This window comes from Amblyomma maculatum, chromosome 1 (genome assembly GCF_055883805.1).
Source record: "Amblyomma maculatum isolate TAMU_Amacu chromosome 1, ASM5588380v1, whole genome shotgun sequence".
NCBI classification, from domain to species: domain Eukaryota; kingdom Metazoa; phylum Arthropoda; class Arachnida; order Ixodida; family Ixodidae; genus Amblyomma; species Amblyomma maculatum.
Genome location: NC_139344.1, coordinates 413,244,805 through 413,316,893, shown reverse-complemented (window position 1 = coordinate 413,316,893; position 72,089 = coordinate 413,244,805). Strand labels below are relative to the sequence as shown.

The 72,089-nt window shown below is 44.6% G+C and overlaps 1 long non-coding RNA gene across 2 annotated transcripts; it reads right to left on the bottom strand.

Annotated features, from left to right (window-relative positions):
• Window positions 1–67,729: 67,729 nt before the first annotated feature.
• LOC146208963 (uncharacterized) lies at window positions 67,730–71,847 on the bottom strand. 2 transcript variants are annotated; one of them, XR_014703413.1, is made up of 4 exons: window positions 71,566–71,847; window positions 70,505–70,676; window positions 69,950–70,030; window positions 67,730–68,035 (listed from the first exon to the last, which is right to left on the bottom strand). It is a non-coding gene; the product is annotated as an uncharacterized LOC146208963 (long non-coding RNA). The 2 variants fall into 2 exon arrangements; XR_014703414.1 differs by lacking the exons at window positions 70,505–70,676; window positions 71,566–71,847 and having other exon boundaries at window positions 69,950–70,106.
• Between the last annotated feature and the right edge of the window lie 242 nt (window positions 71,848–72,089).

The window sequence follows — 72,089 nt, the reverse complement described above, 5'->3', positions numbered from 1 at the left end:
AATGCTAATGGAATTCCCCGCATGCCATATAATTCTAACTTCCTTAATAGTGTTATGTGACTGAGACTCTCGAATGCTTTAGAAAAATCAATGTAAAGGCCCGCTGCCATTTTCTTGTCTTAAAATGCTTTCAGGATTATTTCTTTTTGCGGTAAAAGAGAAAGCTCTGTCGACCTGCCTTTACGAAATCCAAATTGAGATGCACCGATAAGATCATGCTTATTTGCAAAATTTGTTATTCTCAAGTGTATTATCTTTTCTAAGCCTTTTGAGAATACCGGCAAAATCGAAATAGGGCGGTAATTAGAAAAAAATTTTGTCACCTGATTTAAATAGTGCTATAACTTTGGATATTTGCATTCCGTCCGGAAAGATACCAGTTGAAAGTGCGAGATTGTATATATTTGTAAGCTGTGATAAAATTAGGTCAAGAACATATTTAACAGGAATTATTTGAATACTGTCCATGTCGGTAACATGGCTGTTTCTGAGCGATATAAACACTGTATAGATTTCGCTTTCGCTCGTTGGTTCCAAAAAAAGTGTGTTTGAATTTCTACTCACACGGCTTTGTGTTTCAGGATTATCAGAACCTGATACCAAATTACAAAAAAAGCTGTTAAATGCTTCGGCTAAATCTTTATTACGCAGTATTTCGTTGTTCACTGTTATTTCAGTGAGGTTCCTGTTGGCAGGGAAACGATTTAATAAGATATTTATTTTGTTCCACATTACTTCAGGTTTTTTTGTTGCAGCCGAATTCAAAAACATTATATAAATAGTTACGCTTTTGATTTCTTAGGAAAGAATTTGTTCTGTTTCTATGTTTCTTAAACTTGTTCCAGTCATTTGGATCACGTGTGTTTAGGAAATGCTTAAATAGTTTGTCTTTCTTTTTTATCATGTTAATGCATTCTTTCGTGATCCAAGGCTTGCGAAAGTTTTTAGCTTTTTTAATTAGAGTCAAAGGAAAAGTTTGAGAATATGCAGATGTGAAGAGATTGAGAAACTCGTTATACGCGTCAATTACAGAGTTCAGTTCATAAACGTTATCCCAGCTTGTCTCCATTGTTTTCCTCCGAAAATTATTTAACGTTCGTTCGTTGATGTTTTGCTTTTCGCACCGGTCTTCAGCTTCTGTATCAGAATGTGTTAATGGTAATATTGTGAACATGTAGATGGGTAGATGGTCACTTATGGTTGCAGCGCATACGCCTGTGGAAACCTCGTGGGTAGGTAAATTTGTAATGAACAGGTCTATTAAAGTGCTCGTGTTTATTGTAATACGGGTTGTGGTTTGTATTAAATTGCTAAACGCGTTTGAGGTGAGTGTAGTTTAAAATTTGCGTTGAGCTGGTGAGTGACTTAAAAGATCAATATTGAAGTCGCCTCTTAAATATAGCGTCAGGCTATTTGCCATCTACTTTGGGATTACCCGGTTTTTTCTACTGGACTCTCCGCGATCGTACCCTACCGCCTTAACTACCGTTTCCTTCTAGAAACTGATGCTAACACACAGGCGATATTTGACAAGATGGCTCGCTTAGTGGCCTGGTCAGAACAATATGACTTGAGTGACGACCCTGTGCAAAAAATGAAGATTCTGCCTACTCCTCTTTACCCCCTTCCATAGCCATGAGCCTTCCTATTCAATAAAGGATGTTCAATCAATCAATCACGTATATTTTCATCTTCGGATAAATGACACTACACACTTTTTGATCACTTTAACTCGTTCATTCCGCTTATTCATGTTAAAACACTTCCACTCCCGACTTTTCCGGCCCATTCGTGTCAAAACACGTCCAGTGCCGGTTTTTTTGATGTCTTACATTTGCGCCACATCCCAACGTCGACATAACTACGCCAACTATTTCGACGTCCTCACAGTTCTCGCCACCACAAGTTAGGATCCACGTTACCGGAAATTAGGTATTACATGATCACTTTGAATGTCGCCATAACTCCACTTGGCTATTTCGACGTTCGATTGACTTAGTTGGCTCCAATGTGTTACACGATGAGTCCACATGCACCGAATTTTCCCTTGCGACATTTTTTCATCCTGTTTAGACTACAGCCATTCGTTTTTCCTATCTCCTCGCACTTACACGCAATCCTGCCGACAAAAACTTGTTTTGACAACCTCCTCAAACATAGCCACATAAACTTACGCATTGAAATTGTGTGGGCACCATGACAGTGACTCGACACGCGCGCGCAGGTTGCGGAAGGCCTTCCGATGCGTGCCACAGAGAGCCGTTGTCACAGTCGTTGCGATCGCCGTGATCATCGCGATCGTGATTGGCGTGGGGTTTGCCGGCGACCTTCGAGACGAGGACTTGGGCCCCGGAAGCAGCGCCCCCGCGGTGGCAGTCCCTGGCAAAGACGATAACAGTGGAGGGGTTCACAATGACTTCTTGATGCCGGTACCGGGCGAAGAGAGCGGCTTCGACGAGCAGCATCCGGAGAAGCACCCGTTTGATCAGAAGCACAGCAAGAAGAGGGGTGGAAGCGGAGACGATCCAGAGGAAATAATGGGTGACGCTGGAGATGATGAGAACGGAGGCGCTAAAGCTGGTGGTGAGGAAGCTTTGACGGCCAAGGAAAATGCTGAGGCGTCGGTTTCACACAATGAAGCCGAAGAATTGGAGGTTCTCGCACTCTCCAGATTGATCACCCCGGCGAGTATTACCACTTGCAATACGATATCACTTTGGTCTTGAGGTTAATACACTACGGTTGAGTGGGCTCACACGAGTAAGGTTTAGCGGCCTATTGCGGCTGTTTTCCATTGAAATTCCCTCCTTTAAGTGCCCTGAACAGCCTGCACAGTTCTTAAAAAAATAAATAAATTGAAATTGTGGTTGCCCCGCCGGGGTGGTGCAGTGGTAAGACGCCCGACTACTGTGCCAGAGTTCCCGGGATCGAATCCCGGCCTCGGCGGCTGCGTTTCGATGGAGGCGAAACGAAGTGGCGTCCGTGTGCTGTGCGATGTCAGCGCACGTTAAAGATCCCCAGGTGGTCGAAATTACTCCGTAGCCCTCTACTACGGCCCCCCTTCCTCTCTATCCACTTTCACTCCCACCTTCATCCCTTCCCTTACGGCGCGGTTCAGGTGTCTACAGAGCAAGTGTGACAGATACTGCGCCTTTCCCTTCCTATGAACGAACCAACCAACCAACCAAATTGTGGTTGACTAAAACATATTATTGGAGCGATATTATCTCGTCGACTCTAAAATAACTTTATGTTCGCTTCTCAAGGCCTGCTAGCTGCACTCGACCCGTTCGCAGGAAGATAAAAATGGCTGCGTTTCACTCATGAGTGTGAGTCTCAGGCACCCGCGCGCAGTTTAAAATGTGTGCCTGTCCAATGACGGAAACATTATTCGTGTCAGATCATATCTTCTTTTTTTTAATATGCTTAGTACTTCAGAGAAGAGAGAAGTTTTCTGTCGCGAAGAATACGTGGTCTATTGCTTTCGTACTAGAAATCAGTCGATGTTTTGCTGCTTTCATTAGCTACGTATCTGACCTTTGCGTTCGAGGACAGTTTGCTTTCAAATTTCGATTAACTTGTAAAGCTGCGTCATGGTATAATAACAAGAACTTACAAAAGCTTGAAGTATTAGGTGATTCTTCCTTTGTTTTTCGGACTGTTTAAATTTTGAAAGTGTCACTATGTCCAATACCGCACGCAAATCTTCTGTGTGTTCGTAATTCTTTTTTTTCTGTAGTTAGAGTCTGCTTTAGTACATCAAGGGAAAATGTACATTCCATGTTTTATGCAATTTCTTAACAAATATGCTTTGTTTTTTCAACTCTCGCTTTATGTGGGCATTCCCGCTGGTATTCGAGGTTTAAATAAAACATGAAAAACATGAACGTGTAACATGAATGAAAACACTACAGTTCCGTCTTCAATGGGAATTCGGGTCTACGAATGGCAAGAGACATTTATTTATTTATTTGATACCTCAAATGCCCCTGGTATGGGGCCTTACATGAGGGATGGGCATGAGATTTAAACAACAATGGTCTTGAGAGCGTTCTTAAAATGGATGGTGTTGATATGATGCACGGCGTCCTGTGGTAGATCATTCCTGTCCCGGGATGACGTGACGAAAAAAGATCGAGAACGAGCGGTAGTTCTTGCGGAGATGGTCTTATGGTGATTATTACGGCTTGAGAGGCCATATGCAGGTGATATGACTGATTCTCCTAAAGATGAACGATAAAACACATGAAAGAGACACAATCGAGAAATTTTCCGTCGGGTTTCAAGGCTAGGTAAATTGGCTCTCGATTTTAAAGGAGACACACTAGTATAGTATGAATAATCAAAATAAATGAAACGGAGAGCACGATTTTGTATTTTTTCTAAGAGTAAAGAAAGGTTAGACTGGTGAGAATCCCATATTGATGAAGCATATTCTAGTTTAGGACGGCCAAAAGTTATGTACGCTAATGATTTGATGGATGGGATGGCAAAACGTAGATTGCGCCGTATGAAACCAAGGGTACGATTAGCCTCGTTAGCGATGTTCATGACATATGTTATTGTATAGGCAAACAAGGCAGTGTGAGGTTCAATAAATGAGATGAAACCACGTACAATATTCACTGCATGTCATTGCCAAAGCATCTTTAGACCCACACTACCGTTGAAAATAGAAGACTACGTCATTCAAGGTGGCGAAGGTATTGGCCAGTGGCCCAAATCCTATACAATGCACAAAAGCATATGACTGCTGCCACATTGATTAAAGAACATAGGCCCCGAATACAGCTTTTCGTAATGTAACTGCTTGCAGATGTTAATGAAACGTTACTTTCAGGAAATAAGTAACTTATTTTCATCTTGGAAGTATTGGTTGAATTTTTAATTGCAGTTTTTTGTGACAGGAATATTTTTACAGCTGGCATATATTCCTCAGAGCGGGTAGGGAAAGTGATGAACTTGTGTTTTGATAATATTGTTACGGACTGTTGTAGCCGCGGCGAGCGAAGCAGAGGCAGAGCGACTAAGCAACATGTTTATTCGGCATGCTGGGCCGTACAGATTAACAGACCCGCACGAGCGATCTGCGCGCTGACTTCTTAACAAGTTCCCGCTCCCCCTCTCGGCGTTGCCATTCACACACGTCACATCATCACGTGACACTACATACCAATCGCGCACAATGCGATCACATGATACTTCATTCCCTTTCCCCCTAACTGTTTTACACCAGCTCTATGGGGTATAACGATCAGGAGGCTTCCGAGAACGAGCACTGCGCCGAAGAGGTGGCGTGTCCGGAGGTGGCGCATGCTCCCGGAGCGGTGGTGCAGGCAGCGTGGACCTTGCAGGCGAACTGGCGTTCTGTCCCCGCAACGTAGATGCTTGGGCAGGCTGTGGTGCTGAGGAATCCTGTGGCTCAGACGTATCTAAGGAAGGGGTCTTAGTAGACGACTCTTCCGGTACAGAATCAGGCATTGAACTAGGCACAGAAGGATACACAGTTGGCCCGGATTCCACACTTTGAAACGAACACGGACGTAGGTTGTCAGCATGCACAAACCTCTGTTCCTGCCCTATTCTAACATTGTAGGTGGATGCACTGCACCGCTGTTCTATAACGCCTCGCAACCACTTCGATTCCCCAGGACGTAGTCCTTGGACGAGCACATGGTCGCCTTCCTCAAATGATCTCCATGACCGCCCTCTCTCGTTAGCCTTCTCTTTCGTCTGGTAGAACCTGTCGTCCATACGTTTTTCCAAGTTCGGTTGGAGAAAGGTCAGTGGAATACGTGGCGGAGCATTTTGTGTTAACTGACACGTGTCACAGCTTTTCACAATCTGCTCAATGTCCTCTGACTACCTTTGATCAGCCCCAGAGTGGACTCGAACACCTTTGCGTACTTCTCAAGTAGCGCCGCAACTTTGTCTAAACACACGCCATGCACACTTGACCAGTCTAGCTTAAGAGCCTCCAGCCAGTCACGCCCTAGCAACGCAATGTCGCTATTGTTGTCGGTTTTAACGACAATGAGTGGAAGTTGCTTGCACTGACCATTATGTTCGACTGGAACCGTCAACTTCCCTGTGACTGTTAGCGGCGACCCACCGTATGTCCTCAGCTTTATGTGGCAAGGCTCTTTAGGTAGACTGGGCCACAATTTCCTGTATAGCGTTTCTGGCACAATGGAAACAGACGCACCCGTGTCTATTTGCATGTTAACATCCTTCTTGGCTACCTTGAGAAAAATTTCATAATGCCCTGGGCGTTCTGCACAAGAATAGACATTGTACAACAACACTTGGTCACAATCCGCGTCCTCCACAGCTACCGAATTAGCCGCGTCTCTAGACTTGAACTTGCACATTTTCGCCAAGTGTCCGTAACGCTTGCATGCACGACAACGATACTTGCGAAATTTGCAGTTCGATGCTTCGTGCGCTGAGCCACACCGAAAACAGACCGGCGATTCAGACACTCGGTCCCTTGCTAGTCCTGCACCGGTTGAACGCTGCTGCTGGCGTTTCCCACCGCCTGGCTTATGACGTACGGCGTCGACTGTACCTTGCGTCCCGGTCGGTTGAAATTCCCGACTTTCCTTCCGCGCTAGCTCGATGCTTTTCGCATCGAGCTAGCGCGGCGTCCGAAAACGTCAACTTGCTTCTCTTCAGCAACTCTGCTTGCGTTGCGCTGTCGCAGAGGCCCACTACAAAGTGGTCTCGAAGAGCCTCATCGAGGAATTCCCCGAATTCGCATGAAGCTGCCAAACGCCTCAACTCCACTGCATATGCTGCTATGGACTCTCCCTGATGCTGGTGCCGCCGATTAAACTTGAATCGTTCTGCGATGACCATGGGCTTTGGGGTGAAATGACTTCCCTGCACTTCTACGAGTTCCGCATAAGTCTTGTCCTCTGGCGTTTTAGGCTCTAGCAAAGTCATCAGCGTCTTGTAAGCCCTCTTGCCTATTGCCGTAATAAACATCGAGACCTTGAGGTCGTCGCTCACCTGGGAGGCCTTCAGGAAGTGCTCGAACCTTTCCACGTAGGACCCAAAATCCTCGTCTCGGTCCTCGACGAACTGGTCGAAACTTCCAAGCGTTGCCATTCCTGTGCCTCGCCCAAACACTCTCCACGAACGCCGGTGCTTCCACGCACGCCGCGATGAGTTTCACGCAGTACAGCAGGATCACGAACGCCGCGATTCGTTTTACGTAGTCCAGCGGGATCACGAACGCCGCGATGCGTTTTACGTAGTCCAGCGGGATCCCATCCTCGTCGCCAATTATGTTGTAGCCGCGGCGAGCGAAGCAGAGGCAGAGCGACAAAGCAACATGTTTATTCGGCTTGCTGGGCCGTACAGATTAAGAGACCCGCACGAGCGATCTGCGCGCTGACTTCTTAACAAGTCCCCGCTCCCCCTCTCGGTGTTGCCATTCACACACGTCACAGCATCAAGTGACACTACGTACCAATCGCGCACAATGCGATCACATGATACTTCACGGACGACATCAAGGAAGAAGAAGCGGGCAGTGGCGCGTACAGGAGCGCTCGCGCTAGGCCCGGCAACATTTCATTAAACGTCATCTCACTGTCATCGACCAGTGAGATGACGTCATCGAGCTCTGTCCTCTGTTCTCCTGTTTTCGTCGGCTTGCCGCTTCCTAACATTTCGTTGGGGGTGCTGGGTACTTCATTATCACCCCCTCATCATGGCCCGGAGCTTCGGTGCCCTGCGACTTCTTGCGCCGTCGGCTGAAGGTCACGAGGCATCGCATGGCTGTTCCCCAGCCTGCTGGACCCAGCAAGACCTTGCCGTTCCTCCGCCCTGTCCCCCTGCCCCGACCACAAGACACGACGAAGAAGAGACTGACCTCAGACGCCACACATGACCACAAGACACAAGGAGAGACCCGAATGACCATATGTGACCCCACCGACCCTAGACACCGCTACACTTCAGGACATCCTCCCCTGCCTATGCCATGCGGTGCGTGCCTTGGTCTCCGCCATCGAGTCGTGGCAACGCATGGCCCGAGAGTTTTCTGGGCCAAGTTTCATCAGCAATCACTGTACCGGCAAGCCGTTCTATTATTCTTTCTTCCTCTTCTTCAAGCAACCAGACACGCCCATCATCATGCCATGCAATCATCAACATCGTACACTTCCTCGTCCACGATCGGGACGATCGCTCGGTGGCCCCGGGTCATGTTACGGACGACATCAAGGAAGAAGCGGGCAGTTGGCGCGTACAGGAGCGCTCGCGCTAGCCCTGGCAACATTTCATTAAACGTCATCTCACTGTCATCGACCATCTCTCTGTCCTCTGTTCTCCTGTTTTCATCGGCTTGCCGCTTCTTAACAATATTTCAGTAGCATCATGTTTTGTTAAATTTTTTTGTTTTCTGTTCTAAAGTCCACATACCTAATTTCTGACCATTCTTTTCTTAGCTTTATTTTTTCCCTATCACTAAGAGAGAAAAGCGTGATGAACATCAACTTCTGCTGCTCACTACTCATGTTTTTTGCTAATCTATGGCAACGCCTAGAGATACGAAAGGTGATGAAAATTACGTATTTGCGAAAGAAACTATCTGTTATTTCAGGTGAACTCCACCTGCGGAACTCCAGTGTTCACGCTCTGTCCGGGGGCGCGCACAGAGTTCTACTACAGTGCCGCTAGAAACAACTGCGTGGCGCTGGCAACGGAAGCACTTGGTGTTTGCGCTCGAGGGCCGAACCGGTTTTCCTCGAAGGGAAGTTGCCGGCGACATTGTGTGGTTGGCGAAGAAGCCGCACCTGAATGCAACAAAAGTGCCATCTTCGTGAAATGCGAGAGGTAGGCTCAAATATTTTACCTTCCTATTAGAAACAGACTTAGTACATAACGATATAGGCCATGTGTTCGACAGACATGTTGAATGCCAATAAAATGTACATTAGGCACGCATTACTGCCATTCAAGAAAAAGGTGCTACCATTATTGCATTCTACAATTTTACTAACATTCAAGTGCACGCTATCGACGAGGACTGAAAGAGCGCAAACTACACCGCGTGTCAAAGTACTCTGCTCAGGTTTTCTTTACAGGTTTATACGATACGTTCTCCACCGACGTTACAGCAGTCTAGGGAGATTTAAAGCGAATTTGAAGTATCTTCAGAAGCTTTCAAAGTCATCTGCTCTGCTCTTCCATTTGCTGCAGTGAGCGCACATGCGAAAATACTACAGCACAGAACTAATACCCATGTCACACGGGCACTGTAACGGCATTTGAATAAAACGACACCTTTCCAAAAGGAGTTGCATCCCCAGACACATGACAAAGTTCAATCGCCTTTCCAGAAGCGGTCTTTTCCAAAACCGGAGATCGCCGATTTCTTTACGACTGGAATGGCGTAGCCTCCACACCAGCGGGCACCAGTGATTATCCTCTAGTAAAAAAAGGAAGCAACAGTTTATTTTTGTGTCACGTTTACACAGTACAAAAAAGATATTTATGCTTCGAGAAGGTTCACTAGGTGCAATAATGGACTTTTTCTGCAGCACTCTTGTGTGCTTTTTGAATATATCACGTGTTAAGGCTAACCGCCGGTGCGGATGTGCGACATCTTTTTTAAATTTACCGTTTGTGAACATACTGTTGCTAAATTTACTATAAACAACGTGTAATACGTTTGATTTGTATCCCGGGATTCGTCGGTTTATTGGGCTTATCCTAAGTAGTTTTGTTTCAAGATGTAGCGCCGCGCTTTCGATAGCGTCCTCCGAACAAAACGCTAAAAAGAGATCGCCAGCGCTGTGTGTCTGCTATGCCACTCATTTTGAATACAAGTCTTTCAACTCGCTAATAGACCGGTTAGGAAAACGAGTTTTTGCTGGCTCGTGTGACACAGGTATTAATATGTTCCTTTGTTATTTACAACTGCAACGACACCATCATCGCAGCCGTTCAGTGTTGCTGTGCAACACGCTATATGGCTCACAAATCTCGGTACACTAAATAGTTTAAACTTTCCTATTTTATTCTAAGTTGAGTGGTGCCTAATTAGAAAAAGATGCAGTAGAATTTTATTGCAAATCCACCAAATCTAGGCACTCCTGTATCAGAGTTACAAATTATTTCTAATTGTTTCCTTATTTTGTTTGCTGCCTTCAGCTCGACAAGAACAAAGATGATGTGAAAAAGTTGCTGTGGTTTAGCTCTAGTTAAACCTAGTTGAATTGCGTTAGCAACGGCCGCACGGCTATGCTTGTAGTTTAGCTCTATTGTATAGACAAGACAAACCGTCCAGGTAACGACTAGGCTTTTATTCTTTATACCAGTGATGACGCTGCAATGAGCAGTGAAGTAGTGGGACTTGGTTTTCACTCTGCTGACGACGTGTTTTGTATATACCGATGCTCTGTGCAAAACCACCTCTAAACTGCTTGGTTGTTTGAGGTTGATGCTGGCTCAACTCGAAAAGAAACCGCTCATCTGCGGAATGAAGGCGGAGTTCTTGTGTTTATTAAAATCCCCTGTCACGACGACCAACTCCTTTGCAGTTCGTCTAGGCATTCCGGCAGCCAGAACGTCCAACGAAGGTTCAACGCTGGCCTAGGGAGATATATACACGCCGGTTACTACAACCCCCGTCTTGCACAGTTTTACACAGCGACGCCAGCGGTGTCGACGGCGGCGCCTTCTGTTGGAGCGCGTTCAGTTGAACTGGCGTTCCGTTGAACGCATCAAAGTTGACCGGTGATTTAGTGGTAGTGGTAAAGGCGTGTATTGCATCTAATTATGGGAACACTTAAGCTCTGCCTTTAAAGATATGACGCGATAGCGTAGGCTACCACCCCCATATAAAGCCCCGCTTTAACCAAGCCGTATTAACGTGCCTTAATAGCCTATAGAGGTAACGTAAACACCAGGGTCCTGGCAGGCTGATTCTGACATAACCGTCCCATCTGCGACAAGTGATCCAAGCTGGCAGCACCTGCCATGGTTTCGTTGCACCTGGCATTGGTGGTTAGGGCATGCGAGCATACTCGGCGAGCCGAGTTGGCTGGCGTAGTGTTGCATTCACATTAAAAACAACTTCGTGTGGCTCGACCACATCTACATGTTTCATCATACATGCCTAGGACATTTTTGAAACAGCCAGATTGTTATACAGCCAGCCAGGAAAAATACAGGAATAACTGACATATTTACTGCACCTATGAATAATTTTTCCGCTTCTGTGCCCACTTGCTTCTGCGTAAAAGCGAGCATAGTACTGGATAAAATGGAGATAACAGGCGGCACAGGTTGCTACCAATGCGTAAGCAAGTGCCGCGCAGAAAAGGCTTGAGGGTTGCGAATTCCCTTGTTTTCTACATACTAGAACGGTATGCAACGCAGCTCTGCAGTCGAATAAAGCTTTCATAGCACTGCAGATTTACGAATTGGAGAAATATGAAAGCATATGTCTTAGTTGCACAGACAAAGAAACTCCCCCTGCCGAATTCTTGGCTCGGCTTCTTGTTCAGTGCTTTTTCATATCGGTTGCTCTTCAGTAGCTCCTAGAGTGTCAAGACTCAACAGATTTGAGAATTAAGACTATACAATAGTCACGGTCATGACGTTTATCGACTTCCACAAGTCATGGACTTTATATTGATAGACTTCATAGTCCGATCTGATGGGCTCATAAAATATATGACTAGAGTTCAATTACCTACATGAAATGATATTTATGTACAATTTATCATTGCATACACGTTTTCGCAAACATAGCCAATCAAGGCTCTTTCCCTAAAAGTACGAACGAATTATCATTTTGTTCTCCAAACGCAAAAGCATGTAGGACAATAAGAGATCGAAATACAGTAATAAATATTCATGCTTTCATTGAAGAACACCGAAGGGTCACAACCATTAAGGTAAACTCTCTCACGTTGGTATGAAGCGGAATTTTTATAGGCATGCAAGAATTCAGTTTTTTTTTTTACTACCAAATGAATCGAAATTTTCTAATATAAAATAACCGATCTACTGAAATTGTGCGTTAAAAGGTTTTGGAAACAATTTGGTTGCCCTTATATTATAGAAAGGTTTTCTAATATTTGCCTCGGAAGTTCTATAGGACACGTCGCAATTTACTTCACCGCTTGTCGCAGACAGAGTGTGCTACGACGTCGCATACTATACTGCTGCAGACTACCTGCAGGCGTTAAAAATGGCTCAGAATGGCATTTGAAATCAGGCGAGGCGGTGGGGTTCCACATTACATTTAAGAAATCTTGCTTCGGCGCATAAATGTCGTGCCTTCGATAGCACATGCTTCTTTCTATTCCTTTTTAAGAAAACTGGCATTGCCTTATCGCAAGCTCGCATTCTGAAGCTAAAACCAAATTAATCCGAATGTATATCGTGAGTGTCACGATATCAGTGTTCTTACGCAGTGCTGCATATGAACCCTTTGCACCTTTATCCTTTATAAGTTGTTCTAAGAAGTATTATATCTTTTGATAAATGCACTTTTGTTTCTATACGATGAAGCACTCCAGTGGAGCATCATCGCTAGCATTTCAGGCTTTTGGAAAATTAGTTCTTAGGTGCAAATATCCGCAGCTTCTACAGGTATTTCTCAAGTAATTTTATTTACAAAGGGCCGTAGTACAGGTGCGCTATGGATATTTAAACAAACACTAGCTTATCCGAATCTATTCCAATACTTATAACTCGTGCCTCTGATTATATTTCTGCGTTTTTGGAAGTCAATAAAGCTGAAATCTCCACAGTGATAGTGCCTAAAGTGTTTTTTTTTTCAATATAAAATTGTTAAGGTGTGTTTGGTTTTCGTTAGCAACTAATAAATACGCAAGGTTTACTACTTTGGCGCACAAAACTATCTCAATTTGCATCGACAGCCTACCCCATCTTTCCGTCCTGAACTGAACAGCCATCTTGATCCCTCGGAAGTTTAGTCATTGCAGTGATGTCACAGCGATCTACTACAACGCTAATGCCCATGGCCCTTCTCGTCTATATATTTGTTAAAGGCTTGGCGTTAGCAGTTATGAAACCTTTCATTAGGTATTCACTTCCTCTCGCAGGCGAGACGTCGTCAAGACATGGTGGTACCATAACGGTCGCAGGTGCCAGCGTTGGAGCTTTCCTCGGGGCCAATGCCCTTCCGAGAACTCGGACGTATTTCCAACGTCTGCTGAATGCTCCCGCCGATGTTCTGGCGGCCAAAAGCAGCATAGCCATTGCCGTTTCCCGACGACCATTCTCTGCGCCAAAAAATACCTGCGCTTTGCGTATTTTGCAAATGTAAGGCGGAGCAGCTCAAAACCGAAAATGTGCCGGAAGATAACAGCACCCGGAGGACACTGGTGCCTTACCGGTTCCAACCGGTACAGCTCGATGGACGTCTGCAGAAAGAGATGTGTGCGCGTTCACTAATAACCCGAATTTTTCTCAGAGCTACATTGAAAATATTAACCCAAATGTATTTTTTCAACTTGCGATTGTAAACATTATGTTAAGCAATATGTTTATGGCAGGAGCAGTCCACCAGGTTGTGCTGGTCTACCTTTATCTGTCGCTTCGGTTCTTGTTCAATTTGAGAGTAATTGTGGAACTTAGATTGTTGATTTATTTTCATCTATAGCAGACGATGCGCAATTCTTTGGACAACTGGTGCCTGTCAGGCATACCTGCAGGCTGCATTTTTAAAGTTGATACATTGAACAACGCCTCTATAAAACAAGATAACTGTTCATATGTAGATTTCATTTGCAGAATACGTTAGGTCTGCCACTTACAAGCACATCATGAAGAGGAGCAATGCTGCGTAACAGCGCGAAAAGGCATAAAAATACGTTACGATGCCCTGTTACGAAAACAGTTAACTGATTAAATCATCTGCTGGCCTTCCTGAGTATATGTAAGCATGCTGCAGTACATTATTGTGCGCAGAATTTTAGCAGCACGGGAACCAATGTAAACGCGCATTTCTCCACTGCCTGGTGTGCAACCTGGCCCATTAAAACGAATGGTGCATATTGTGCTCAGAAGTGCCCAGCCAAATTACCCTTAAGCTCCAGGCTGCAAGTTTAGACTGCTTTGTCATAAAGCTGTTTTCAAGTTTGCCTAACGAAAACTTATGGAAACATATTTCTATTCTATGTTTTATATCCGCCCCACCAAGTCGATGTATATAAATTTCTTCTACAATGCGTTTGGTCGATGTGAAACAGGTTGTCCTGATGATAATCTTAGGATGACAAAAGGAATCACAACACACACTTAGATATGCGTTAAACTTAACCTCCTATTCAATCGGATATAGCGCACTACAATCAAAAGGGCACCGCGGAGCTCCCGCGTCAATATTTACTGCAATCCTTTGGAAGGACATGTTTAGTGTTATAGCTTGTATCAAAGTTCATTATCACTAATATTACAACTAAGCTGCGCTGGAGAAAAGTGATACTCGAATCAGAGACCGGATGAACAAGAGAAGCTAGGCAGGTAGCGCAAAGCTGACTTCATTTATCCTTATCACTGCAGTTCGTGGTTTGCTTATGTATCGCATAGCTGTATTTTTCGGTTATGCAGTTTTGCACACTATCCTCGGGATAATCCATTAAAAAACTTTTATCAGTTGGTAGCTGACTGCATTCTGGAAATTAAAGACACTAGTTTCAAATAAAACCAGGCCGTCTAAGGTACTAATTATGCTGTTGAGCTGCTGGACTCCAAGATTGAACTTATATCTAAGCAGATGTAGGCGGACACCCAGAAACCAATGTGATTCTTGCGCGGAAGTTGGATCTATAAGCAATTTCTCCTCTCACTCGGAAGTTCGCACTTCAGAGGAAGATCTACCTGGAGGTCTCTCTCTCCAGGTTAGGCCTCTCATTGTCTCTACCAGTATTGTTAGCCTGCGGTGCGAGCGCTAGAGGATTTGCATTGGGTTGACTTTGTGGGATTTTCCAAAAAACATGACTGTAGCTGGTATGCTCAGTGGCTAACTCTTGTAAGCTTCTTACATTTCGTTTTCCTTAATAACACATTTTACTTTAAATGCTCGGCAGTTGTCTTTCACCGTTACATGTTTCAAAATTCCCGCCTGGAGCTATTATTTTTCTCGTAATCACTTGTAAACATTTTCATTTACACGCCATTATACATTGTCCAATCGCCACATGCGACTATATGTCATATTTTAAGAGGGCGATAACAAGATCCAAGAGACAATAACTCTCTTTAAGGGAATAAGTTAGGGCGCACATAATCTTTGCCTCTTATGTTCTCTCTCAATCTAAACGTTAGCCTTTTATTGCCTAATGCAAAAAGATAATTTGTGTCCAGCACTCAGTCTCATATTTACAGGACGAAACAATCGTAATGGGCTGGCTGGGATCAATCATTTTTGATTCCGTCAGTAACCTTGTAACCTTTTGTTGCACCCCGCCATAGTAATGTAGTGTAGTGCATTCGACTGCTGTGCTCAGAGATGCGGAATCGAATCCCAGCCGCTGCGTTCGCTTTTTGATGGAGGCGAAAAGTAAGGCGCCCAGTGTGCTGCGTGATATCAGTGCACGTTAAAAAACTACAGGCCGCCGAAATTTCCGGAGCCCTCCACTACGGTGTCTTCCATGGGACATTAAAGGCAACACACCAAACCCAACCAACTTTGTTGCAACAGAATCTGAAGCCCTGCTATTTGTCCCTACAGACGTTGCTTCGTTAAACTGGTTTGGGACCTCGTTCGATAACGTCGCATGCGAGCGAGCTTGCGTATCACCGCATAGATAAAGGCCAGCCAAAGTGCTTTTTTTTTTTTCAAATACGTCATGTGCCCCCATTGTGATCATGCTCATCGTTCGGCATGAGGACCGTCATAAAAAATTGCTATTCTGCTAAGCCCGGTTATGCGAGCGAAAGCTTTGTTATGCTTGGTTGTGCCGCGTTGCTAAGCCATTTTGACTTATATAGATAACCCTGTTTACAGAGCGGAAGCTCCATTAAGCGTGGTCGGACATGGCTTGCTATATTTTAACTTCTCCACACATTTTTGCGAACCTTAATTACACCACAGTTAGGTATAGACACGAATTAGTACGGAACATTTTGAATGGGCAGATCCAAGGAAATGAGCAAGCTGGCCAGCGGTGGCTGTGGATGTAAACAGCATATCAGGGGACTGGAAGGATGTATGGCATTGTGTCCAGCAGTACTGTATATTTTAGAGATATCTTACGGTACTGAAATCAGAATGCAAAAGACTAAGGTAATGTTCAACAGCCTCGGGAAGGAACAGCAGTTTACAATAGGTAGCGAAGTACTGGAGGTAGTGGACGAATATGTCTACTTAGGGCAGGTAGCAACTGCAAATCGGGCCCATGAAAAGGAAATAAGAAGAATAACATTGGGATGGAGCGCATTTGGCAAGCACTCGCAAATTATGACTAGCAGCTTACCGGTATCGCTCAAGAGGAAAGTATACAGAAGTTGCATCTTACCTGTTCTCAACTGATACGTGAAGGCTAACAAAGAGGGTTCTACTTAAGTTGAGGACAACGCAGAGGGCTATGGAACGAAAAATGGTAGGGGTAAAAATAAGAGATAGGAATCATACAGAGTGGGTCAGAGAAATAATTCAAGTTACTGACATTATAGCGGAAATCAAGAAGAGCATGGACAGGACATGTAGTGCGAAGAGAGGATAACAGTTGGTCGCTTATACCCTCTTTACACGGGCAGAGTTAACCACGGTTAGCGTAACTGCGGCTACGCGAAACGGTGGTTAGCCCGTTTACACGGCAGACCGAACCACAGTTGCACCCCTAACTGTGGTTATCGCAAACCGAGTTTGGCGACCTCGGTTTGCGTCGTTAACCGAGGTTATGGCGGCTTCTGTTGACGGAGGCTGCTTGTCGGCACTCGAGTGCGCGAAGCGTACGAGCGTGTCTGCTTCAGCAGTGTACTCGTTTGCCCGTATTGAATATCCGGTGTCTACTGTTCAGCCCGGCGTCTTCGCGGTTACGGCCTACAGCCAAGCGTCTGCGCACTGAAGCCCCGTCCTGTGTTTGCAGTATCGTTTGTGCGGCTTGGTGCTGAGCGCGGAATGTCAAAAAATGCGCGGTCTTAGCTTTATCGTGAAAGTGCACAAATTCGCAACGCTTGCAGTGCGGAATGCTGCGAGCAGGCTGAGGTACGTTACACTTACCGCAGCGGTGAAGCGAGCGAGCGCGGCGAACTACGGCGGGGTGCGTAACCCCCTAGTCGTCGATAGGCCTAAATTATTTCTCTTCGATGCCGCGGCGATCGGCGCTGTGGAACTGATCAACGCTGTCGAAATGGTGCACTCTTGAAACATCTGTATTTATTTATTTAGTACATACTGCAGGCCGTGAGGCCCAAGCAGGAGTGGATTACAAACAAGTTATTACGAGTGAGCAATAATACCACGATGCGAACAGAACAAAGCACAAACAGCGGTAAATGAAAAAGATAATGGCACAGCATAACCAAAGCTAAACATGGTCATAAATCAGGTCAAGAGACTGTAGGCAGGTAGCTGGCAAGTTATTCCAATCACTGATGGTCTGCGGAAAGAAAGAGTGTTGAAATAACCTAGTCTTAGCAAAGTACGGGGTAAGAGAAAGGGGGTGAGAGTTTCGGGTTTGTCTGGTGTTCGATACTAGCAGGTACGGTGAAGAATCTATTCCAAGTTTATGGTTAAACAATAAGTATAAAAATTTCAGTCGAAGGAATTTTCGCCGGGATTGAAGGGTAGGTATTGTGAATTCTATTCTGCCGCCGTAAAATAACGATATGATAAACTTTGGCGATACATTAATCGCAGAGCTAGTATAAGCAGAGCGGTGAGCCGCAATGTACAGTCGAGCGCGATTTGAATGTTATCGCGCGAGCGTCGACCAGCCTAGCACTCCAGGCACCTGGCGGCCGGGTTTGGAAAAAGAAAAATTATCATTTCGCACTCTTCTCTCCCTCGTTCGCTGTTCCATACAACAACCATCACCCCCGCGATAAACTCACCGCCCTTTCTCTCTATTCTAAGCTTTCTATTTGTTGCGATAAAGGGTCCAATTTCAGATAATACCGAAGAATACGTCGTGCGCACAACGGTCACTGCCTGTTCGCAGAACCAAATAACAAAAAAAAGAAAGTGACGTCCCTGCAGGGAGTGACGGCTGCTGAAGGAACAGCAAAAAGAGTGAGGGAAGCTGGCCTAATACCTCCCTCGCCTCGGCAGAGAATTCTGGGCCATGGCGCTGTTGATGTTCCCGGTCGACGCTCGGGCGATAACCTTCAAATCGCGCTCGACTGTACCGGCGGCAGCTGTCTTGAACAGAAACTTGATAGTATCGCGGTTATCGGTCTTGCGAGCAATTTGCCGCTGGTCAGTGATCAGGAGTGATTCAATTCTGACATTCGGCTCAGTATTCCAGGTGCCAATAAATTTAGCACGCTTTGTTTCTGACGTCGGCGCTAGCGAACCGCCGTGTCGTTCGCGTACGGTCTGCGGGAGGAGCGGCCAACGCGGTGGTGTTAACGATGGTCGATGAGGTGCTGCCATCGTGCGGGGCTTCACCGCGTTTTTGTCGCCTTGCCGGACGGCACTCCGGAAACTACATTATAAATAAAATATTTGTAAATGCGGCTTCGTTCCTCAGATCACCGCGTCGCTTCGGTTGTACTTTATGGGCAATGGCGGCCGTAACCGAGAACGGTGGCGAGCTGTGTAAGCACAGCTAACCGCGATTGGCGGTTAACCATGGTTAAAGTCGGTAACCTCGGTTAAGCGTAACCGTGGATAAGCCGGCCGTGTAAAGAGGGTATTATAGTAACAAACTGGATTCCAAGGACAGGAAAGCGTAGCAGAGGGCGGCAGAAAAATTAGGTGGGCGGATGAGGTTACGAAGTTCGCAGTGGTCAAGTGGATGCAGCTAGCACAGAAGCGGGTTAATTGGAGAAATATGGGAGAGGCCTTCGTCCTGCAGTGGGTATAGTCAGGCTGATGGTGGTGATGATGATGATTATGACTAATAAATTATAATGCGTGTGTGCCGAAGGAGATCCAGCAGCAGAAAAAGAAGCGCGTGTCGCTGACTTCACGTACTGGACGTGCTTGGAAGGAGCAAAAGATAAAGCGAGCGCAGCCGACACCAGGTGGTGCACCCTTATTGCAAAAACCATAGCCGCTGCGTCATAGCGCCCCAGTGCCATACCTGATTATGGGCCCAGTATGAAGTTGGAGACTGGGCGTGCTGCGACGCGGCATACTGGCACGCTCTGCACTGGCGACAGTGGTCGCCCGGAGAGAAAACGTTGTCGCATAAAAAGTAAAATGAAGCAGTCGTCGTATAAACGAAGCACTTCCAGTACATTAAAAAAGCTATGCAGTAAAAAAAATCAAAACTGGAGAAAACACGGCAGCACTAGCATGCTTCGGAAACGGTATCTCTCACTCCGTAGCATTCTACGCTAACCTCTCGGACACGCCGATAATTCTTGTTTTCTTTATTGTATGGAAAACGTTCCGTAAAAAGGAAGAACTCCACTTACCTAAACTGGCCCATGTCTAAAGTTACCGGGCTGCTTGATACTAGCCCGCCATATCCCTAGCCCGACAATGCACCATATTTAAAACATCAAAATTCTGGAGGCACACACATGCATCTAGTTACGGCATCCAGTTTGGCAGTTCTTCACGTGGAGCATATACACTCCTCACCAAAGCACACTGCTCCCGAAACACGGATTTGGCGATCTTGGTGGCTCGGCATGCCTGTTCATGATACTGCTTTTCCGAAGGCTGAACAGTCCCAGCAACACAAATAGATCATAAGGCACGACAGAGTTTTTGTCAAGAGGCAAGAATGGAATACTATATGGCGTAATTTCAATGTCCTTTTCAAAAGTTCTTTGTAGTGCCTCCCAAAAGAGCATAGCATCGCGGCAAAAAATAACGCAATGATCAGTTGTCTCAGGCACGTTACCGAGACTGCCATTGACCGTCCAGGGCTATGACGTCTCTATATTGTGAAGAAATGTGTTGAAAGGAAACGTCGCTGTGTGTAGTTTGAAAAAGAACGTTTTTGCAGCTACCTGAATACACATTTGCCTCACACGTTTCAGAAAAGTGGTGTCCAAAAACTCGAGTTAAGGCTGCCGATACAACAGTGTAGGGAACAAAGACTCATCGAGAACCTTGGTCATCTGCTTTCTGGCGAGGCTATACAGGTAGTTTATAGAGAAACGCACAGTGTGAAACTTGAAAAAGTCAGCAACCTACTCAATGAATCCGGCCCCTCACAAGCCTGTCCAGTCGGTGCGAATAAGTAAGGCAAATGAAGGCTAAGACGCCTAATGAGAACAGCTACAAGAAATTGGTGGTTTGTCGATTTGAAAAACAAAACACAGGAAAGACTTTGATGCACAAACAAGTGAATAAGGCCCATTCCAATGAATTCTAAGGGAAGGAACAAGTTGTCACGCCGCATGGGCTCCCATTGAGAGCGCCACACAAATGTTGCAAGTATTCTCTGTATTACCTGTAACTTACTCCTCGCACAAGGCAGGACTTCAAGGACATACACAAGCTTTGCAAACAAAAATATGTTACAAACCTGTGCCCTAGCAAACGCTGAGAGTTCCCGACTCATCCAAGCCTGTTTTTGTCGTCGCATAGGTACGACTTATGAATCTCAGTAGGCTTCACTGTTGCGAACTTGGTGCAGCGGACCCCTAGGTACTGAAGATCGGATTACAGTTTCAGCGTATGCCTCCCAACTGGCTTGCTCTAGTACCCCAATGCCCCAACCAAAGCCTTATGTTTTAACTAAATTAGGCCCCGCGCCTTATACATCGCTGAACTGTTTAGTCAAATGCAAAGCCTCAAGTACACTCTTTTTGTTAGAACAGACGAGGCCGATATCGTCAGTAGAGGCTAAATTCTTAACATCACAATGAGCCAGCGAAAAACCACAGATGGCTGCACTGTTAACTATACTGAGACAGAGGGGTTCCAGATATAAGGCAAACAACGATGCAGACAGTGGACATCCTTGACAAACCGATGATTCCAGTGGTATCGGTTTCGTTAGCTCCTGAATAACAATTAGTCTTGTATACGAGTTCCTATAGCACAGCCTTATGCCTTTGAACAAAGTGTCAGGAATGTTTGCATGCTCCAAGATCTCGGACCAGAAATCGCGCGAACTTTATAAAACCCCTCCACCAGATCAATTTGAATCAGAGCTACATGGCCCGTCTCATCATATACTGTCTCCATTACTGAACGTGCAATATGAATGTGTGTTTCTCTGATACCACATATCAGATGCTAACCTATCAAGTTCATAATGCCCAACTGCAGACAACAATGAACCTTGGCAAAAAATATCTAATCAACATTACAGAGGAAAATTGAAAGATATACTTCAACAGTTCTTAACCGATTGGTATATTTGCTTTCGGGAAGTAATATTATGTGGCCGGAATAGAAAGAGGGAGCTAGGAAACCCACATCATAATATGCTTGGAAAACTTCCATCAAGACAGGCGTTAGGCAAGGCGAAATCGCTTTTTAGACTTTTGCAGTAATTTCATCTGGGCCAGCAGATTTTTGGATCTGAAGGTCTTAAATGGCTGATGTAATTTTGTCCAAACTGATGGGTTCCTCCAATACAGCACACGTCTCATCGTCTATTCGAGGAACGTTCATGTAAGAAATTATAAAGGGAACCCTGATTTGAATCTTCACAACTGCCGAACAGCTTTCGATAATAGTCATAGAAAGCAGCAAGACTACCAGGAGCATCACTGTATGTGCAATCACTATACAGAATTTCCTATATGTCCTTTGTAAGAGCATTCTCTCCATCACTCAGAGCCCGACGTGAAGGCTGCTCGCAAATAAATCTTCGAGTTCTAGAACTTGTCAGGGCCCCCTTGTATCTTTTCGTCGCAAAATTGTTGAAGCTGTGCCTTTACATTATTAATGTTTTCAACATAGGCACCCCGCCTAACCCTCTCTGGCTCATGTAGTTAGGTTAGATGGCATCCACGCTCACGAAGGTTTCATCTCCTCAGGAACGCCATTCTTGCAGAGACTTTAAAAGTTCGCAATTGAAGCTTCGGCGCGTATGACCTCGGCTCGAAAAGGAATAATAACACTTTGTATTTAAAATTGGTGGCCCGCTGCTTATAATCACGCCACGCACCTGACCACGCACCTGATTTCTTTGCGTCACAAATGCGCATCAAGTCCTCAAAACTTGGCCTTCAATGAATGTCGTAGGCAATAGAAAAAATATATTGTGAATATTTCGCCCCATTTTCTGGTGTTCAATCCATGGACCAGTGCCACAAGTGAGCGTGCAGGCGTGGGTGCATTGCAAGTACGCACGTTTATGGTTTCTACACATGCGAAGCACACAAGATTGATTTCTCGCTGCAGCGGATGAGAGTGCCTTATCGTGGAAAAGGAGTACGTCAGATTCAAAGCAGTTCGCTACAATCTCCTGAAACGAAATGCAATTTCCAAGGTACTTAAGATGCACCGCCTAACGTACAGGGCCTTGTGTAACGGTAGAATTGAAAAGCTTTTAGCACTCTGACCGTCACTATGTTGACAGGCAGCGGTACCGACGTGCCGCTCGTGCTCGCTGCGAAAGGTTCTACAGAAAAAAAAGCAGCGCCTAAAGTATTTGCATGACACGTCGCATGACACGTCGTAGTAGAGCAGTGAGACAAATATTGCCTTATCTTACATCAGAGACATTTTCTCTTCTACTACGGCGTGTCATGCACTTAATTTCGCTCCTTAGGTGTGAAAAGCAATGACCACACTATTATCAGACTGGCCTTCGCTTTAAACCAATCTGCGATGAAAATGACTGTACATGATGCGGTGCATTAACGCTAAATTTCGAACTAAACGCTGTTGCAATCGCACGCGTCACTGAACGTTGTGTCAACCATTCTTTCTGCACATCACTTTAGGTTTCGTATAGTATATAGCGAGTGGAAACTTCTATCGCGGCAGTGCTTTAGAAATCGAGCTTTTCCTGGTTTCAAAGTCCGATAGGGCGTCGCCGTATTCACTGCTTTACTCTCCATAATTAACGCAAACTGCGGTATATAAAAGGCGTCTAGAGAGGTTTCTTTAATGAGGTTGATAATTAGAATAATGTTGCGCCACAAATTGTCCGCGTCAGCTTAGAGTTTATTGGCGAAAATAATCTTTTTTTTTTTCTTTTTTTCAGCTGCCTGTTCTAAAGAATCTTTGAGTGTTCGCTATATTTATTTAAACCATAATGATCTTAACAACATTTTTAAAGTGGAACCCCTCGTGCTCTTGATCTACACGAGCTATGAAAAATCAAATTATATATTTGGAATCACAAGAAAAGTGTAAAAAGTTGTAGAATTTTCTTCACTTTGTCTAAGAAATAACAAGCATGGATTTAAAACACACTGTTCCCCTTAAACGTATCTTAGGCGATTAACTTACTGTGGCCTTCTAATCAAAAGCCCATTTTATAACATGTTCTTCTTCCGCTTTAATTATTTGGATTTATTTACCTAATGCCACCTTCCGAGATCTTACTAGCTTCACGCAGCCAGCAGCTTCATCAATATAATTGATTCAGGGTGGAAACCTTCGTCTAGGAAGTGTTTATGTTTGCTTCGTAGCAGTTCAGCCCTATTTAGTGCAGAACTCACTTTCAGCAATTTCCGTTCTACTTGCGTCAACCCGATTCGGCACGAAATTTGCACGGCAGTGTTGCCAGGGCTGTGTTTGTGTTTCTGTGGGCTGTGTTGTAGTCAAGTCGGGTAACGCAGTCCACATGCCGTGTATGCTCTGACCAGTTGCTGAAATTTCGACCTAATTCTTCATTCTTTAACAGTGGGTAAACAAACACGTCAGTAATACACTTAGTCTCACAAGATGATTGCAGCATTGCAACAGGCGAGAGCTACCTGACTCAATTACGAGTATGCACCACTACAATAAGTACGTGTGCTTCAAGGCGTCTGTCGCCTTCCAATTGGTGGTAGTGGTAGTAGGAGCAAAATTGTCTATTATAGAGCTCAGAGGTAAGAGGCATTATGGGCATATTTGCCTAATATAGTGCACATGATCCTGAATGAGATAGCGCTCCCCTGCCCTTCGCATTGCAGCAAACATATTTTCAAATAAAATATAGAGAATATGTTGCAGTAGCAGTTAATTTCATTTTTCTCGTTTTTTGCACAAATAGAGCTAGAAGAGGGCGGCACAGTGTAAAAGAGGAACTGAGTAAGGGTAGAGAGTGAGCGTCACTTCGCATGCCGAGCCAACGATTCGACAAGTTGACCTGTGACTGACATTCAAACTATTTTAGCGCTGTAAAATATATGCTTATCAAATTCCTGTGTTGGAATCTGCTCTGTGTTTTCACAGTGAAATCGCTGCAGCTTTCTTCGTAATATAGGCACTAGACAAAAGGAAGCCCGCTATTGCACGTATGTCAGTGCACACAATAAGTCATCATAAGGACTCCTGAGTGTTCAATATAGAACTTTCTAGCTTATGAAAATTATTCTTTAGGAAGGCGGCTTTTAAAATAGCCATAGAGCTAAAAAGTATAAAATTATACCTCTCTTGACATCGAATGAGCAAGCTCTGGGTATTTGACGTTAAGATGAAGTGAAATTTTAACACCAGAGTTTTTTTGCAGTTCTATCTGCGATATGGCTTCTTAACGATAGTGATTTAGGCCTGATATTTCAGGGAGAGCTAATATCTTGACAGCTGAAAACAAAAGCGCAGAAATGAAATGCAAATGATCCTGCCCACTATGCTGACTAAACTACGTAGCCCTAGTCGTGAGCGGTTGGAGGATCTTGTCGTCGACTCGGACGCTTAGCATCAGCTCACGCTGGTGTAGCGAGCCAGAACCGGTGCTGTTGCCAACAGACCCCTGGACAGAGTGCTGCCGACCTCTGCTCTTTCTTTTTGTTTTTTTTTTTTGTTTGGGCGTTAAGGGTAGTGGGGTACACTACCCATAACCCCCAAACAAAAATTTATCAATTAATCAAAATTCTACATAGCTTCTTTCCAATCCTTAGGCAAATTTAAAAACATTTCAAAATGCGGAGTTTTCCCATAACCAGATTCTTTATACTTTTAAAATTAGACATTAAGCCGAAATCTAAAATTACGCTAGTTCATGTTTTCAAAGAGATGAAAAAGATCCACACGATGAATGCTGGAGGCAGACGTAGAAGAAGTATTTTGTCCTGCTCGCTGACGCTGATTCCCCACCAATGCGTAAGCTTTATTTCCTTCTGTCTTTAGAGATGTTCAGCCGATGCGTAAACAAATACGTAGATCGTACGTTTTAAAACCCCTTCCTATATAGACGTCCAACATATTAGCAAACAAACGAGGTATGGGGCAGTGACTAGCGAAATCGTGGTAGGCAGCGGCAAGGCGGGGAGGTCCTGAGAGACTGGCTGGGAGTCTTACAGTGTCGTTTTGCTTTTAGGAGTCGCACTTAGTGCAGGGTTGCCAATTTAGCGGATTTATGTATACTGTTTAGCGTGCACCAGTCATGTATTGCGAGACGCGAGGTTTTTAGCGGGATAAAGTATTGTTGGCTTCATTAGTGCTGATTTTCGGTTTACCCACAATTTTTGCTTCGAATAGTGTAAGCTTTCGAAACATGATATTAATTTTCGCAAGGGAACATCACTCTCAGCGCATAACGCATCTGAGATATTGTGTGGTTGGAATTGATAAGGTGTTGCTGTTATCAGGCCAATGTGGTCCTCTCAAGCACATACCGCGGGTTTGGGCCTGAGCAAGCCGACGTCAAAGCCAGTATCGTTAAGGAAAGTAATCTGTCGAAACGTTGGTAGCGCACTGAGGCATCCCCTCAGCCAATTTGCGTGTCGTATATTTTATAGGCTTAAAATGCGTTGAAACAAGAAATTCCAACCGCAAGATTGCACAATGCTTAACCACAAGAGTTGAGCTTTTTTTATGCACGCCAAAACAGCAGTGAGATATAATAGATGCGCACATTATTGTTTCTTGTTTACTGTGTTATTTTCAGTACCACGCTTACGTGTAGCGAATCCCGACGTAAATGCAAGAATAGTGCAAGCATTTAGTCACAAAGTATGCCGGGTGTTCTTTACTGCTTTAGAAGCTCCAAAAATGTAAGAAAAATATAACCGGTTTTGTATTTATTTCTGACCTGGCAACATATTGGTATTGGGTGATATGCTTCACTTCAGTTCAGACGTTCAGTCGTGTCCGACTCTTCGTGACCCTATGGACCATGTCACGCCACGCTTTCCGGTCTCTCACTAACTTCTTAACATCACATAGCTTCATCTGCAATGCCTCGAGAATGCCATCTAACCATCGCGTTCGCTGCCTACCCCTTCTCCGGCGACCCTCAACCTTTCCCAACATCAAATCTTTCTCCAGCGACTCCTCTCTTCTCATCAGATGACCAAAGTAGCTGAGCTTTAACTTTAGAATTTGACCCTCCAATGAGCAGTCAGGGTTTATGGTCGACAATATCGACTGATTTGATCTTCTGGCAGTCCAAGGAACTCTTAAGAGTCTTCGCCAGCACCACAATTAAAACGCGTCAATTCTTCGGCGGTCAGCCTTTTTCACAGTCCAACTCTCGCATCCATACATCACAACTGGAAAGACCATAGCACGGGTTATACGGATCTTGGTTGGCAGACTAATGTCTCTGCTCTTTACTAGGCGGTCAAGGCTAACCATTGCTCTCTTTCCCAGAAGCAGGCGTCTCCTAATTTCATGGCTGCAGTCTCCTTCCGAGGTAATCTTGGCGCCCAAGAACAGAAAGTCTGTCACAGCTTCCACTTCTTGTCCATTGATGCTCCAGGACTCGATAGGGCGAGACGCCATGATCTTCGTCTTTTTAATGTTTAGTTTAAGCCCAAACTTCTCACTCTCTTCTTGTACGCGCATCAGAAGTCTCTTGAGTTCCACTTCACTTTCTGCCATTAAAGTGGTATCATCCGCATATCTAAGGTTGTTGATACGTTTTCCAGCAATCTTCACTCCAGCTGAAGACTCGTCCAGACCGGTTTTCCTCAAGATGCACTCTGCATACAGGTTAAATAGGCAGGGCGACAGTATGCAGCCTTGCCTCACCCCTTTCTCAATCGGAAACCAATCAGTAAGACCATGCCCAGTTCTGACTGTGGCCTCTTGCCCTTCATAAAGGTTCCTGAGGAGACAGATAAGGTGAATTGGAACTCCCATCTCTTGGAGAGCTTGCCACAATCTGCTGTGATCTACGCAGTCAAACGCTTTCGCATAATCAATAAAGCAGAAGTAAATGGGTTTCTGGAACTCTCTTGCTTTTTCCATGATCCAGCGAAGGTTGGCAATTTGGTCTCTAGTTCCTCTGCCCTTGCGAAACCCAGCTTGCACGTCCGGAAGCTCCCGAGCCACATACTGCTGCAGCCTACCTTGCAGGATTTTTAACATCACCTTGCTAGCATGCGAAATAAGCGCGATCGTGCGGTAGTTGAAACAATCTTTGGCACTGCCTTTCTTTGGAATGGGGATGTAAACTGACCTCCTCCAATCCTGTGGCCACTGCAGGGTTGTCCAAATCTTTTGACATAATGTATGCAGTGTGTTAACAGCGTCGTGGTTGAGGTTTTGAAGCAACTCAGCTGGAATACCATCAATTCCGCTAGCTTTGTTCTTAGCAAGGCTGGCTAAGGCACATTCAACTTCACTCTTCAGGATGCCCGGCTCGAGATCAGTAATCACAACCGTCCTATGTTGGGTTTGCACATCCGGGTCCTTCTTGTACAGTTCTTCTGTGTATTCCTGCCACCTCTTCTTTATCTCTGAGGCTTCAGTGAGGTCCTTGCCTCGTTTGTCTTTTATCACGCCCAGCTTAGCACAGAAGCTTCCTTTGATATCTTTGATTGTCTTATACAGAGCTCTTGTGCTCCTTAATTGGCTGTTGTCCTCAACTGCTTGACACTGTATGTTCAGGAAAGCGTTCTTATCTCTCCTTGCTATTTTCTGAAAATCCGCATTGAGAACCTTGTATCTTTCTCTTTCCCCCATACCTTTTGCCATCCTCCTTTCCTCAGCTATTTGTAAAGCCTCTTCAGATAACCAGTTTGCTTTTTTGCATTTCTTTTGCTTTGGAACTACCTTAGTAGCAACTTCCTGTATTATATCACGAACATCAGTCCACATCTCTTCGGGCTCTTTGTCTTCTAGATCTAATTCTTGAAATCGATCCCTCACTTCCACAGCATATTCTAATGGAATCTGATCCAGATCATACCTGAAAGGCCTTCTAGTTTTCTGCATTTTCCTCAATCGAAGCTTAATTTTGGCAACAAGAAGCTGATGATCGGTGCCACAATCGGCCCCAGGCCTTGTTTTTACTGCTTGTATAGCGCTTCTCCATCTCTGCCGGCAAATAATATAATCGATCTGATTCCTGTACAGACCGTGCGGTGAAATCCATGTGTACAGGCGCCTCTTGTGCTGTTGAAAATGAGTATTCGCTATGGTAAGGTTGTTTTCTTGACAGAACTCTACTAGCCTCTGCCCTGTGTTTGCAGAATAAGAGCTTGTCTTCTGAATAGTATAGTGGAGAAAAAAGTACTTTTTTTTACTTTTAGCGGGCGTTACAGTTCCCACACATGTCACCCTGATAGCCTGCTTCCAAACTTATATAGTTGCAGTGAGGCATCCGGCGTAGAACAATCGGCCGATGCGCGCTTTGAGGCTGGGCTTGACCACAATGACTGCGCGCATAGGCTGCCGACGCGGCGACTCGCAGCGAGGCTTCGATAGAAATGAAATTGACAACAAACGCCCCCATTGCTCACCCACTGGCTCACACTACTGACATCACCCACTGGTGATGCGTGTAAAGCGAATAAATTTATGAGTGGGCCGGTTTATGTCACAAGGGCTGCGTTTATGTGTGAAGTTGCCTATCGAGGTGATACTTGCTGAAATTGTAACCCGCGCTGCTATTTTTTTTAAAAATCTGTTCCCACTCAAGAGGCAGACTACTTTAGTTAATCCTTTAATTATCTAAATATGTAAATATTTCTAATTTTCCTTTCGGGGATATGTTGTATATGTCCAATGGGAGCTCGTCCTCTGAGAAATATAGCAGTGGGAACAGATTTAAAAAAAAATAGCAGCGCGGGTTACAATTTCAGCAAGTATCACCTCGATAGGCAACTTCACACATAAACGCAGCCCTTGTGACAAAAATCGGCCCACTCATAAATTTCTTCGCTTTACACGCATCACCAGTGGGTGATGTCAGTAGTGTGAGCCAGTGGGTGAGCAATGGGGGCGTTTGTTGTCAATTTCATTTCTATCGAAGCCTCGCTGCGAGTCGCCGCGTCGGCAGCCTATGCGCGCAGTCATTGTGGTCAAGCCCAGCCTCAAAGCGTGCATCGGCCGATTGTTCTACGCCGGATGCGTCACTGCAACTATATAAGTTTGGAAGCAGGCTATCAGGGTGACATGTGTGGGAACTGTAACGCCCGCTAAAAGTTAAAAAAAAAATACTTTTTTCTCGACTATACTATTCAGAAGACAAGCTCTTATTCTGCAAACACAACATATCATTAAATAACAAGTAACTTGTTAGTTTATATGGTTTGCTAATTAGCGAACAACATGAAACATTCTGCCTCTTACCTGGTGTCCGCTGTAGCCCCCAATAAAATCCCAGCCCTACAATTATTCTAAGGTCACTGACCTTTTTAAATCCTTGGCCGTCTAAAAAAGACACCAAGTAAGTTTACTGATGATTACCATGTATACTGATCTCGAGCCGGGCATCCAGAAGAGTGAAGTTGAATGGGCCTTAGCCAGCCTTGCTAAGACCAAAGCTAGCGGAATTGATGGCATTCCAGCTGAGCTACTTCAAAACCTCAACCATGACGACGCTGTTAATGTTCTGTATACATTATGTCAGCAAATTTGGACAACCCTGCAGTGGCCACAAAATTGGAGGAGGTCAGTTTACATCCCCATTCCAAAGAAAGGCAGTGCCAAAGATTGTTCCAACTACCGCACGATCGCGCTTATTTCGCATGCTAGCTAGGTGATGTTGAAAATCCTCCAAGGTAGGCTGCAGCAGTATGTGGATCGGGAGCTTCCGGACGTGCAAGCTGGGTTTCGCAAGGGCAGAGGAACTATAAACCAAATGGCCAATCTTCGCTGGATCATGGAAAAAGCAAGAGAGTTCCAGAAACCCATCTACTCCTGCTTTATTGATTATGCGAGAGCGTTTGACTGCGTAGATCACAGCATATTGTGGCAAGCTCTCCAAGAGATGCTGTTCCAATTCACGTCATTTGTCTCCTCAGGAACCTGTATGAAAGGCAAGAGGCCACAGTCAGAACTGGGCATGGTCTTACTAATTGGTTTCTGATTGAGAAAGGAGTGAGGCAAGGCTGCATACTGTCGCCCTGCCTATGTAACCTATAGGCTGAGTGCATCATGAGGAAGGCCGGTCTGGACCAGTCTTCAGCTGGAGTGAAGATTTCTGAGAAACGTATCAACAACCTTAGATATGCGAATGATCCCACTTTAATGGCAGAAAGTCAAGTGGAACTCAAGAGACTTCTGATGCGCGTACAAGAAGAGAGTAAGAAGTTTGGGCTTAAACTGTACTTTAAAAAGACAAAGATTATGGAGTCTTGCCCTACAAGACCTGGAGCATCAAGGGACAAGAAGTGGAAGCTGTGACAGATTTTCTCTTCTTGGGCTCCAAGATTAGCCCCGAAGGAGACTGCAGACTAGAAATTAGGAGACGCCTGCTTCTGGTAAAGAGAGCCATGGCTAGCCTTGTCTGCCTAGTAAAGAGCAGAGACATTACACTGCCAACCAAGATCCGTATAACTCGTGCTATGGTGTTTACATTTGTGATGTATGAATGCGAGAGTGGGACTGTGAAGAAGGCTGACCGCCGAAGAATTGGCGCGCTTGAATTGGTGTGTTGGCGGAGACTCTTGAGAGTTTTTTGGACGGCCAGAAGATCAAATCAGTCGATAATGTTGACCATAAACCCTGACTGCTCATTGGAGGGTCATATTCTAAAGTTAAAGCTCAGCTACTTTGGTCATCTGAGGAGAAGATAGGAGTCGCTGGAGAAAGATTTGGTCTTGGGAAAGGTTGAGGGTCACCGGAGAAGGGGCAGGCAGCGAACACGATGGTTAGATGGCATCCTCGAGGCGTTGCAGATGAAGTTATGTGATGTTAGGAAGATAGTGAGAGGCCGGAAAGCGTGGCGTGATATGGTCGATAGGGTCACGAAGAGTCGGACATGACTGAACGACTGAACTGAACTGATGTTACTGCCACCATAGAGCCGCTTAATGCATGTGACATCCAGCGTAGAAACTCAGGCCCCGACCAGAAATCAGGTTCCATTGTCTCCTGCTGTATGTGCTGAAGTCCAAGTTTCAGCGAGTTCCCCTTTTGTAGGGAAAGCCACTTTTTCAACTACTGGCAAGTGTGCGTATTTGTTAGGTCGGAATATATATATTTCAACTTCCTTGACGGAAACTTAGTTTTGCGTTCGCTCTACAGCGTTCATTTTCACGTTATGCGTCATTCCAAAGGTCGAGACGAGTACTCGTGCTCCGCATGCTGTTGTTCTGCTTTTGGATCTTGTGCTGCGCAGCAAGCACCACCGTCATCGTCATCGCGTCCGCGAATGAGAGCACTACGTTATTGGCGCAGCCGATCACATCTTGTCTCATATTGCAACGCACTCTCTCGCTGTGCAGTCAACATCAACGTCTTCATCATATTCTAACCGCAATCACTCACGAGCTATGTATTGAACACTGCCGTCTTCGAGAAGTTCATTCGGAGCCATTATTTCATTTAATCTAGGTAAATACGCCAAATACATACCCGATCTCGCTCAAGACGGAAACTAGAGCCAGGCCAGAGAGGCCAACGAAGGCATCGAACATAGAAAAGCCAAACTAGTCCATGGTCGAGAAGCTCACTAAGCGCTGAAGCAAGCGAAGTTCGAAGCGGCAGCAGCGACTGCTGCTGCTGCTGATGACTAACGCTCGTGACACTTGGTTCAAGGATAGTTGAACCTCTACATTTTTTCTTCTTCACTTCGCAGCCTCCCAAAATCTCGAAGCTCATCGTTGCTGTTTTAACGGCTCGCAGTCACAAATTAATCATGGGGGAGGGAGATAAACAGTTTGTTTAGGTGCGCAAATTAAGCGCTCAACATATCCTGTGCCTGTTTTACCAAGGCAAGCTCATCCTCTACCGGACCTTCGTGGCTAAATATTGTCATCACTAGGATATTTAGACGCAGAATTCGTGAGGTATCTCCGTTGGCCCGGGCAGAAAAAAGTGCTGTTGCTTACCAAGCTAAAGTCGCTACTACAGCAGCGCCATCACAGCTTCATCCAGGAGATGTATAATGGGCGTCATTTTCACAGGAAAGAACGTATTCTTATAGATTAGATCGCAAATAACAGGGCACTGCTGAAGACATCTTAGAAGAATTGAGGGACATTTACCTTAACATGAACAAACTGGATTCATCTACACCGTACCGATCACCAGAGAACACACAGCACAAGACAGGAAGATCAGCATAGCGGAGATATGGAGAGCAATGAGTCACTTAGCAACCACTTAAGCGGCAGGGGCAGATGGAATCACCAATCAAATTGCTGAGAAACTTAGGCTAAGTGCCATTCAGGGCCCTCATTGACATCCTAGATTAGCTATGAAACAAGGTATAATACCTTCAGAGATATAGCACGCTCAGATATAGCGATCTCCGCCAATATCTCTGATGTCGTGCCTGGGGAACCTGGTGGGGCATATAAGTCTGAAGACGTCAGGAATATGCAGCGTAAAGGGAAGTATTTTTTGGAAACAATGCTAGTTTTATGGATCAAGGTCTGCACGCAGGAAGTAATGATGCAACTCATAGCAGACATCATTGAACCACCAATAAAGGGGGCCGTCTTCTAATCTTGTGCTCCCGTCCACGTTCCCAGCGCTCGTTGTGTCGTCTTCTAATCTTGTGCTCCCGTCCACGTTCCGCACTGTTACCTCAAGACACAAAGGCCGCTACCATCTGTGGCAACCGCCGCCATTTTTGCGGTTGTGATGGCATTCCCCAGTACGTGGTGGCGCAGAGCGGTTTGCAGTAGGACACGGAGACGCGACGCATGTGTTTTCGTCCCACGCTTGTTACATCCTTGAGCGGAGTCGTGGATTTTGCGCAAAATCCGCTTAAATGCTTACGCACGCAAGCTGTGCGATGCAGATAAACTTGCTACTTTGAAAATATGCGCCTTTGTGATGGCGTCAATCCGCTCGATTTTCGAGGCGAAGAACTTTGTTGCGATGTCGCTCTCTACTCGCGCGTCGATTTCACCGATATCAAAGGCTGCCTTGTTCACACTACTAGCTTTGTAACGCGACAGCAATTCAAAGCTTATGAGGCAATGGAGGGCGGTAACTTTCTGACCAGCGGTTGGGTTCAGCAGCCGTGCCTGAAGGTGCTCTCTGACGGCCGCGTATTCGTTTGTCGGGTAAGTAGACTGCGTTTCTTAGACCTGACGCTTGCAAAATGCTTGGTGGTGCACGTTCTTTACTGTGAAGCTTACACGTGGCGAGAGCGGGGTGAATAGCAAAGCTTTAATTTTGAAGACACTGTGACTTCACACTTTCGCGTATGCTGCGCATCAACTAGATTTAGGTGTGTGTCATATGTCAGAGCTGACGGAAGCCCCGGTCAATCCACGGCTCAGCTCTGTGATTTTTGCTATTTACCGCATTTAACCTTTTTGGGTTCATCACGCATGTTTTGCTTTTGAATTATTTTTTGCTTTCGCTTTAGGACCGCGGTTTTTTGTTACTGCATTTAAAGGTTTCAATGATAGAAACGCCAAAGTGTTTCAAAGAGTTCATGTATCGTTCCTTGTTCGCTTTCTTTGTCTGCCTAAATTTGTTCAGTTGTGTAATGTATCAAACATATTTATGAGTTTATTTAGTCTCACGCGCGGAGACTGTGTATGTATGCGACATTTTGGAGGTGACCCACTTGCATTTGGAAAGCACCAATAAGATGTTCCTAGTTGAATTAGATTCAACACCAATAAGGTAATAATGCAAAGGTAAATTTTGGAGGTTCGATGGGTCATATCTTGGGAGTGGTCCCTTTCAATTGTGAAGGACACCATTCAGTTGGCCATACTTGAATTAGTTTGCACACCAAATTTCTTCAATTGAAATCGTGCGGGTTCAGAGGGCCAATACTAGGTTAGCGGGCAACCACTTTTTGACACCATGAGCCTTTTAATCATTGCGCATTGTAAAAGCCTTCTGCAAACTATAGTTGGATAAAATAGCAAATAAACAGTCAATAAAGAGGTTTCACTAACACTGCTATTATAAAGAAAATGTTAAAAGTACTTAATAACTCTTCGGATATTCTTTTTTTTTTAATTTCAGTCCTTTTTGCAACTGATGTGTCTAGGCGCAGTTTTTTTTTCGCATTTAGCACATTTACATCATTTATGCATGTCCGGCAACCCTAGTTAATAAGTGACTAGCAATTGAGACTAGCAATTTGCTTATCATAAAGTACGACGGTGAAGTAAAAGCTGCTCATAGTACTTGCATGGCAGTATTCAGATAAGTTTGCTCTCACGTTGCAGCAGTGCTTTGCTTTTGTACGTTGAGGCTGTTGTTAAGAGACAGGACGGGAAAGTTTGTCCAGACAAGAAACATGGATGTCTGCCTCTAACCGTGCGATGTGTGGAGCTAAAAAAGGTTTCGTATCTGAATTTTTCATCAACAATGATGAAAGGCTAATGGATTGGAAAGAGCCTCTTCGCAAGAAGCAAAGATGAGCTGACAAGGAGACCTCAGATGCAGAGTGGGCAGAGTTTCTGGAAGCTTGTCACAGCAGCTGAAGATGGGTGGTACTTCTTTATTTGAACCTGTTTACACACATTATTATGTTCCTGTAGCAATGAAATTTCCTAGAGCCATTACCCATTTACAGGACAAGTAAATTCCGGGCACTTGGAATGAGATAGATAAGTGCTCTTCCCTTGCTGAATGCCTGTCAATTGAGCATGAGGTACAGTAGCTCCAGTCAGCATGTTTCTTACTTTTATGTAGCTGTTTACCTGCAGCTCTACTACCCTGCAATATCAAACATTACTCGGGGAGCCTAAGTCCCCTTATGTCCTGTGAAGACGCTGTATTGTCACTGAAGAACATTGCTGTTCATCTTCACTGTTTTTCAGGTTGATGAGTTGATAAAAAAAAGTGAGAGCGAGCAAGGAGCTCCAAGTGGTTCGACTTTAGAAGTGGCCGTATCACACTTTCAAATATCAGGACTGGTTGCAGGACCTTAATACAAACCCCTCGTTTTCTCCGCTCAAGAGGCTGTGTTATGCTGAAGACGCTGTTTTCAAGCCCGCAAGCTGCATGGGGAGAGGAACATGAACAGATAGCCACACAATCTTATACAGCTGCATCAAAGAATACTGATATCAACTTTCAGTGCAGTCAATTAGGTCAGCATATCTGTAAAGAAAGCCAATTTCTTCCGGCAATTCCCGTTGGCATAGTTAGCTGTGACTGTTGGGACCAGGGAGTGCTTGAGGTGAATTGCCCGTGTAATAGCAGAGTCAGTGAGGGATTATGGATTGTCGGACTCATGAGGTACTTCCATTGTAAATGACAAAGTGATGCTGAAGACCGACAACAGTTACTTCTATAAGGTTCAAATGCAGATTTTTGTTTGCAAAGCAAGGTCCTGCGAATTCGTTGTTTGGTCATTGAAGGATTATATTGTTCTTTGAATCTAAGAAGACACACAGTTTTACTTCTGACATCGTATAGTTGCGCGAAAGAAGACACACACACGACAGGGTACACTCTTCTTTCGCACAATTATAAGATGTCTGAAGTAGTCACCAACTAGACCGCGAGAACTAATCTTATTAACATAGTTTTGCAGTAGAATGCTGCATGAATTGTGCCCTTTACTTTAAGGTGGTCATTTTGCAAGAATTAAGTTCAGTTGAGTTCAGTCATTCAGTCGTGTCCGAACCGCTATTGGACTAAACCACTTTGTAAAGGGCTAAAAAAAAAGGCTAGTGATGAAGCCTCTGGGCCACCAGATGAGGTGTACTGTGTACGTAGTGGTCCCCAATCGGGCAGAATTGTCATGTGTGACAGCAAGACATGTAGATGTGCTCGGGTCCACTATCAATGTGTTGGTCTGAGCAGAGCACCTAAGGGGAAAAGATGGTACTGCCCCGAGTGCACAGAACAAATGAAGAAGGACTAATCAGTTCGTAGTGGCTGACAAACATTCTTCTTTTGCAAAAGTGAGATGCACACAGACAGCATGAAGTTAAATGAAGGAAATAAAAAGAGCGGTATCTCCAGCATGCATCAGTTTTACTGCTGAGTGCGATGCCCTCTGCACGTTCGCAGAGAAAGTAATAAAGAAAATTGAGAACACCTGTATTTACAGAAATTCTTTATGTGTACTGGCAGCATCGGATGTGTCATACATAATAAACACAATGGCACATTACAAGGCCGTGAATGTTTCAGAGTTGTAATCTGTGTCGTACAGAGTAAAGCAATCAGAATCTATACAGAGAGATTGTTGGGACACATTTTATCCTAGCTCACTCCTAGGAGAAATGCACACTGTATCCTGTGCTTCCTTTCTGTTCTTCAAATAACTGCTTACGTGAGCGATGGTGTGTGATGTCACACAAATGGCACAGTTGAGTTGTTCATATTGCACAGTGCTGCACAAACAAAAACGACCTTGTCGAGTACTGTTGGCAAATTTTCTTCCGCAGCAAATACCTCTACAGGGAGTGGGAGCTTGAAGCCTTTATGCTTCTTACGCACAAGCCCAATTTCTCTTTTGACGTAGATTCTCACGTTCGCTATATTTCAAGACTTTTCTTCATCAACAGCACAGAGGTGCTGCTTACCTCTAGTGAAAGCAGGTATGGCCACCTTTGCGCAATACAAACCTACACTGTCGGGAATTGTGAATCCCTGATCAGCTAGAACCATGGCCGGTGCTCACATAGTGCGAATATTTTGCTACATTGCCTTTGATTGCCTTATATTCTACCACCCATCAGTCATAAAAGCCAGCGTGACAATTTTCCAGCCTTGATGCCCCCAGTGATATTCGCTGTCAAAAAAACTAGTTCTTCCGCAAATAAATGCTTTTTCAAGTGTGGTTGGTGGTGGTGCTTTCCAAAGTAATTATCCGTTTCTATACACAGCTTTGTAGGTACTCAGTGATAGCCCTGCTCGTATTCTTACTCTCCATACATTTAAACAATATAAAATAAGGCCGATTCTCTATACATGCGGTAATTTGTGGATTTAAGGAGGCGGCGTGCTTTGCCTTTACGGCCATTCCAACCTCTGGAAAAAAAGCGGTGAAGCAGTAGTCTTTATTGTCTCTATAAAAAATAGGCTAATACATTTCTCACTTTTTTGACTGGCGTTCGGTCACGGTAGTTAGCCGGGTATTTAAAAGCCGCACTACCTTTCAGGTCACGCGACGATTGGCATCCGAAACGTTCGTTCAGGTAGTGTGTTTGCGATATATTATTATATAACGCTTCCACCATGAGAGTACCTTTTTGTGCGTGATTTTGAGCTTTCTACATTGGATCTTTTTGTTCTTTTACTAGGGATCCTTCAAAGGTAAGACATTTTTCTGTGCTCAATTCGCGCAGATTTAGGAGGAGTGAGTAATAAATATAAGATATATCTCATAATTATGATATTTTAGCAAGGAGCGTATGTATATACCTTATACTAATTGCAAGAATGTGCGTATTCATATTTCAAGCATAAAACTGACGCAGCATAAAGAGGCCACTGGATCAGTGTTTAGGCTGCTAGTTGCTTAATGTATAAACAAGAGAATAAGCAATTGGGATAATATTTTAGTCGAGGCAACAATACGTGTATAAATAATTTATTTAATTCTCCCCTCAATCACGCATCATGTGATCAGTGAGAGGTACGAGGGAATCACAAAAACTTATCCTTGTGCAGGTGGGTGTTCAATCTATCATGTGAGCACCTCTACACTTTTGCCGAGTTGAAATATTCTCAGCGTTAGTGAACTTTCACAATGAAGTTTACAATCTAATACCAATTCAACTTTTTTTCAGGCATACAGCCGAAATCGTCATTGGTCTTGGATTCATTGTGGTCATTTCCATGTCGATATTTGTGTATTTTTTAATGAACGACGGTAAGTTTCCCTTTACTTCCTTCTCTCATATATGCTTGGTTGTTGCATGCATACATTGCGGGGTTGATGTCTCTAAAGTATCATGCACTTGTTGCTTTCTTGTAACCTTTCCAGTGATTGGTAGCATGCCATATTTTAAAGGACAGCGGTTGGTGTAGCGAATTTTTTTTATTGCAATAGCGTGCCTTGCAGAATAAATTAGCAATATATAAATAAAGATATCAGAGAAGAGCTGCGATTCGAAAGCCCTACCAAGACTGTCAAGATCTTTGCCGTAAAATTCAGAGCTAAACGATAAAAGTACGTGAACCTAAAATCACAAAACCTGCACTAACTCTGAGTTAAGAGAATTAACGCAGAAAAACTCAATATACATACAGCCTACCAAATATCAGGAAAGAAAATATCGATGGACACTTAAGCTCCGCGTTTAAGTATATAATGCTACACATTTAATGGCTTCCCCTACGTAGTCAAGCTCGCACACGTGCACTTTCAATACCTGTCCAATCACTAATCTCTTAATGTGTACCTCTTTTATCTCGCACGTACTCATCAGCGTCAGGCGCAAGTTAGCCAGTGAGATGACAGACCACGAAATATAGATACAGGGCCGCGCTGACACCAAGCCGTAGCCGATCGTGTCTGCGTGTCGTATAGCTTAAGAACAGCATGTATGACGCAGGCTCCAAGGGTTCCGGAAGTATGGGTTTGCAACTTAACCTTCCATATCCAAGCAGAAGCCCGAGGTGCAATTTCTGCAGTAAATACGGCTTCGTGACGTCACACCACCTTCCCACAATGAGAGCCCGGCCATGTCACCTGACAGATACCACAAGCCAGAGTTATGCTCGTGATTTGCCGCTCACAATGTTGACATTTCTGTATTTGCTGTAAAACTTGGTCTGTAATGCTTTAGTCTTAACAGGTGTAAGATTATCAGTGGGATTCATGGCGGGGGTTACACGCCAGCATCACCGCCTGCATGCAATTTGCATCTCCCATAGAGAGCTTCAGCAGCTGCGTGACCCATTTCAATCCGATGTTGATTTAACCATAAATTTGTGGCAGCGGCAGCTATATGTAAGTATCCAGGACGTAAATGTATGCAGCCTTCAGGATGTTATGGATGTGGGCGTAGGCCTGCATAGAAAAGGTAGGTGTGTTGGTGGACGTTAATAAGTATAGTATGCACATTCCGCAAATAGAAAATGCCCAGAACGTGGAGCTTCAGAGAGTAACAACAACGCACACACCGGTCACTTCTGCGCTCACTAGAGTTTTCAATGCCGCAATTCTGAAACAGAAAATGTGCCTACGCTTCCTACGCTCAGAATCCGGTTGACCGGCAGAGACGGCGATCGGTCAATGTGCCACGTTATAATTAAGCAATTTTGAGTGTAAAATTTCGGGATGGAGGAATATAGCTTACAGCTGCATTATATTCGCAAGGGGTGGGGGGGGGGGGGGCGGCGCTGGACGGCGGAATCATGTATTATTGAACTTCTGGGACTTCAGGACGGAATATTTTCTCTTGGTTGCGCTTTCAAATTATAACACATTGGGGACTTGCATATCTTTAACGCACTAAATTGTTTATAAAAAGAACATGCCAAAACAATACCGATGGCGTTTATCGTGTTTTGGTATATTTGACAAAGATTTGGTCCGCAGCTTACAAATAGACCACATTTCAAGGAACAGCGGTATATAAAGTCTCTGGTATCCGAGCACATAGTAAAGTAAGCCATTTAATGTGACTCTGATAAAACGGCGCAAGAGCCGCTTCCCGCCAGCCGATTATGAAAGTAACAAGCAATTCCACAATTACCAGTCAATTTCTCCAGAGTTAGAGCTTGCGTGACACAATCGCCCCTCCGTTCCCCGGTGAAACGAAATAACAACAATGGCTGTTGTGATAAGGAGCTCTTCTGGGTTTCTGTGCCTTAGTATTTTTAACCCTGGTGATTTGTTTTCTATATCCTCGAAACAGCCGAAGGTGTTACGTCGACACGAATGGAGCTGGTTCAAGACATCAAGACTGTGGCCACCCGTAGCAGCATCAAGCCGAGAAAACTCGCCAACAGGCTGATACCGCCATATAATTCTCGAATTCGCCCGACAGTTTTGGGCAGTGAGTCGACGCTTTTAAGATCAATAAAATCACGTGCAAATGCGTTTTTTTTTTTAAACCTAGTCTACTGGGCATTATTAGAAGGCTGTTGAGACAGACAGTCTCTCGGGCGTCACATAAAGTCCAGGTGGCTCTTAGTCAATTTTATTGCCGTTAGTTCTTCGCCTAAAAAGTAATCATTTTAATTACTGTGGAAGGCGAAAGATGGCCAGATGCCAATAAAGGTTAAGAATGTATACAGTTTGCGCCTCTATCGATGATCGTGTGGAAAGGAGATGAGGGTTCTATGGCGTAGTCCAGAGAGGAAGTTTCTTGTACAACGCAGTAAGGCTCATGAAGGCGAGAAACAGGCAGACCGGCAGCCATTCATGCCGAGCAGCGAGGAAGTATTTGAAGAATATGAAGTCTGCGCCAAATGCTATCTTGCGGTATGCGACGTGTAGTTAGTGCTTGATTGACGCCTGGTGGCCGGTCTGTTGGGATGGTCATCAATCGTTGCCCACAGATTTCTATTTCCGGTGACCAACATTACACTTGGAAGATTTTGGGTGAGGAGGGCTCTGAATCGTGCCCTTATAGGAGCAAGTCAACCCCACAAAGAAGCTTGCACTGACGACAAATATGTGTGATATTGACCTGAAGCTCTGCAACCAGAAATTAGCAGATGTGCTAGTTCCCTTCGGTAGGCGTAGATTCTTAGGAATCGCCGGGCCGCGTGAGCGAGGCTAACATTCGAAGAACGTGCTGGGCCGGAACTCAGAGGCAAAACGGCACCTACACGTGGCAAGGGGTAGTAGGCGATGCGCGTTCGGGACTATTTAAGCATAGGTGAGCGCTACTGGCCCAGTAGGAAGCGGATGGCTTTATGGAAAGACTCCAGCTACCTTCTCCTGCATAGCCAATAGTTGGCGCCAGCGGCGGCCCTAGTTTACTAGCAGGTAGACAGAATGTTGAACTTGATGGTCAAGAAAAATCTAGCATGCGACTATGTGAAAGATTCTTTGACGTTCTGTGTGAGCATACTGATTGGTTGCACTGTTAAACAATGTAACGAATATGAAGTGCGTCCCCAGTAACTGCAAAGAAATTAGTTTACTCATCGTTTTCTGATATCAATATGTCACCAAAAGATAACTCAGCAAAATGGTCGACATGTGGAACCAACTGCTGTGTATAAGAGCGCTGCTTTCGTAATTCCGCTGCTTTAGCACAGCTAGATGACTTCGCTGGCGCAGTTGGTATCCTTTGCCAGGATCATTAGAAATACGTTACGGCGATGCGTTTAGGGAAAGATTTTCAAGTATCAGGCACGGTCGCATTCATGGAAGAATTATTAGCTGCTGTGAAACGTAAAGACTGACTCATGCACGCATGGCTGTTGGACTCAAGAATGATGTATAAAGGTTCTTAGATATGGAAATAATGACTCGGTACGTAATGTGACGAGATAACGAAAGAGCAAATCTGTTGTAGCGGCGAGTTGGTTTTCCATCATGGTAAGCGCGCTAAACGTTGACGCAAGACAATTCACTAAAAAGATGCCAGTTTTGTTCTGTTTTATTGAATCGCCCTGAGTCAAAGGTTAGCGCGCCTACTTATGAAAAAAACGAAAGAAGGCTGATTGAACGGATTGTGGAAATTCCAATGTCCATAAGCGTTTTTGTAAATATAGTGAAATCAGTGAGAATGAAAGTTAAATACATTTGTTTCTTGCCAATAAGCTCACCACGTTAATTGTTTCTTTCGACATACTGCCGCTCCACAGAACCGGCCATGCTGTGTGCTCTGGTTGCTCCCGGTCGACTTCCTAGTGGAGCCACACACCAAAGCTGGACACCATGGATGCAGCTGCCTGAACCCGGACTTTGCGACTACATCATCCTCGACGTACAGCCTAATCATGATGGATCATACAACGGTAATTATGAAGAAGCAAACTATAACCAAAGAGTGGAGAAAAATGGTGCATCATCAATGCTTCTACACTGCTCTCTTTGTTTCTTGTATTTTAATACGTTAAACCAATAATCTCTTATTTTCAAGCTTAGCATATCAGCCGTGTGAGCTGAAATAATTCTTCTACTGCAAATGTTTTTACTCTATATCTCGCTACTACTCACGCTTGTTGAATAGGCGCAACCAAAAGATAATTTGACAGGCGTCATAGCAGGTTCAATCAGCTAAAACGTGTTGTGATTCGGTGCTTTATCGGCTAAACGTTTAGTCATGTGAAAGCTTGCGTGTAGAGAAAAACGTGCGCTTTATGCAAACGGCGGGCTTCACTGCGAGGAGAAAATCAGGTAAGGAGCTCAAACAATTCTGGGGTGAAGCAAGCGTATGCAAATTGGCGACATGGCAGGAGCAGGCAACTTTCGCTGTTGGCGCTTTTAATGCGATTTCTTTCAATTTTTTATTCTTAAAAATTCCTGATTGGTAACATGGTCGTAATGTTGGAACACGATGTTGCACCGAAAGTTTAGACACTTACTTGCGTTTAAGTAAAACATGGCGTCATGCGCGAAACAAGGAATTTTAAACACATGTAATGAGAATTGAATGCTGTCACAATTCTCAGGTGAGTACATTAAAAAAAAAGATAACAAATAATGAAAAATGACAAGACTTTAGTGTTTTAGCGGATTAAACACTCCTAGCTGTGCATTGCGGGTCGATGATGCTACCGACAGGGAAACACAAAATCTCTTTTTTTAATGTTCAGCTGTGCAATGTTCGTTCACAGGGAGCGACTCGCCTTTTCCGTAGAATGGTATCTAATGTCTCTATTGTGATTGGTGGGAGAGTAATCAAAGAAGTAAACAGACTCATTAAAGAATAGCGTTTCTTCCTTCTTTTACTTTGAAAACGCTGAGCGAGAGACAAGCTCTCCCCATTAGCCAAGTATGAATCTATAGCACTTACAGACGGGACAAAAGTAAGATCAAACGCACGCGCCCTGCCTGCCAAGCGCTGCCAAATTTTTATTTTTTTGATATCAACTCAACTAACCACCCCACGTTATCGTTATTTTTCAGCATATATATTGCCGATCTCACTTCAGCAGGTCTGAATGACGACTTGCAGTAATCCAAGTGAACGAGATTAGAAGCCTCCTAAAAGGCGGTATGAACTATGGGTAGGCTAGTTTACAAACATATCAACGAAGTGCAGACCACGTCTTTGCAATCTGTAACTTTTTATCCCATATATCCCGGTGTCAAAGATGACAGACGCCTTATACTTTGCTAGATGCTATATCATATGCAAAAACATCCATGAGACTAACATAGTTGGAAAGCATCTTAACTTGTATCATAGCTATTTATTTGCTACTGTCACACGACATTTGCTGTGAGAGAACACCGTTACGTGTATCGAGCTTAAAAGTGTTTACCGTTAGAGGCGCATTAACTGTTTCAGGGTGAGAATGGTTGGTTCTACGACTGCTTAAATTACTTGGTTAGCAGGCTCTTCTAAGGCAGTGAAGACATGCGGAGGGGAAAACGTCGGTGTGCCTACTGATTATTACGAACCAATGTCTTCTATAAATATGAGCATAAAAACGAGCGTATTGGCTTCTACAATCTAATGTATATCATTTCTGTGCAGTTCTTAGAGGACAAACATATATTTCATAGCCAGTCGTGATGAATGGATGTGGCAGAATCCTAAAATAAGTGCTTCAGAAAAGCCAGTAAATGAAAATACTTGACAGAATATGCGGTGGAGATAATACCCATTATTGAAACGATTCAAATGCGTTATTCTTTTTTGCAGAGTCGGAATACCGCTTTCTCCTCGACCACAATACAACAACCAAGTTCCTCTTCACGCTTTCTTCGGAACCGTTCTACGAAGTGAGAGCAACATTTCACAAGAAGAGCTTCCAAACTTCTGCTGCACACCTCTACGAAACTCCAGGAGTGCGGGGCTTTGGTCTGCTAGACAACGACCATGGCACCCATGGCTGGGCAGTGACAGACGCAGCAATACTTCATGCTGTCCGGCTCTTCACAGTGAGTGCTCGTGTACCCAAATCGTGGAGCAGTCAGCTGTTCCAGCCTCAACCAGTGCGCAGTCACCCGATATCTTTTAATGCGAATTCACGATTTCACGATGTCTAACCAGGCATTCAGGATTTGAGTGGCAGATACTGCGTATTTTCTTTCCTATAAACCAATTACTAATGAAAGCATTAGTACAATATCCAAAAACGATAAATTGTGGTGATGGTGATTATAAAAATAGTAATAAAATAATATTCCATAATAATGTTCGGGATAAAAAAATAAAATTAAAACTTCTAATAGCAGGAGCAAACAAATCTTGTTGTGGCCATGGTTCCCCGCCTAGGCGTATTCGCGCAATTGCTATGGCACGCCAGACCAGGCCAGGTTGGCGTGTCAGCTTCCTTCTGCTGTCTCGGTCGAAGAAGCTTGCCGTGTCCGGCGGAATGAGTTGCAATGGCATAGAAGACGCCTTAGAACATGTTGACTAATGTGCGTGTATCCTAGAACGTAAACAAATATAAACTTAGAGCAAAACAAAAAAACACACAAATACTGATCAACAGCTCAACTGAATTCAACAGTGATTTCGCACGTCTAACTTGGGTTAAGCCTAGGTGTAAACCTGCTAATTTTTAACGAGGCCTGCAGAATCGGTACCGTAAATATTGCACTGTAAATACACCTAAAACGAGATGCAAGGTGGACCACGACGTAATACTTAAACCTGAATGTTACTCATATTAGCATATGACAATGCTAAACTCCCTGTTCTGCCAAATGATTTGGGGAAAAACTTGGGTCCGCCTCGGAGGGTATGACAGAACAGCTTTATTGGTCGCATCTGCCACTGTCCTTGCGTATCCGTTTTCGCGTATCTGCAGCTTCCGAATGATTTAATCACTGGTATGCTTTATTGGTTCTTGCCTTTCCTACGCAGGCTCAAAAGCATACGGTCGTAGCTAACGTATTATGTGTATTATATGTAACCTCGCTTACTAATCCATGCGTACGTGCGTAGCGTTTGTGACTCGGTATCTAAGGGTCCCGAAGCGTGTTTGTTTAAAATCAAACATGTTTTCTTTCTTTGTGTGTATTCTAGTTTTGCAAATATCTGAAGTGATTAGCGAGTCCTAAATTATGGCGGCATGTTGAAGTGTTGGACGGAATATTTTATTGCATGCAAGAAATAGTACAGCTGGTGTTGCTTATTTAAAAGGCCGTCTCAGAAAAACAGTTTACGAAGGGTTTTATCTGTGCGTATGTCCCTGTGTTTTGACCATGAAAATTGTTTAGTAATCAGGGACGACACCGGGGTATTTATAACGCATTACTTCTAATGCTGTGCTGTACGGAACAAAAGGGGACTTTTCTTCTGGGTGGTTCGCATCAATAGCGTTTATTCAAAGATAGCAGTCGTTAGCAATCCTTCACACCATGCTATCAGTTTTCAATACTTGTTATTTATTCTAATTTCCTCCATTATTGAACGTCGTTCTCTTTTTCTTTACTAGAAGCTCACAAGGAGCCTCACTACAGCAGGGTATAATAGGAGCGCAATAACCAACTTCTTGGCCCTAAGACCCGTTGGCTTGCGCAAGTACTATCGGGACTTCTCGAAGCTTCTGGCGGCGCTTAATGGGTAAGGGGATATGAAAAATTTCCTTTCTTGTGAAAACAACCTTACCCGTAAACCTCTAGGTGCTTGAACACGTGTTGTGAGAAAGGACCGTAAAGAGGAGAGTGCACTGATATTTGACATATAACAAAGCATGCACAGAGGTGACATTTAACATACCGCAAGTAAGCTTTAAACATTCGAGTTGTTCAGCGTCGGCATTGCTAGGAATGTCTATCTGGAGAATTCTTTCATAAATGACGATTATCAAAAGCCTCCGTTAAGTGAAGCGTGATTACGCTCCTTCGAAGACAAAAAAAAAACTATAATCCCAAGTGATTTCTCACAAAACTAGATAACAGCAGGACAGAAAAACCGGCCCCTCTAGGGAACCTGCGCTGCTCAGGCGGCGCTGATAAATTTGACACACAACACCATCTGGGTTTTCAAGTGGGCAGTCCTAAGCACAGGTCCAAATCCAGAAACTGTATATGTTGATCTTTAGGAACTCATACGTGTGTTGGAGCCACAGCCCCAAGTCAGGGAAACCTCTGCTTAGCTTTGAATCGGACCACTCGAGGTTGGTAAAGGATGGGTTGGCGGTCGCATGCATCAAGTCTGCATTACGTAAATCTTGCCATCACCGTGTTGAAGATGCATTTTCACAACAAATTTCGAAGTTGTTGGCGGCAGGATTGCCAACTGTCCATCTCGCTTGTCTGTCAGAACGTATTTTAACACGTTCGAGGAAGAGCAAAACGGGGCAGGTTGATGTTGGTGTGGCGACGCGGAGAAAGAAGGTAGCTGTCATACCTAACCTCCATGGCGTTTTGCACCGACTCAAGAAGCTGGCGGCTAGGTACGTTGTACGTTGACGTTGCATTTACAGCGAGAAACAAGATAGGAGGCTTGTGCACCAGAGTTAGAAAGGGGCTCGACAATATAGCTCGTGATAGGTTTCGTTGTGCAGTGTCACATAAGAAAAGGTTCACCACCTGCAGAAAGAATGTGGTTTATCGCATTCCGCTCAATTGTGGCTGGTGTTACTACGGGCAGACAGGCCGACGTCTAAATGTGCGCCTGACGGAGCACTCTAATTCTCTGGGAGGGAAGGCGAGTTCTAATCTGGCTCTATGTGCAATCCCGAGAGTGTAAGTAGGAGCGTGACCCGTCTCTTTGTGCGCCTGATTTCAGTAATATGGGTGTAGTTTACAACAATGGTAATAAATTCTGTAGAGAGTTGGTTGAAGCATATATTACATTGCTAAAGCTGAAGACAAGTGTGAGGCTAAGGCATCGGTTAGCCTTCATTGTAAGTGTGAAGAAGAAGAGGAGCCCTTTTTCCTGGACCCTCATGAAATAGAAGCAGTCTGTGGAATTGTGATCGCGCAGATCATCGTGCTGGTTTGATCATCGTGCGCTTCCTTGCCGACCTCGAAGCCGTCCTCGACGTATAGATTAAACGTTTTCTTACACTTGGTTGAGATGCGGCCAGATACCCTTGCCTCACGCTGGAGCTTCGCACCCGTACGCTACCGGTAATGCACATGGCCGAAGAGGAACACCGAACAACTGCCCCGACACGCCGGTCGTTTGCTATGGCTCCTTGGGCCAGCGAGACCCTGCGCTCTTCAGTGGGACAGACGACACCGACTGTGACGACTGGCTTGCGTCATACGAGCGAGTGAGTTCCTACAATAAGTGGGACTATGCAACAAAGTTAACAAACGTAATTTTTTATTTGACCGGAGTCGCTAACCTGTGATATCGTAACCACGAAGCTGAAATCACGAATTGAGACTCATTTAGGGCGAACCTTACCACCGTGTTTGGTCGTCCTACTGTACGCAAGCTCCGTGCCGAGCAACGCTTGCACGATCGAACGCAGCGGCTCGGCGAGACGTTTACCAGCTACATTGAAGAGGTGCTCCACCTATGCAGTCGCGTAAACGCCCAGATGCCCGAGGCACAAAAGATCAAGCATCCTGAAGGGCATCGAATATGACACCTTCGTCATGTTTACATCCCGGGATTTGACAACTGTTGCACAAGTTGTGAACCTTTGTCAAAGCCACGATGAGTTGCGCAAGCAGCGACTCCTCCCTCGACAGCCTTCCACGCCTGTGGGATCACTTTCTCGCCTCTCCCCTACATCTGAGACCTCATCGCTGCTGCAGCAGCTCAAAGATTTCATCCGAGAGGAAGTTGCTCGCCAAATATCACTGTTGCCAGCGAACTGCGACCTCTCTCGCAATTTGGCACCCCTTTGCGTCCTTTGAAGGGCGTCCGCAATTTGGCGGACGCCCTTCCCCATGTCCATCCGCCAGCGCCCATTCCTCTCCCGGCACAAGCCATTGAGACCCTCGCATACGCCGACGTCGCTCAACCTGTCGCTCCACCAATGACATGCGCCCCCGCTTCTGTCGCACCGCTGACGTACGCTGCGGTCGCTGCCCGACCACGGCCAGATAGCTACCCTGTGGTGTACGCTGCGCCTCAAGCGCCTGTACAAGAATATCTTCAGGCGCCACAGCCTTTCGTCCCGCCTCGACCTCAGTGCCGCAATCCATGGCGAGCAAGTGATAACTGTCCCATTTCTTATTCTTGTGGATGTGCTGGCCATATTGCCCGGTACTACCGAAATCGCCTCCCGATGAGTTTCTACCGCGCCAAACGTCACCCTTCCTGGCAGCCAACCCGGGATCAGTACGCAGCCGCCGATTCATCTGCAGGTTCCGTTGCGATTGGCCGTACTACCTTTTCTAGTCGCCGCTCAACCTCGCCGCGTCGCCGCTCCCTATCTCCTCTGCGCCGGAGTCCCAATCTTGCGCAAAAGGAAAACTGAATGCCGCAGTTCCTGAGGCGAGAACTGCGCTACGAGCGAACTGTAAAAGGCCTCACGTATCTCCTGCAAATCTGCTTGAAGTTTCTGCCTAGGGGGTTATAGTACTGGCTCTGGTCGACACCGGCCTGCTTTTTCTGCCATGGCTGCAAGTCTTTCCCGTTCCTTGCGCAAAGTGACGACACCTATTTCAGGATTCTCGCTATGCACGGCAAGTGCCCAGCCTGTAGAGCCTATAGCGGTGTGCACCGCTCGAGTCATCAGTCAAGAAGTTTTGTATGCAATAGAGTTCGTTGTTTTGCCTTCCTGCTCTCATGATCTTATCTTGGGTTGGGATTTCCTGTCCCGTCATAATGCGGTGATCAACTGTGCACGTGCCGAACTGGAGTTTTTTGCGCTAGACGAACCGTCGCCAGACGTTTCTTTTCCCAAAGTCCTCGTTGCTGAAGATACTGATCTCCCTGCATGCTCTTTCGTTCTTGTGCCCACCGCTTGTGCTTTTTCCCGCCGTACTGATGTACTTTTTATCCCATCGCCTATCTTTCTAAGCCGCAATAATCTTCTGCCGTACGCCGTACTTTCTGTTTCAGCTGGCCTCAACGCGCTCTGGATTTGTAATCCGTTCTCATTTCCCGTATCCCTGCGTCGCGGTGAATGCCTCGGCACCACCCAGCTCATTGATTCTATTCTCCCTGGTGACGCAACACCCGCTTCACAGCCCGCTGACTCGGCTGTACCTACACCACTTGTTCTTGCGCTGGACAAGTCTTCTGCCGACGTTTTCCTGCGCTCCATCGATGACAGTCTTCCTGAACTTCAACGCTCTGAACTTCTCGCGATGCTTCATCAGTTCCGTTCTTCATTCGACTCTCACCAGCCTGCTTTGAGCAGCACATCAACTGTGGCCCACCACATTGACACCGGTTCCCATGCTCCTCTGCGTCAGCGCCCCTATCGAGTGTCGGCCACTGAGCGCCGAGTTATTGAAGGCCAAGTTCAAATATGTTACATAACTGAGTGATTGAGCCTACTAATAGTCTCTGGTCCTCCCCTGTTGGCCTAGTGCGGAAGAGAGACGGTTCTATTCGCATCTGCGTTGACTACCATCGCCTAAACAAAATCACGAGGAAAGACGTCTACCCTCTTCCGCGTATAGATGATGCACTGGACTGCTTACAAGGTGCTGAACTTTTTTCTTCCCTTGATTTACGATCCGGTTACTGGCAGGTACCCATGGCTGCGGAAGACCGTCCTAAAACTGCTTTTGTCTCCCCCGACGGCCTCTTTGAATTTACCGTCATGCCGTTCGATCTCTGCAATGCTCCTGCTACATTCGCGCGTATGATGGATACAATTCCGCGTGGCCTAAAATGGAAGACGTGCCTCTGTTACCTTGACGACATCGTGGTGTTCTCGCCGGACTTTGCGACCAATCTCTCTCGACTGAAGCAGGTCTTGACATGTCTTGCGAACGCCGGTCTGCAGCCCAACTTGAAGTGTCGTTTCGCTGCTCGTGAGCTGACCATTTTGGGTCACGTCGTGTCCAAAGATGATACCCTGCCTGACCCCGCCAAACTTCGAGCTGTGACTGCATTCCCGAAGCCTACTACCATCAAGCAACTGAGGAGTTTTTCTGGGTTTGTGTTCATAATTTCGGCGTTTTATACGGAACTTTGCTTCCATTGTCGCCCCGCTGACTGAGCTCCTCGGCAATAACTCAGACATTTCGCTGTGGTCATCAGCATGCGACGACGCCTACAACACCTTGCGCCACCTCCTCACAGCCCCGCCTATCCTGCGCCATTTTAACCCCCAGGCGCCAACCGAAGGGCACGCAGACGCGAGTGGTGTTGGCCTCGGAGCTGTGCTTGCTCAGCACCTCTCTGGCTTTGGTGAGTACGTAGTCGCTTACGCCAGCCGTACTCTCACCAAAGCCGAAGCGAACTACTCTACAACGGAAAAGGAGTGCTTGGCTATTGTCTGGGCAATCACAAAGTTTCGTCCTTACCTTCACGGCCGTTCTTTTGACGTAGTCACGGACCATCATGCCCTATGCTGGCTTTCATCGCTCAAGGACCAATCCGGCCGCTTGGCACGGTGGGCTCTGCGTTTGCAAGAATACGATATCCGCACTATTTACCGATCTGGTCGCAAACATAAAGACGCCGAAGCTTTATCTCGCTCACCGCTTCCAGCCGCCCTTGCCAGCCTCTCCGTCTTAGACTCCGTGGCATCTTCGATCGACGTCAGTGACATGCCTACCGAACAACGGTAGGATCCATGGATCGCCACTCTTATTGACTACCTTTCAAACCAATCAGCGATTACCCCTTCACACGCCCTTCGCCGCCAAGCTTCCCACTATGAGATTCGGGATAACCTCCTTTACCGGCGCAACTACAGCTCAAGTGGACGGAAATGGCTCCTCGTGATTCCGCGCCATCTACGAACTCAAATATGTACATCCTTTATGCCGATCCATTGTGCGAACACGCCGGAGTTTTCAAGACGTACACACGAATCCGTCTTTGTTACTATTGGCGCGGTATGCACAACTCGGTTCTCGAGTACGTTCGATCGTGCCTGACGTGCCAACGCCGCAAACCTGCCTCTCCCCGTTCGGCTGGTTAGTTACAGCCTCTCACATGCCCGCTTAGACCCTTCGACCGCATTGGAATTGACCTATATGACCCCTTCCGTACACACCTGATGGCAATCGTTGGGTCATTGTCGCCGTCGACCACCTGACGCGATTTGCCGAAACCGGTGCGATCCCAGCTGCAACAGCCCGAGATGTGGCCGGTTTCTTATTGAAGAACTTTGTTCTCCGTCACGGTGCTCCTCGTGAATTGCTCAGCGACAGAGGCCGTGCTTTCTTATCCGAAGTCGTCGAAGCCCTGCTCGATCAGTGCAACATCATTCACCGGACTTGCACCGCTTACCACCCGCAAACGAACGGCCTTGTTGAACGATTTAATCGCATCCTCGGCGACATGCTCGCGAAGTACGTCGTATCTAACCACACGAACTGGGACATTGTTCTTGCTTATATCACTTATGCGTACAATACTGCTACGCAATCTAGCACGGGTTTCTCTCCGTTCTTTCTGCTTTACGGTCGGCATCCATCTGCTCCCCTTGATACTGTCCTCCCCTACAACCCTGATCCATCAGAATACACTACAGTGACAGAAGCTGCCAAGTATGCTGAAGAATGCCACCAGATTGCCCGCACGTTTACGACCGACTCTCAGTGGCGCCAAAAATATCGCCATGACACCGATCAGGAGAATGTACCACACTATGAGCCCGGCTCACTTGTGTGGCTATGGGTTCCGTCCAGTAGCCCCGGTCTCTCCGCGAAGCTGATCTCTAAGTATCACGGGCCCTACCGTTTCGTCGAGCGCACTTCACCAGTGAACTATATTGTTGAGCCACTTACGCTATCTTCTGATTTGCGACGCCGTGGCCGCGAGACTACATATTCAGCGTCTTAAGCCGTTCTACGATCCAATTGTTCCTTCGTCCCCTTAAGACGCCAGGATGGCTCCTTTTTCTCTGGGGGGCATTGTGAAGAAGATGAGCCCTTTCTGCTGGACGCTGATGAAGAAGATACAGTCTGTGGAATTGTGATCGCGCAGATCATCATGCTGGTTTGATCATCGTGCGCTTCCTTGCCGACCTCGACGCCGTCCTCGACGTATAGATTAAACCTTTTCTTACATAAGGAATTTGCTCTATTAGAAAAGTCGTTAGTTAGGATTTGAGTTTGAGTTGACTTTGAATTTTCTTTTTCATCTTCTTCTCAATTTCCTGCCATTCCACCGGTTGGGTTGTGCGTGTGCTTTTTATAAGGAGTTTTCGTTGTTTTCTTCCGTTCAATAAACATTCAGTTGCTAGTCCAGCCTTGTCCTGTCCCCTTCTTTCCTGTGTCTCATTCGTTGGCTGGTTAAATATGAACCCTTACCACCTTACCCAGTCGTCAACCCTGTTGAATTTCATTACTAGGGAGAGAGCTGTGCTACCAACTCAAGCGGTCGGCGTAGCGCGGCTTCACTCACGTGATGCTGTGACGTCACATTCCACATGACACTAGGGTGAGAGGTGGGCTATGAACTCAAGCGGTCGGCGTAGCTCGGTCGCAGCCACGGCGCAGCACGTGACGTCACATCCCGCGTGACACAAAAGCGGTCGGCGTGGCACGCTAGAGGCGCAGCTGGTGCTCACGTGATACGTGACGTAAGGCACGTTCATACGGCGTGGTTAAAGCGGGGCTTTATATGTGGGCTGGCAGGAGCAGCCAACATGGGTCTCTCGTTTCACATTGGTCGGTTATGTCAGAATCAACCTGTTAAGACCCTGGAATTCCCGTTACCCCTATAGGCCACTAAGGCACGTTTCATACGGGTTAGTTAAAGCGGGGCTTCATATGTGGGCTGAGGAAGAAGAAAAAGAGAAGAAGAAGAACTTCCGGTCACCCGCAGCTAATGCTTTCGCTCAATATTTGGTTCAGCAGCGTTGAACCCTTCTAATGTGTTTTGTTCTCACAGCCGCACATTGCCATATCGCCCTGTTTTCCCATCGCCTAACGACATGTTATAAGACACACCTGCTCTGAATTGAGGAGAGAATTTGTTTAGTTTTTGATAGAATCGGTTCACATACACTCCGCTCATTTGGGTGACCTTGCACAGATGGATAAACTTAGCGATGGGATTAATATCGCTTCCACTTTTACTTTAACACCTGCCCCCAGGGAAGAAATAACCCACCTCAGGCTTGGCTTCCATTTGCTATCCGCAGAAATGTGAACATTCTGCGCGCTTTTCTTTTTTTTTCATTTTTATACACATTCCTACGAATACTCAGACTATAAGCTGTCCCAATCATATTTCACTAAACCTAGAGGATTTAAGTTGTAAGCATGGTTAAACCAAAATCTTGCGTAAGTGGTACGATGTTCAGATTGATAAGCGCTTTCAACATACTTTTGATTACAGTCAGCTTCCAGGCTCATAGTCCGTTGTTCTCGATTATATAGTTTTAACTCCCAAAGCATATAGCGCGGGAAATACAGAGAACGGCGACAACACAGAACTAGCGCTAAATTTCAACTCAGCGTTTATTGTGGAAAAAAGAGCATATATATATATACGTATCTGATTGTATTGAGGGAAAGCAAGAGGGACAAATAAAATATGTAACACGCGTGTGACCTGCCATCATCTTTGAAATTTAAGCTCTTTTCTTGATAGCACTACACACGGCCTGCCTGTTCTGCTGCCCGTGCTATACCAGTCACTTCGTTGATTTCCCTCGTCAGGTCGTTGCGGTGCATATATATGCTGCGGTTTACGCACTATGTGATGTGTTCAAAAATAGCGCTGGTCCTCTATTGTCCCCGTTCTTCGTTCCTCCTACGCTATGCTTCTTGTGTTAAAATGATTTACCAACCCGCCCAAGCCTATCCCCTCCTGGTATTTTGTTCTCGTGTGAAACATCTCGTAGGATCTTCTGCATCTCACGTTAGAATGCCGTCGGTTAATGATGACCGACGAGCGAATTGGGTACATGAGAACGGGATTGGCGGCCTCAGTAGCTAGACGACGGCTGGTGTCAGAGTTACAATATGGAAACTAGTGCGGCGGTTCACTTCGCAGCTGCTATGGCAGTGCCTCTGTCGTAAAAATGGAACTGGGGAGAGCCATGAATGGTAGAGCGCTTTCGCAGTAACTATTAATCTGCAGAAAAAAACTGTTCCACAGAGCGCGGATGGGGTTTTGCAACCCATTTTCCGGACACGTGCTAACGAGATTAATTGATTTAACCCCTTTCAAGAGCGCCGAGCTGAATATAAAAAAAAATTTGAGCACAGTCCATAAACCTTATAGATACGTCGCTTCCAAACAAAATAAATTTAGGAACCTCATCTTGTTATCAGTAGGCATCTCGTGACTCAGCTCAACTTTGTCACAAAGTTCCCTGAAGAGGGACAATAAGTACGATAAGTCTGCTTGGAAAAAGCAAAAAGCTCTGCTATTGTCCAAAACCAGTAAATTGTAGTATATGTATCTTTTACGTGGCTTATACGGCTAACGAAGACGCAGTCAAGATGCCCTAAAATATTGCCGCAGCGAATGGGTAACAGAAGAAACATAAAAATTTACTTTGTTGCCAGTCTATTTCTTTGTGCTTTGTTAGAACTGGCAAATTTAAATACCACCTATTGTTAGGCAACAATTAATTCCGAATATCGGCATTTTCGTGGCATGCCAAGAAATCTCCATTGTGGGCGTTTTGGTCTGGCAAATTTTATGTGGGCTTCTGACATTCACATCTCTTATAATTGTGCTGTCCTACATGCTGTCCTACCAATGAACAAATAACTACGCGTAAAATCAATCATTAGGTAAATACTCGTGGCCATCACATGGTCATCAAGAGTGCTTGTGTGAAATTATAACACTGAACGTTTTACCTTTTTCACGGCAATAGAATTGTGGAGTTCCTGATTCTGCTCTCTATATCTGCGCCTCGACCGTCATGCGTCGTTGAGGCGGTTTCTGCGTGGAACCAAAGGAAGTGTTTCGTGAACGACGATGTACAACCAACTTTGGTAAGCCCGCGACACTCCTCTTGTCACTAACGCAAGCCCTAGACACGCCAGCATGCGTCAATAATTTCAAGCAATATCAAACATTTGCTGTAGGTGCGTATCTGTTTGAATGCTAATTGTTGTTATGCTTACATTCATGACGTCTTGCTTCAGCTGCTCAGAATATAGCCGCCACTTTTACAAGAGTTTTGTTGTTATGAATACTTAATACTCAGCTCTACTTTAACACAAGCGGAAAGGCTCAGATACAAAGTTTACAGCGCACGTGACCACTCCTCCAAGGAAGGCAGAAGTTAATTTTTGCAAATTGACTCTTAATACCTCGAGTTCACAGGAAACGTTTGACCGCGCCTGGAAAACTCCTCAGACGGAGTTCAGTAATTGGAATTTTTGGATCTCCACTATATTCTATGCACAGTTTATTGTTGCTACTAGAATTCACAAATTGAAGTCTTTTTTTATCGCTCACGCCGTTGTATGCATATAAATGCCACTGGCAATTTTCAGGACCTTAGGTCCCGCTTCCTTTCTTTCTGTAGCGGTGACATACATTAAATAATTTCTTTTGTATCGGAGAACATTGAATTAATTTATTTCAAAACTTTTCTTCCCTTTATACTTAAAACATAGTGACTGCCTTGTTGGTTTAGCATACTGGAGATAGCAGCGAAGTAATATCAGGGACAATGGATTGCAGCGCTTGTGGTTGCGTTCTTCTCGTCTCGTCCGTATTACTACTGCGCTATCTATAATATATTTATTTACAAAACATTGAATATTCTGTCTACGCATCGGCAGGACATTGTACTCGCAGACTGACTTTAAAATACTCTGCTAAACCCTTCGATGAAAACATACGTTATTAACTGGTAGAATACGTTTTAAAATTAATTTTACTTTTCTGATTTTACCAACTTTGGCGGCGTTCGCTTATCGTCTGTCATTCACAAAAGCAGATGTGGCGCACAACAGACGACCGCGCTTTTGAAACGCCGGTTGAAACCTTTATTTTTTCTTACATAACCCCTCTCGGCAGCTACTAACCTAACACGGTCCCTTGTGTATATATGCTCAACCTGAGAAAACCTTGTCACCTCCTCTTTCTTTGAAGGCTGGTTGACAGTTTGGCTTCCGGCATGCTTCCTTGCCACTTGCCTTCGCAATATTTTTTCCTGTTTACACAAGTTGGCTACAAATAAATCCGTTATTGCATAAAGAAATTGCCCTATCATGTCAACAGATCAGTTCGTGGTATTAAACGTACCAAAACAACATTGTCAGGCTCGTAGTACGGCAGTGTTTTGAATTGAACAGGCCCTAAAATTTCCAAGCCCGAGTGAATTTCTTTAATTCCTGCCGTTTGCGCCTTTCAAATTCAACGAAATACGCCCCACATCTCAAATCGACAGCCGCGTAATGTTATCCCTATCCCGCTGCCTCGGTGACTGTGAGCGCGATAGTAAAGCTTCATGGGGTAAATCGGGGAACGGGGACGTACGTGGGAAGCATCGACGTTTCATCTTCCAACAAGTATCCCAGACCTTCCGCGGCCGAAATGGGCCTCTTCAAGTGTTTCTTGCGGTTGACCCCGTTTGTCCTAGCATGGCTTGTTTTACGATGGAGCCTACATCTACGATGCATCCGCCTCTAGTAGCCGAAAAGGGACCCATGCGCACTAGATGTGGAAATGTGGTCAGATATTGCCCAAGATAAACCCATACGGCACCCTCGTAGGATCAACGGGGGCACGCTCAGTTCGGGAGGCCTGTCTTAAGGGCACATGGAGCCAACGTAAGCATAACAAGAGTTCCTAGCCCTCTTTGCTCATAAGGAATCCGTGGGGCCCCGCGCTACTTGGGTTAGGCTAAGGAACGAGAAGCACACATTTAAAATAGGCACGAACAAAGATCTGCAAGCGCACTTGGTGTTAGTTGAGGGAGTAGCAACATTGAGATATTCTGCTTACTGTTGCCCTTTTTGCCATGCAGGAAGATTGCCTTCGCTTGATTGCCAGTGTAGACCAGCCGATGTCACGGTTTGCCCTCACGCTTAGCCTCAGGATCGACGCTTTCATAGATGTGGACCTTCCTCTTTCGGCCGTAGCGGCCAGAGTCGACAAAGAATCTGTCGGCAAGAATTGCTACATACGCACGCACCGATTTATTCCCCGCGGGGTAAGTTCCCGAACATGAAATCAGCAGTATTCTTTTCCTTTACTTAAATCTTATTCATCTAGGTGTGACTGCTCGGGTTCACCAATAAATTTACACTCGATTTCGAAACGAGAGCGAAACCTGCCTGTCTTATGATTCTTTAAAGCCGTTCACTGCGAGCCAGTTAATATAAAAAGCTACAAAAATGAGACACACTCCATATCCCAGGTAGGGCTGAAATATTCGAGGAATGTTACACATAAGGGTGGGCATATTGTGATATATGTAATATGTATATATATACACCAAAATGAAATCTTGGCCAAATTTCTGACGAAGGCTGTTCCACAGCCGAAACGTCAATAAATTGTTTCACACGTTGGTCTTTATTTTTCACTATATATATATATATATATATATAACATAACATGTATGCAAAATCAATGTAATATTCGTAAAACTATAGAGCAACCTTGCACGAACATGTAGGCCCACCGCTCGCAATGGTGCACAGCTTGCACACTTTGCAGAAACCACACTAAGGTACAACTTCAACTTACAGCAAAACTCCTACACTCACCTCTGAACAAATATTCGAGTCAAGTTTCCGTATCTATCGCCGACGGGTGAACAACGAGTCATTGGGGAGAATAAGTAATAATCAAAACTTTATAACAAAATATTAGGGCCATGCTTGCATTCTACAGTGGGCATCATTTCAAAGCTGTAATTGCAAAGAAGTGTTATTAAACATCATATTTATTGGAACAAAAAAGAAAGAGTGCTGGGACTTGGTGTTAGAAAAATATATAAGCCATGTTGCTTGATGGTTATGGTCCAAATATTTTAACGTTCAGAAGACAATATTCGAATAATATTTGTTTGTACCATTAACATATCTTTTACAATGGAACACGAAACAATATATATAACAATATTATAACATTAAAAAGTCGACATTGGTATGCTTCTTCGGAATGTTCTAGTAATATTATAACAATGTGTCAGAACGTTAGCCAATTTGCAGGCCATTTAGATAACAATTTATTCACGTTATTCTAATGTTTGGTGCTTACGGGGTAGCGGGATTGTTACCTATTACTGGGCTCCAGTCCCTCCGCTCAAATATACTTAGGCCTCCGCAAAACAAACATTATTCTAACAGCACCATTCTGACGCACGCGCCACAGCAAACAGTCATTCGTTTACTCCTTTTCGTTGCATGGATACTTTTCTCGCATGGTTTCATACTAGGACTCAAATTTAGTAAATGGTACTAGAACATCGACTACTTTAGGCATGAAATGAAAACTAACTCTCAAGGTGTAAATGTGACGACTATGTGAGATTCGATGTGCTTTGGCGCGTGAACTCTTACTTGCAAGATTTTAGAATTCAGTTTAAATACAGTCACGAAATTATTAAAGTGGAAGGCCTAATAGACTTTGTTGGGAAGGCCAAACCGTGGACGCAAAAATGAAGCCACGAGGCTCATGGCGGTGAAGTATAGTGTTACTTGCCCTTACGGCGCGGGTTAGATGTTCACAGAGAAAGTGTGACATATACTGCGCCTTTCTTTTCCATTTAAGTAGGAGGATGATCAACTTAATTTCCGACGACAGCAAGTAGTCGAATTGTGAAAGGTATAGCCCCACCATGAGGCCACGGGATCATGGCACTAGAAGACGTCTACGGCTCTTTTCCTGACCCGGATATCTGTGTCCGAGTCGCAGCTTAACAATGCAGCCTCGCACTGGCTTTGATTCCAGAGCAGCAAAACTGCAAGAGGGCTGTCTCTAAGGCAAGCCCAGAGTATATGTGAGAGAGGTTCGTCCTTACCACACAGTGTATAGGAAAGAGAGTAGCCACCATTATATATGCGAGCATACAACGTCTTGTTTGGGAACGTTTTTACTTGGAGTTGCCTCTATGCAACGTCTTGTGGTTTCATAAGGGAAACGGAGTGCAGGGGAATAGCTAATTCTACCTAAGCGGTAGGGAACTGAGGTATGAAATGTAACCGTACATATGACCTCTGGCCGTTCGCCGAACGGGTGAAGCCGCAGCCCCGTCAACGAGTCCTCAGGGATAATTGAGGCCGCTCCGTTTTCTGAATAGGATGAGTGCTCAAGGATTCGGATCAATTGGAGCTGGACAGTTGGAGATTGGCGGAGTGGAGGAGGGGTAAGTCGGCGGGGAAGACACGGACTTCGGCGAAGTTACGAACTGCAGATTTAGAGTAACTGAGGATTGTTTCTGCAGAGGTGCAGTCCAATGTCAAGGCTATGATGGTCTCTTCGGCCTCTTCAGACAATCTGAAGGGGAGGGAGGACGCAAACAAAGCCCGTACACACTGGTTTACTACCGTGACCGAAAAAGCATACGTAAACCGCTGCCATCTGGTAAATAATTTTTATGAAAGAACTCAGCCGTGTCTTTGAGGTGAGCAACATGTCACACTGGGTGCATATTTTTAGTTAGAGTGGTAACGATGAGGTTACCGTAGAATAGAGGCTGAAGTTGGGCTTAACCAGCGATGGTCGCTTCGAAACTTATTTTTACCTTAAGAAGTACGTGACGTCCCATGGAGGTGTGAGTGATGCGCTCGTACTTGAAGGTAACATGAGCCTCCTTGAGCTCCGTTACAGTGTTATAGACACCTAATGACGGAATTTTGTAGACAGGGGTTTGGTAACGGAGGTGAACAGCAGCCTTTTATACGAGTATATTAGGACCGCCAACGCAGTTCTATTGCTGGCAGCTAAGGTAGAGGTATTGGGTAGGATATAATAAGGCTTGTGATAACAAATGGCTAGCCAACAAGAAGTAATGCAGCCTCTCGCAAGTTTCTGTGTTTGCTCGTAATACGGCAAATGAGACCAATGCTCTCCAAAACAGAGGTTGTGCGTTTAGCCGTAGTGACGGTGCTTTTTTATTGCTCTGCATAAGAAGGTTCAATGCCCTAATGGTTGATTGTTCTCAAACTTGCAGCGACAGAGATGACAGGCTGATCATGATAGCCAGGTTGACCTCGGATGAGGAGCAGCTAAGACTTCTGAGGGGAGAATAAGATATCTGCCCCAACTACGTTGCGTTCAATGACATACACCGGTTGCTGGAGTGCAATTCCATCTCGGCAATATGGCCTGTTTAAACGGAGGGTGATATAGACCGCGTATATGGTTTAGGATAGCCGTAGGATAGCATCTAATTTTGGGGTAGCTTCAGCAACGCGAGATGGAAAAAAAAGGGGGAAAAGACAGAATCTTGAGGAGTGTCATTGCTACCGATGGCAATAGGGTGTGAGAGTAAAGAACCAAAGCTTACTGCAGCTGTAAGGCCAGACAGAAACGTGCGCATACACTCGTAGGTACGTTAGTCGGGATTCATTAGGGGGATGTTAGTGAGAACAGCGGCGTGATAGAAATTGTCAGAGCCTTTTGGTATGTGAGGCCCTGGGATAGCTGTTTGTGTCCACTCTGAATTATTACCTCATAGAACGTTTTTCACTAGGATTGTGCTCCAGCGCTATCGAGAAATATTATGCCCCCTCTGGGAAAGGAGCACAATGTCTCTCAAAAGCTGGAGCACAACTCTAGTGAACAAAGTTACATGGCAATGAGCTCACATTTCCTCACGCAAATCGCCTAAACATCGCATACAAATCTCTCAGAATCTCGCCCATTATTCTAAATTAACGAAGATATTTTATGAGATGACGGCATCCTGTGAGATTCTTTGCGAGTTGTATGAGATTGTGTGAGGTTACTGCATCATAGAACTACTTGTTGTTCAGTAGGGAATGTCTTCATGAGATACTTGAGCGGAGCTCAATCATTGTAGGAGGTAGGAGGTGATCATTTCAAATATCGCGGTTAAGGCGGTATAGAATGATGTTCTCCATCAGCTTACTACCAGAGGAAGTGAGGGAGATGGGGAAGAGGTGCTCAAGAGCTAGTCGTTTGTAGGGCATTGGTATGAATGTCACCCGTACATGCTCCCATGATCCGCGGATTTAACCCTTTGTCCAGCAATCATATTTAAAGCAGTGAGGGCCTCGGTGGATGGGTCATTCAAATTACGGAGAGTTTTGTTGGAAATGCCGTCTGGCCCCAGAGTAGATTTCCGGCGAAGATGAGTGAGAGCAAACCTTACCTCAGCCTCCGAAATCTCCCCATCCAGGGTGGCGTTGACGTCACCCAGAAAGTAGGTCAGGTGGATCCGAACCGTCAGAGTTATCTAGAAGCAGCTAAGAAGCCGGAAAAAAAGGAAGAAGTAAGGAAGAATGAAAATCCCAGAGGTAAGGACACAGATAACCGAAAGCAGGAGCCAACAGTTGGGAGAGGGAAAGAGAAGGCCCAAGTGCTTATCGCCGGAGATTCTAACATGAACAGGTGCAAGTGAGGTATCTTGGAACGTGTAAAGGGTGATAAGAGAGTGTTGGTTGAAGCCTTCCCAGGGAGAACAATTAGGGCAGTGCTGAAAGAGAGTAAAAATAGGCTGTTGAAGAATTCCGCAGAGCGCAGCATGGTAACAGTAGCCGCGGGGCTAAACGATGTCCTAAATGGTGATGCTGCAGCAGGACTTTTTGACGGGTTAGTTGGTACATGATCTTGATTCCTATATCGCTGACGAAACACCACAGGAAGAAAGACACAAAAGGACAGAAGCGCTTCTGTCCTTTTGTGCTTTCTTCCTGTGGTGTTTCGTCAGCGATATAGGAATCAAAATGGTGATGCTGCAGGAGTGGTGGAAAGTTTAGCGTAGGGAGTTGACGAGATTAGGAAGATAGCACAGCAAACGCAGATAGTTGTATGCACAGTACCAGAGGTGCTAGGATTGAATGGAAAGCTGGAAAAAGACGGGGTGACAGTTAATCAGGACATAAGAAAGTTAAGCCTGGAGAAGCGTTTCGAAGTGGTTGAGGTAAACAGGGAGGTACATAAAGCAGGTTTGGTAGGGCTTTTCAGCGAGATGGCATTCATTTTAACAGAAGGGTGGAAGCAGAGATCGGCTGGCGCCTGGCAGGCAGGGCTGTAGCTTTTTTAGGGGGTCCGCGAGGACTCCGTGCACAGAGGTAGTTAGAAGTGAAGCAGAAGAATGTGTAATAATGGAGGCTGAGCCCCCCAAAGTGACAAAGAGTAGGTCGAGAAAGAAAAGCACAAAAAAGAAATTTAGCAATAGGATTCGCTACATAAACATGCAAGGCGGTAGAAAAAGAGCGAAATGGCTAGAGATAGAAAAGCAGTTGAAGGATGACAAAATAGGTGTGTATGCTCTTTGCGAGACTCATCTCAGGGATCTAGAAGATCCGCCTTTTATAGAAGGCTATGTCTGGGAAGGGTGCAACAGAACGAGAACGGGAAAAAAGGGTGGAGGTGTAGGTATGTTGATACACAAGGGAACAAAATGGCAAACAATTAAATCATCTTGTAAAGAACATATCTGGGTTTCAGGAACAATTGCCGGCATAAGGATATGGCTAGGGGTAGTTTATTTAGGAACAGGACATGAATGCAGGAAAGAAAACAAGGACCTTGTTGAATGTCTCAGTAACGATATAAGCCAGTTTGGAAACGGGGCCAGTATTATTCTACTGGGGGACATGAACGGCCACATCGACGATCTGGATGGATACACGGATTGTAACGGGAAGCTAATGCTAGATTTCTGTGAGCGACACGATCTGGTTATAGTAGGTAGAGAAACAAAATGTGAAGGCCAAATCACGTGGGAATTCCGCAACAGGCAGAAGACCATTGACTATTGTCTAATGTCGCAGGAAATTTATAGCAAAGTCACAAAAATGGAAATAGACGAAGAAGGGGAGTGTAGTCTGGGAACTGATCATAAACGTATTAGTCTGCAGATGGGGCCCTTGATGAAGAGAGAAATGGAACTTAGACAAAAATTAAACGATGATCAAATAGTGCAGATAGCAGAAGACATAGAGAAAATAATACAGAAAAGCCCCATGGAAGACTGGGATTATGAACAGGTAGACCTACTCATAAGAAGGAAAATTCAGGAGGGTAAAGTAGCAAACCGCTGGAATGGAAAGAGGAAGCCACGGAGCTGGTGGAATAAGGAAATCAGGGAAGCTATTGAACAACGACGGGCTGCTTCAAGGGACCACCGAGTGGCAAAGAAAGCACAGGTATCCCAGGAGGAAATCGACCAAAAATGGGAATCATATCAACAAAAGAAACTTGAGGTACAGACCCTCGTCCACAGTAAAATAAAGCAGTCCACCGATCGCTGGATGGCTGACATACACAATGCCTCTAGAAGCGGAGCATGAAAATACTGGAACCATATAAGTTGGCTAGGGAAGAAGAATCAAAGAAAGCAGGATCGGATTCAAGAGGGAAGTTGTTTAAAGGAAGACAACGCAATGAACTACATTACATCAATTATAGCCAAGTCATTTAAGAGCGACGATAGGGTAATCTCCGGAAATCAGGAAGCAACACAAGGTAGCAGAATACAAAGCAGCTTAGAACTGACCAATCTAAACTGGAAAAAGGCAGAAAAAAATATTCCTAAAAGCACATCTTCAGGAATAGATGGAATTCCAATCAAGGTGATTAATGAACTCGGTCCAAAAAGTAAAGAAACGTTGTTAAAACTCTGGAAGCAGTCATAACGAATAAGCAAATTCCGGACAGCTGGTGGCAGAGTAAAATTAATTTGATTTATATAGGGAAAGGAGACAGGATGTGACAGGATGCACATAAAATCCTACAGGCCGATTACCATAACACCTGTTATGTACAGGTTAGACATGCAGGCGGTGAAATTAAAAGTGCAAGCATGGATAGAAAGTAACAAGATACTCGGAGAACTTCAGAACGGCTTTAGAAATGGTAGGCGCTTAGATGATAGCCTGTTCGTGCTTACCCAATGCATCGAAATATGTAGAGTGGAAAATAGACCTTTGTATTTCGCCTTCCTGGATATAAACGGGGCGTACGACAACGTAAGCAGGGAACTCCTGTGGAACATATTAAAAGAAGAAGGTATCATTTATGAGATAATAGAGTTCCTACAGGAAATATACCGGGATAACAAAGTATAAATTACGTGGGAAGGGATAAGAAGTACGGAGGATGTCAAAGTATGCAAAGGATTAAGACAAGGCTGTCCTCTATCACCGGTGCTGTTCATGCTTTATATGATAAACCTGGAACGGAGGATGCAAGACAGTAACCTAGGTTTTAACCTGTCATATAGATTAGGTGGAAAGGCGGTAGAGCAGCGCCTCCCCTGTTTGATGTATGCAGACGATATTGTGCTGCTAGCTGAGAGTCTGGAAGAATTGCAAACTTTAGTTAAGTATTGCGGAGACGAAGGGGACGCTGCTTCAGTTTCAGCGCAGTTAAGTCGGGTCTGATGATTTTCAACGGCTCAACTGATAAGGGTCTTAAAATACAAGGCCATGAAATACCTAGAGTAGCTGAATATAAATATTTGGGGATATAGGTAAACGAAGGATTGGCATACATTGGAAAGCATGAGCAATCACTTAAGGCCAAAGGGCGAAGGAATGCCGGGATAAGGAAGCATAAGGCATTGTGGGAATACAATAGGTATGAGGGTTTGAGGGGTATTTTGAAAGGAATTATGGTGCCCGGACGTACTTTCGGAAATGCGGTTTTGTGCCTAAATTCAGAGGTACAGTCGACATTAGAAATAAATCAGAGATCCGTTGGACGATTAGCACTAGGTGCCCACGGCAAAACTACAAATGAGGCGGTACAGGGAGATATGGGCTGGGCGTCTTTCGAAGTACGGGAAGCTCTGAGTAAAATATTATATGAGGAACGCCTGAGGAAATTGGACAGTAACAGATGGGCAGCTAAAATATTTAAATACCTGTACTTAAAAAGCGTGGACTCACAATGAAGAAAAAGAACTGGGAAACTAACTAGTAAGTATGCTATTCACAAGGACGGAAAATAAAGAGCATTAAGCAACAGGTGAAAAACACAGAAGGTTAAAATTGAATAAATTCGATAGAAAAGAAACAGAGTGTGGAATTATACCGTAAGCAGAAAATGCAGATCAGGAAGGAAGATTTTTTTGATAACTCAAGAGGCAGTGCCCTACTTTTTGAAGCTATATCAGGATGCCTTAGAACACGCAGCTACAAAAAGAAATTTAACAATGGAGATGACGCATGTGCTATATGTGGAAACTCCAATGAAACAATTGACCATATTATACTCGAATGTAATAGTATCCATCCGGAAGTTGATGCAGGCGCAGTCACTCTTTCTGAAGCTCTGGGGTTTAGAGATACCAGTGGCCGGGTGAATAAACCAGCGGTGGAAACTAGCAAAAAACTACTGGAAGATTGGTGGCTTAAAAGCAGAGAAGTGACAATGTTAGTAATGTAGGAACAAAAATTTAATAAATAGAATGATGGTCTATTTAACCATTCTAAATCAATAATTAAGATATATGGAGAAAAATGAGCATGATAGCTACTGCTACCACCCCGTTTCAAAGGGGACTCTCCTATATTCCATCCATCCATCCATAGGGGGAGAGGGTTGTGCGAACTCTTATCGAGACACAAGACTTCATGTTCATTGAGAAAACCTTGGTCGGAGTCGGGGTATTTATGAACTAGGCGGGAAATGCTCTCTCGTTAGGATGTTTTGCAACCTTTCGTATCTAAAAGGTATCAGAGAAGTGGCCTAGTGCAGGTTAGCCCGTGCTGGTAAACCAATTACGAATGCTTTAGTACGCAATGAAAAAAATAAACAGTGAAAATCAGTTATGATAGTTGGCTATTATTAAAACGATTGAGATTACTTAGGCACCCGCATTGTGGTAATGCGGAAGCTTTCTTTATGGAGGAAAAGTTACGGAAGAAAAAGAAGGTTCCGGTTTCTGACGTCACACTATGACATAACAACCCGTGTAATTTATGTAATTTACGTACCACGTGACTTCCGTTTGACGGTGACATTACCCATTGGCTATGTCGATGTCTGACTTGCGTAAATGGCTCTAATTAAGTAACTACTCTACATGCACTAAATGTTCCTCCAGAGATTGTTGTCCTCTATCTAGCGCAGCCATTTGTTTTCTTACACTGTAAAAACAAAAACACCTTATTAGGTGTTTTCGCATGTCTATAACTAACACCCATGCACCCTTGAAAAAAAGTGGCTTCAGAGTGCCAGTACACCCTCAAAGATGGTGCTTCGGTTGGTCATAACACCCTTTTATGGGGCCAATGCACTGGGGTGTTTTCATCACCTTTACACCCTATTGCAGGGTGGAAGCAGTGGCATTACACCCTTACACCCCTTGATAAAAATCAGTGCGGATAACGTCCATATATTGCAATCCCTAATTAGGAATTACTTTTGCCACTACACGTTCCTTAATGCTTTTACTATGTGCACATTTGCAATCAAGCTTAATGGTATTCCTTTTAACCACCTGTAATGCCAAATGAGCATGTAAAGAGATGCTGCATGCCATTATTTTGGCATCTCGAATGGCCCATGCCAGTATGATTGTTTTTTTTTCAAATTCACAGAGCATGTTACAAAAAATGTCACACAGAAGGAAACTGGAAGTCTTTTATTCGGCATAGAAGGGGTCAGGGTTCAGGCTAGTGGGTGCTCGGGTGCTGGTGGAGGGGGGGCAGGGGGGCACTTGTGTTCTGTTTCTTCATTGATGTGCGCTATGGAACCTCATTTATTTAACAATACTGCCACTCTCCACCGAGAGGCTAGCAGACGGGCAAAAACATACATGGTATGCACGTAAATACCTAAAAAAATGGAAGAAGCAAAACAGTTCCAACAAATGCAGACAGCAAAGTATACATGTTTTTCAAAAACAGAACCAAACAATGAACACAACAGCATGGTGACATTTCTTAAAAAACAACAACAAAACTTTTAGTCGTATATGCAACAATAATCACAGTACACAATATTAATACTATGCTTTGTCAGTGTCAACGCGTGCGCCTGCATAAAATTCGGCCTTAAGCGATGAAATAAAGCGTCGTGCAGCGCATCTTGGCTTCGGCACGCAGACGGCCAAAAAGAAGTGCTCTATAAAGCAGCACAAATTGTCGGACCCCTTGTCATATGTCAGATTGAACAGCCAAAATCGACCCATTATTGGAACAATACCCTAAGTAGAGTCTATGACTCGAAGAAGCTTCCGCTGCTGAATGAAGGGGAAATGGTCTTCAGCTTCTTTGATGTTGCTCCCAGTATATCCGACGCACGGCGTGCCAGGCTTTTCTTCCTGTTCCTTGATAAAATTGTGAAAGAAGTGCATAACAGAGCAGCTGTATAAATATGCACTGCACCTGGCAAAAAGCAATTTCAACATATTTTCTACTCTATATTTAGAATACGCCAATGCCCCTTTAGTGTACAGCAGTGTGCTGGAAAAGGGCCCTATCGGAAACCACTGGTGGTTATTTCACAATAACAATGCAGAGTATACTGTTACGGTTGGTTCAGGAGGCACAAAGCCAGCAGTCTGATCAAGTCATAAATGAGAGCACATAAGGTCACCCCATTTTTATTCATGCAGCATGCTGTTGCATGTTAATTTTAGATTATGCAAGCTATTTTATCAAACAAAAATGGCTACACTCATCAAAAGCACCTGGGTTAGAGAACTTCTATGCTGCCCCACGAATTTTCATTTCACATGAACTGGAATGCTTATTATGATAGTTAAAAATGTAAATAAACAATAAACAGCACTGGAGCACGGTGTTTACTACTAAAATATTAACAGCTGGCTCAATTGAAAGCTTCACACAAGGCCTACAGCATACCCTGCACTGGTCAAGTAGATACTGCAGAACCAAACAAAAAAAACGTGGAAAGAGCATACTTAGTGATGGGGCACTACAAAAAAAAACTAAACAAAGTGCATGTAATACATAACACATAATGCATTTCTCAACTTTTGCACGTCTTCTTGTGCTACGTATGAACCAGCCAAGCCCTAGGTCATCGCAATGCTTCCTGAAGTGTTTACATTTAAGGTTTAGTAACAAGGAAAAAGTGTTCTCGCTGCTCTATGTGGCAGTTCTGAAACTTCATCACACATTATTCATTGAAAGTGTACACTGGAGCTTTGAGTTGAGCGACAATAAATGTGCAACAGCATAGTATTACCAAACAACCAAACAGCAGAAGCTCTAAAAAATGTCAACACTGAAGCATGGCATGTTAAAACATTTTCCACGCATAGCACATTGTATGCATAGACATCCAGCACATCAGTGGTGAGCCTCAAGAGGCGGCAGGAAGCTCAAGTGTTTAAGAAGTTGTAATCGTTATAGCGGCAGGCAGTCTGAGCACTTTGAAATACTAAAGGTTCGAATACTAAAAATATGTTGACTAACTTGAAATGCAAAAATAACAATTCGGATTTATTGAGAATGTTTACTATAAATGAGAATGTCTATGACAGTGCCACATCGTTAATGCATGAAATGTTAGCATCTGTAGTTGAAGGCATTATATTTATAGAGCATGAACCTTGAAACACAGCAGTGTTTTCTCCCAACCAATGTGGTAAACCTAATCCCAGAAGAATTAAAATTATTACATCATTTCAAACTTGGCTAGCAAATTACAGCATTTTTTAAAAACAACTATTAAACTGCATTACCCACCTTCAGAAGCCTGTAGGATAAGACAATGTGGCAAATATTTCTTTTGAAGCAGTCTCAGATTATATATTACAGACATTAGGAACATGTTAGGTACTAGCATGCATGAGCAGGTTGAGAGACCCCTTTCCAGCAAATGCTAAACCCCACCAAGCTGCCTGCAAGAGCCATCTGATAAAGCACTGCTGGTCCACTGCAGCAGAGTGCTTAGTCAAATGGCACACTGCACCAATCTTGACATTACCAGTGCTTCATCAGGTGACTCTTGTATGCAATACGACGTGGTAAGCAAGTGATGGCAGGAGTCTCTTAAAAGTGCTTTTGATTGTACTTACAGTGCAAATAATCCTTTCACAGCAAAGAATTCACAGTTCTGGTGAAAACTTGTGTAGTATTTATATTTGAATTATGAATCACTAATACATATTACAAGTTAGAATGTAAACCATTTTAGAAACAAAGAAAATTCGCTAATAATGTCGGTTTCAAGTAGGCTTCCTGAATATTCAAATGACAAAGAGAAAACTTACAAATGATACAAACAACATCCAGAGCTCCCGGCTGGTTCCCAATGTTTGCCAAGAGTTGCAGAATGCATACTGTCTGTACATCTACAATAGAAATAAGCAACACAACAATGGTGTACCTCCTTGCAGGTAAAAAGAGACAGCCGAGTTTTGAGGCGATAATTTATTGTGTAATTTAGGAAGGCAAATAAACAAAATTGAAAACATGTAGAGGCACGCAAACTGAAAGCCAAACATCTGACAGCAAAAATTAGCAAAGCTTGTCAAGATTTGAATCAGGTATCACCTAATTCTCTGCTACTAGTTGAACAGATTCGAAAAGGCTGCACTATTACGATGGAGAAGAACAATAGGTAATTTAAATTTAGCTAATGCGAAAATTGTTACATATGAAGAAATGCACAGGCTAATTATGGTTTTATTATTCTTTCTGATGCTCAGCCATGTTTTTAGTATATCTATAAGGCAATGCAAAATGGCAAAAATGTAGGCATTTAGCGAAAAACTGGCAATTAGATAGCACATGCAGCAAACAGAAGGAAACAGCTTAATACTTACGCTTCTTTCTCCTTTCACGCATTCCCTCAGAACATACTTCGAGCACCCGGGCAATGTCCTTTTTTCTTGCACGAGTGGTGTCCTTCAAAACCAAGACAAGTGTCTTGTTAAGGCCAATTTCAACTGCCTCTTTGCCGTCCTTCTTGATCAGCATGTTGACGTCATGTAAGAACTGCACGTTTGTGTGAATGGTAGCCGTAAAGAATTGATTTTACTCAATGTTTCAAGTAACTGAATATTAAAAATCATTGTACAAAAAGCAAAGGCAATTGATGCCTTTGTACATATCTGAAAAAAAAAATCTGGCATTAGCAAACAGCAAATACAAATATTTACTAAGGTTAGAAAACTGCAAAAACCATCAGTATTTTGCCACTCATCGCCAAACTGCAAGCAATATTAAGGAAAGTCTAATATAAAAAATAACAAAGCAAAAATTATGATCTTCCTTCCCTCAACTTGGCACACGGCTGAATGGCAATAAAATATGTAATATATCTCTAAACTAAGGGTCCCCGCTCAGCTTTAAAAAGTAGGCTTCAATTCTTAGAGACAATCTACAGACATGCATCGTTAGCATATGAAAGTCAAATTGTTTTATGGGCCCTTTAAATCAGTAAACTGCTTTCAACACATACATTACAATTTTTTTGAATAACAGTAAGTCACAAATTTGCCTGCAATATGCGCACTGTCATGAGCAAAGAAGGTAAACATATGCGACTAAGGCTATGATAGTCGCTTCATATGTAGTACATTTAAGCAAAAGACAAAATAAAGTAAACATCTGGTCAGAATGAAACTTTGTAATAGCAACATCCGGTACAATATTTGGCCACAGAAATCAAGCTGTCGACCTCTACTTGAATGCTGAGGCATCAGTATCGAATATCCATTTATTCTAGTCTAAAGACACTACAAAAATCAAGTAATGTGGTCAAACAGTTATGTTGAAATGTGACCACAAAAATAATGAAAACTGGATGGTTTGAACCACATCAGCTGACTTAGCACGTGTACAAGTGCCTTAATTGAAGTCTTGCTGAAAATAAAATATGTACCTAAATGATTCTTCGAGAGCGAAAGTAAACGCCATAACAAAAGCAGCATAATAAAAATGCAAATTCACACTCCATGCAACCGCAAAATATGGTCCCCATAAAATGAAAAATGCTCCCATTGTGATTAAAAAAGGCAAATCCAGACGCGGGGAAGTTAACATAGGCTGATGATAGCGGCATATAGTTTACGCAGTTTGGAATAAACTATTATGCAACCAGGCCGGCCGACCAGCGCACTTCGATGCCGAGAGCACGAGCGCAGAGGCGTGCCGCGCTGAACGGCCGCCGAGAACGAACGAGCCTCCTTGAACAAAAAGTTTAAACAGAAGGACTGCGGGAGGACGCTCCCCGAGCAGCAGGACGGTGCGCGCCTATGCTCCGACTAAATAAAAAAAAAGGGGGGGGGGGGGGGGTCGCAGCGCTCCGAGTGAAAGAAGACGACGAAGCATGAAAGAGGTTTCAGGAGTGCGAGCGCGAAGTGTAAGAGATAAGGGAGGAGGGGGGAGGGGGGAGTCGAGAGTGCT